At 35.4% G+C, this 72089-nt stretch overlaps 1 protein-coding gene and 2 long non-coding RNA genes across 4 annotated transcripts; all 3 read right to left on the bottom strand.

The window, feature by feature from the left end:
- Positions 1–1918: 1918 nt before the first annotated feature.
- LOC140887914 (homeobox protein knotted-1-like LET12) lies at positions 1919–6428 on the bottom strand. 2 transcript variants are annotated; one of them, XM_073295516.1, is made up of 6 exons: positions 5662–6428; positions 3478–3598; positions 2807–3000; positions 2575–2706; positions 2348–2484; positions 1919–2265 (listed from the first exon to the last, which is right to left on the bottom strand). In XM_073295516.1, exons 1-6 carry the CDS (start codon positions 6208–6210, stop codon positions 2262–2264), a joined length of 1137 nt encoding a protein of 378 aa, XP_073151617.1. In that variant the 5' UTR covers positions 6211–6428; the 3' UTR covers positions 1919–2261. The 2 variants fall into 2 exon arrangements, with proteins under 2 accessions (XP_073151617.1, XP_073151616.1); XM_073295515.1 differs by having other exon boundaries at positions 1919–2273; positions 5662–6427.
- A 27395-nt stretch (positions 6429–33823) lies between these two features.
- Positions 33824–35964, bottom strand: LOC140886112 (uncharacterized). The gene is made up of 4 exons (XR_012151431.1): positions 35857–35964; positions 35386–35762; positions 34197–34433; positions 33824–33940 (listed from the first exon to the last, which is right to left on the bottom strand). It is a non-coding gene; the product is annotated as an uncharacterized lncRNA (long non-coding RNA).
- A 942-nt stretch (positions 35965–36906) lies between these two features.
- LOC140886186 (uncharacterized) lies at positions 36907–37743 on the bottom strand. Its single transcript, XR_012151464.1, has 5 exons — positions 37631–37743; positions 37491–37535; positions 37347–37421; positions 37129–37221; positions 36907–37057 (listed from the first exon to the last, which is right to left on the bottom strand). It is a non-coding gene; the product is annotated as an uncharacterized lncRNA (long non-coding RNA).
- Positions 37744–72089: the final 34346 nt, after the last annotated feature.

Raw genomic sequence — 72089 nt, 5'->3', positions numbered from 1 at the left:
AATATGGTGCAAAAAACTATATTTTAAAATTTTGTAAAATTTGTTTGTGAAATGTGACTATCATATTTTTCTAAATAAAAACATAAAACTTAAACAAAGTATGATATTTACCAAAAAAAACCCCAAAAAAAAGATAATAAGAAAGAAAGAAAGAAAAAATGTGAAGACCCAGCCTTCAGCCTTCATGCAGCAGCAATAAAGAATAGCAATGGCGATGGAATGAAGGATAAATGCATATTGATTTTTGAAATTCAAAGAGCCAATTGTAACAGCAAAATAAAGGAGAAATAATGGCTTTTAAAGGGAATAATTAACCATAAGTGGAGGACATTTCAGCTGGGGTTTGCAACCTATATATAGTGGCCAAAGCTAGAGTGAAAATCACACTCAAAACTTGTCACTCTCGAGCACCAACCTGCCATTTCAGCTACCATTTTCGATTGAGAAAAGGTGCTGCTGGAACTAAAAGATTTCAGCAGAATCTTGAAGCAAATCTCTGTCCAAATATCAAAGATATAAACCAGCTTGGTTCCTGCCCAATTTCGAAGCTCAGCAGCAGCCATTTGAAGCCTAAACATACTGCTCATTGTCGGCATCAGGGCTGTTCGAAAAGCTCGAGAACTCGGCATCATTTCGAAGAAAGTTTCTGTCCATTTTCGAGGCCTTTGAACAACATTCCGAGAGTGAGATTCTGTCCATTTTTTAGGCCTCTGAATGTGTCCAAGTTTCGAAGCAAGCACCTGCAGCAACCATCGGAGCTTTAACATGAGCAGATCTTAAGCTAAAAATCTGTCCGAAGTCGAGCACGAAGAAGCCTAGAATTCAACCAAAGAGGCTGCATTATTCTGCACCAAAACCGAACAGCCTATCTTCTCCTAGGATCGATCAAATTCTGGTCTTCGCCCAAGTTCAAGATTTGCTCAAGTTCGAGGCTTTCCAACAACATTTATTCATACAAAATTTTCTTAGAATCGAATATAAGGTACGTAAGCGGGCTTTTATACCTATATTTCTTGATATAGGTATTTATTCTTGAGTGAGTTTAAGTTTTATAAAATAAATTACGCATGGTTTTGAAAAACTCGATCGACATGATATATATATTCGTTTCACTTGATATGCTACTTTGAATTTATTTGTTGTTCGATATTAGATATAATATTCGGAAGCATATATGTTAGAATTATTTGAAATACACTATGATGATTTGAGTTAGAAATGACAAAGAATATTCCGATATTTGATTTGATTTGATCATGATGCAGTGAGATATAACCGTTCATTTGACCTCGCCTCTTATAAGAATAACATATAGGAGACTGATCAGTAAACTATGAAAAATGAGATGATTTTCAGTGCTATGTTTGCGTTTGTGTTTTCAACATGCTTATCTCCTTTCGAAACTATGATTATGATTTTGTGTACATTTATATGCAAATATATCTTTGATAATTATTATGCACTACCGTCCCCCACTTGCTGAGTGTTTCCCAAACACTCACCATCGCCTTTTACTCTCCCTCCTCAGATAAGGATGAAGACCAGTTAGAAGATGTGGAACATAACATGTTTTGGGGCTGGTGAGGAGGAATCAGCTCGAGATCAAGCATGTCTGAATTCCGTTAATTTAGATTTTTTGTTCACTTCCGCATTTCCGTTGTAAAGACAATGTTTTTATATTATGAAATAGACTGGTTTTGGCAAAATTTCCGCATTTTCGTTGTAAAGACAATGTTTTTATATTATGAAATAGATTGGTTTTGGCAAAAATTATAGTACGAAGCTTGTTGTTTCAATGTTAAATCATTATACAATGTCGATGTCGACCAACCCCGGTTTTGGGACGTGACAAAAAACATATGTTGTACATGAAGAACATAGCTATATTCACGAATCCTAATCATCTTCCATCGCGTAATTTGGCAAGAACTTATCTTGTGACAGCATATTTTGGTAAAACTTTGGCATAATTTTTATGTAGAACACTGAAAGTTGCCGAAAATCAAGCAATATTACAAACATCAAAACCTATCAAATGGGAAACCTTCCTAGTCGTTTACATCTGATATCAAGAATTATATTTCATGTTTCTTACATGGTTCAAAGCATATTACCTACATTCATGATCTTGTGGATTAGCAGCTGCTGAGTTTGTCCATTTCTGGCCTCGGCCCCATTCTATACGGAATGTCACGAGTGTTGTGTGTGGCAAGGATATTATTGTATTCTTCCATCACACAAAACGGTCATTGCTTGTTTTATCACCTGCACCACTATTTCAGCACGAAATCAAGTCGGGGTTTGAGCCAAAGTAGAAACAGATATGGGAGTCGAGAGACAAACAAACCTCTTGCGTTTGCTTTTCTGGGAAGTAGACGACGAAGGATTGCTGTGCCAATTCCTTTTCCGTTGGTTGATGAACCAATTGTTGATCTGTTTCAGTTGCAAACCGGTTTCCTGCACCAATCTTGCCTTATCTTCCTCCTAAACAAATGCATCATGAGTTAAGACGATGATTCGAAAGTTGGTTCTAGAAATTGAAGTAGCTGTCATAGCAATTTAGCTTCTTCTTACTGTTGGATAAGGCCACTTGGAATGTGACTGCCACCAGTTTTTCAAGACAGATGTGGTGTCCCCGGGAAGTTTTCCAGCACGTCTTTTACGTAGTATTTCTTCTCTAATGTCCACAATCTTGTCCTTGTAGCCCTTTGAAGAAGAAAAACGATGTCAATCAATTATAATCAAATGAATGTGTCAAGCTATAAAGTATTATCATCTGATCAAGTTCACAACTCTAATCTCTAACCTGTTTAAGCTCATGCTTGAGTTCTAATCTCACTCGTTCCATCAAGGATCTCTCGGTCTCAGTGGGTACTAAAGGACCAAATCCCAGGCTGTCTGGTCCGTCTAGACTTTCGTCAAACATATTAGTTTCACTATCAGCCTGGTCTTCATCGTCATCAGACATGGTTGCTCCCGTACCTTCACCCGGTGCTACCCCTGTCAACAAAAGTTCAATTGATGAATCAGACTGATATACACTGAAACAGTCACGTGGCAGTTAAAATGCTTTCGCCACAAGGAGAAACGAGATAGCCTACACGAGAAAGATTCATATTGTGTCAAAATGGCTAATCAAGAAAGGCAACTGAATAGAAGGTCTGATTGTCTGGTAGAGCTGATGTTTGGGGGGAGTTAGGACACAATAAGGTGCAATTAGATTTGTGTGTGAAATATATTCGATGGAAGACATATGGTTGGTTTGATGTGACTCGTTCAAATTCAGCGACGACCAGTTTTGGTTCCTCGGAAAAATTTCTTGGGCAGAGCTCAACTTCTGGCATGTCACATTTGATTTCGCCGACGGATGTTCAATGGTTAAAACTCCATGGAAATACTGGCTGAGATAAGTCACTACAATCGACATGCAAGGTTCGAAAGGAAACATGAGAGTTAGAAGTAAAGGTAAATGATCACCTGTCAAACTTTGCAAAGATTGCTCTAGCTCCCAACAAGCCATCACTGCTTCCATTGCATGAACCCGAACATGCTGCTGCAGTTGTTCTTTGAAGGACGATAGTAATAGAACGTAATGCGTCTACATGAGAACATAGAACAAACAAATATTTCACTCATTAATTATGTGAGTAACATTATAACTGCAATAAATAAAAATATCATCTACAAATCTATTCATTTGATGGAACAATGGATGCTAAGATTATGTCCATTTCAGTTCGATCAAAGTCCATTTTGCGCCTTTTCCGAGTTTCTGATAAGTCTGTGGATTGCTTTAATTTGAAAACATTATTCAAAATTAAGATTTCAAGTCATATCTTTATTGGGTAATATTAGAATTCATTGTAAATGTTAATATAAACTCCTAACATTGGGTGTCTGTGATATCCATCGCAATTAGAAACATGAAATTTGGAAAAAAGGAATATAAGCATCACAGCTTTACATGGAAAACAACTAAACAAATCAGAGTCAAAACCACGGATGAAAAAAAAATTCACTACGATATTTGGTAAATTACAACCTCTCATTACGACGCAGATACAAGACAACTCAGTCACCTCCCTTGTCAATCGTAAAAGTTATAAAATGCAAGGGAGGTGAATGCCAAAAACAAATAGTGTAGGAGAGGCGAATGCAAACTACCCTCGCTTAAAAATACTTACACTTGCAGGAGATGTGGAAAGCTGGATTTGAAATTGCAAAATAGTTGTGAAGTTTGTCTGTACAGGAGGCAAAATACATGGAAACCAAACAAGAGAAGGTTTTTTGGCTCCAACTTTTCATTCCAAATCTAAATATACTAGAGTCCAGTTTCACTTTGTTTAAGAAGTGATGGGATATAACTTAGCTAATGCTTTGGCCAAGCCAATCCATATGGATGAATTCAAATATCGTACATCCTCAAGTGGGATCTAGCGGAAACATAAGCGGCTACCGATAACAAGATTGAAAGGACGACATGTATTTCTTAATCTAATCTTCAGGTGGCAGAAATGTGAGTAGCAGAACAACTATCATCAGTTATGTTTAGCATCCCCTTTTTGTCAAACTGCAAACTCAAATAAGAAAACATAAAACATGTTGTGTGTTTCAACCAGGAACTCTCATTCCCTTGTTTATACATATCGAAATATCTAGTCTTTGTGCATGTTTGATATATTATTATGAGTCAGTTTTCTCGTAATCGAATTATTTTATCAACAAAATATTATAGAGGAATATGTTCATTATACCAGAGGCTCCTACCTAGCTAATTTCCTTGGGAGTTTCCCACCTAAAGTTGTATTCAATTTTATCATTATTCTCATATTGTTCTGATCTCCTATATATCACTGTATCAAGACAAATAAATTAAAATTTATTTGAAATTCCCATATGACAAAAGTATCCAAACAAGGCAAAAAAATATTTTAAATTTATCCATCCGAAAGTACTTGCAGAACTCCATCAAGAAAGAGATTCTTGGAAGCACTAAAAAAATAGAGTTCCAATTATTAGTGTACCCAGCACAATAGGATTCCTATTTGATGCGACAACAAGATATTCCAACTCACATTACACAGAAGAGAATTCCAAAAGGTATTCCATCAAGAATAGAAGTCGAAATGGCATAGGGGGACAAAACAAAAAAAATAAATAAAGTCTAAAAATTTATGAGATTGAAATCAACTTTTCTTTTTTAATTAAATAATAATAATAATTTTACACGTACGTAAAATATATAAATATTAGTTCAACACCAAACAGTTTTAGCTCAGTTGGAGCCAAATTCATCAATTAATTCTTGAATTTCAGAATGGACCATATTAATTAATTTTAAATTAAATAATTTGTTGAATTAGCAAAGATTAACTTAAACCATTGAAAGTATGCATTGATGTTGTTTCACACATAGAACAAGACAAGCAGTGCAGAAGAATCATGATGGGGGATCCAAGAATTTTAAACCAAACACAAAGACAAATCAAAATTCAAAAAAAAGGCTGCAACAGTTTCGATGCAAAGCATGCCATAAATCGGCAGACAAGCGCATAAGAACACATTAAATTCATAATCAAGGAGATATATATTCAGATTTCAGACAGACATACACACACAAACAACATTAATGGAAAAGGGAGCAGCAGATATGTTAGGTACCATGAAGTGGTCGAGGTCTTTGTCATCGAGGGGGTGGCCGTGGCCAAGAACAGAATACTTAGCCACCACCTGCTGCGACTGAGCAAGCTGAGCGTCGATCCTGGGAAGCTGGTCCACCGGCGTCGCTATGCGGAGGCAGGCCACGTGCGCCGACAGCAGCTGCTCGTACAACGGGTGGCTGAGGATGTCCGCCTTGCACTTCTCTCTCTCCCAGTTGTTGTTGTTGTTGTTCCCGTGGCTGTTGCCGTTGCTGTTATCCCCGCCGCCGCTTTCTTGGTGGTGATCGTTGTTTTCCGGCGGGGTGGTGGGGCTGGGTTGACTTTGGGCCGTGAGCCAGTGGTGGGGGTGGTGGAGCCATGTGTTGGTGGCGGGGACTGGCTGAGTTTGAGGCGGCGGCGGCGGAGGCGTCTTGTCGTCTGGAGAGTGGTGGTGATCGGGGAGGATGGAGCGGAAGAGGGAGGCCGACGCCGCCGGGTGGTGGTGGTGGTCGGCGTAGTGGAGTGGCATTTCTTGGGAGAGGTGGTGGTGGTGGTGGTCCTGAAATGCCATGTGCGTCGTTGTTGATATGCTCCGCTGCCTCCGAGCTCTAGCTAGCTATACACACACACTAATAATTTAATTTATAAACACAAATATATATATTTATATACACACACAGTCACTGGCTGCTGCTGCTGATGCTATTCAAGATTTTCACTTTCAGAGAGAGAATGTGTGTGTCACTGTGTGTTTTTCTCCATCTCTTTTGCAAGAAATATTTTGTATGGACGTTGAAAATGAAAGATATATACTATTACTTTTAATTATATTTATATTTCTGCACCAATATTTCACAAAACAAACTCTGTTGTAAAATATTTTGAAAGATATTCAAATGTTTACACGTTATGTTGAGATAATCTTGTAATTTAAAAATTAATGTATAATTTTTATTATACGTATAACAAATCTCCCCTATTAGCAAATGCATTACTAGTAAATAATGAAACTTGAAATTATTTTCAACACTATATTACTTGCGCATAATTAAAATGGAAAATACTACTAGCTAACAGCTAGTTTCATTTTACTCTTTTATGCGGAGGATATCTTTGAGAATTGATGCACGATGGATTCCAGAAATAATTTTTATAATCCCTCACATTAATTATATTCCATGATAATTATTTAATGAATAAAATAGAAGTTAAATATTGGAACCAAATATTAGGATGAATGAATTATTGCACTAAAAATTATGTGACATGTTTAACAATATGGCAAGTTGATTGTTGATTGGGGGGGACCTTTTATTTGCAGCATTTCTGGTGGCCTTTTCCGATAAATTATAAAGTTATTTAAAATTGGTGTGATATGTGGTCCATTGCAATCACTTGCGTGTAGCGTTTGATTTAGCCTTTTATTATACATGCAATTTGGAGAGGTTACCTTATAATTAATCTCGAAACAATAGTTATTTCGATATTTCTTGGGAAATAAAATAAAAATATTTCGTCTCGGGTTTTTTGGGTAATAGAATTCTAAAAATTACTTTCTCCCATGAAAAAAAAATTTAGGTTATACACAAATATAATTGAAGCAAGAAATCCAACTAGCTGGGCTTAAAGTGGATATCCAAATTGGTAGATGAGATGAACGTTTAACCAGAAGTCAGAAGTTCGATTCCATTATCAACACCTTCTTAGACCAGTTTGTTGCACATGGCTGGCTTATACAGTTTACTTAATTAGCTTAGTTTACAGGCTATTATGTTAGTCCGGGGGTTTACACAGCGCACACTAAAAGATAGCGGTTGTGGATTCTCACGTCATTAAAAAAAAAACTACTTGCTGGAGATAAGATGCTATATATCTTTAGACATTGCTCTGAGAGTGCATCCGCCATCCAATGTTTGATATTTATCTATAAGTATGTCTTTTGTTAGATGGTCTCTTGTGATACGAGTCCACCTGATTCATATCTAAAATAAAAAGTATTATTTTTGACAAAAAATTAATATTTTTACAGGAATCGGATCAGATAAAGACTTATCTAATTTAATTGATCTGTAATATTATCTCGTAATAATTTTTATATTTATCCATATATATTGGATTTGTATTTTCTTTTCAGTAGACTCCACTCATAAAGATAAATATTTTTAAATATATATGTTTTTAAATATTAATATAGTATCAAATTTCTTATACTGAAATTGGGTAAGTTCATTGGATGGACGGCAAGAAAAAAACATTAACCAATAAATTAATAATCACACACAGCTCTTTTCTTTATGATACATAAATAATTGTCGATGTTTTCTAAAAAGATCATGTAATAAGACAAAACTTGATGATTGATTGGATTTTGCTTTATTCATTTATTATTTAATTTTGTTGGTAGAAGCTTAATTTATCCAATTATTATATTATAAAATAAATAAACAATTGTATTTTTTGGTTAAAAAATGAGAAAAAGAGAGAAAAACGTTAGACGTGTATGAAATTCTATGAATGACTGTTGATTGACGTTACTATGAATACTTTCGAGTGTTCATCTACAGCAACTATTTTGCTCATGACACAATTCCCCGTCTTTTATATAACATATAATATAACTTTAATGTTTAAATTTTTTTAAATACATTAATTATTTACTTTTAATATAGTCACTATTTCAAATGCAATAATTATGGGCTGGGGATTCTGTAGAAATTCAGAATTATTGACCGAACAACATGACAACTTTTGGCATGATTGCCAATGGAAATGTCTCAAATTTTCTTTCAATTTCAAAGTTTTTCTATCACATCGAGCTACTGATTTATCATTTATAGGTTATCTTATCTTAAGTTTGAGATGACATATTGAATCCGATGTTTCATTATAACAGCTTCCAGCTCAAAAAGAGGGAAAAAAGAAGAAGAAAAGAAAACGTGTCTATCGAGTTCTCTTTAGATTAATATAATATTATGGCTTATGCTAATATATATAATGTTTTTGTCTTCTTTATTGAAACAAAAAAGTAGTTAAATGGGTAATATATTCCAATTTCCAATTGAAAGATCTAATTTAAATATTATTCTAAAACGATCTTCCCAAGTATTGAACGATTGGTTTGTAATTAACGAATGTTGGAGGAATTCAACTTAAAACAATCAAATTGTTCGGTGAAACAACTGGATAAACAAGCTGGGGAGGGTTTCACTAGCTAGTTAGCATCTCATTAACCATCGCACAATCATACTCGAAATGCTCACGGGTATTTTTCGACATCACATAGTAAGAACACATCGAATGTATTACACACACGACGTATGTCCAAGTACATGCATGTACATGCAATAATTGAAATCGGAATCCTTTAATATAACATCAAAAATCAAAATATAATAACAACATATAAATTTAGTTCTTCTAAACAGCTACGTTAATATTCGTAGCACAACTAATATATATATATATATATGAGTTTCGATCACATGAGCAATTATGTGAGCAACAGTTAACGTGACATCTTATACATCGAATGAATGATTGTCACATCAATTGTTGATCACGTAGTTGTTCATGATGGTTGTCCATAAAATAAAAATTATATAAATATATATAAAATTGATACACACAGAGAAGGTAGAAAAAGGAGAGAGACAGGCGGATAAAATGAAAACCAGAGGGCGACACTGACCACAGAGCCGTACGAATTCCACGCGTCACTCCCTCCTTTAAGGGACCACCAACACTCCGGGACCCCATCGGAGCACGCGCCGTGATTATCGAAACCCACCCCCCCAAACCCCACCCCTTTTGCAAAAATTCCTTTTCTTTTTGGCTAAAATCAACACCAATTCTACGCCCCAAATTTCTGTTATAGTGAGATAACATAACATTTATAATCATATACCATAAAAAAATACACACGCTATGCGTGTGTAAAATAATTTTTTTTAAAAAATAAATATGGGATTTAATGGGATAATGGGGAAGTTATGGATTGGGGATCATGACTTACGTAATTAAAAAATTATGAAAGTGAAGATTAAGGTAAAAATATAAAGAAAGAGTAAAATGGGTAAGAAAGTTGGTGTGCTCAAATCAACGATTATTCTAACTCACTCAACTATTATAAAATAGTAAGATATCATCGTCAAGACATATAGACTTCTTCTTATTTAATTTCACTCCAAACTACAATTTATTTTTATCGAATAAGGAGTTATTATTATAAATTTAGATGATATATAATATAATAATATCTATAAATAAGATAAAATTGAGAGAAAATTTGTTGTGTGAGCAGTTTTAATAATGGAATCCAGTTGAATCATATATATTTAAATTAAATAAAATAAAATAAAAGATTTTGAAGCTGATCATCAACAGTGCATGTGTCGCTTTCTTCCCACCTCTGAATTATTCTGAGCACATATATAGTTTCTGGAGGGTGCGGCGCTGCCACTCAAGGAGCCGGCTGCGGCTGCTGAAGCCCGGTGGTGGTTCCCGGCGGTTGGACCCCACCCACTGATAATTCCCATAAATATTCGAATTACGTAATTCTAGGTTGGTCCCCTACCTACCAATAAGGACACCCAAGAAGTGGATGTCCCCGATAAATTTTTTACTCCATATTAATTTGATCTTATATTATATTTATATTATACCAAATTTATATATATTAAAAAAAAAAAAAAAACTCACTGTCTCGGACACAACAATCAACGTGTAATGTTTTTGGGTCAACCCAAATTTATATATCTGACTGTATCGTCATTTTATGATGCGTAGTTTGCCTCGTTTACACAGCCGCCTAAAAAAAAATTTACAAAATACAGAAATTTAAAAGATGCAAATAACCAAAATCACAAAAACCCATGAATTTGGATCCTATGTGGTGGAGTTTAGCATAACATGTGTTCATATGTTTTTTTATACAAGATGATGATCAATTCGATTCATCTTGATGTATAACTTTTCATATTTATTTCATCCGCAAAATGTTCGCAAAAGTAAAGGACCTGAATCCAAAGAAAACATACAATACCCAAATATTTCAAAATTAGGTATAGATATCAGTTCATTTAATTTTGCATCCATTGATATATATTAATTGGATGGTTTCTTCGACATAATTAATATAATATGAAAATTAAGAATACAACAAAGATAACGAGAGTCATTTTGATAAATAAGATTGTTTTTAATGGCTAAAAAAAAAGACCATATAAAATGACTAATTTGTTTAATAATTTTGGTTTTATTGAAAATTAATTTAAAAAATAATCGTAATTACATATCAAGCTTCACCAATTAATTGAAAGTTAGTTAATTAGAATGTCTCTAGTCTACTATAATAAGATAGTAAGATATATAGTACTTTCAATGTTTTTAAATATATATATAAATATAATAAAGTAATTAATTCAGTGTATAAATATAAATATTTATTAAATTTAATTTAGTAGTTTTTATTTAATTAATTAGATCATATTAAGGAACTAGTTTTTAGATATTAATGAACTAGTCCGTCTACGTTTGCAATAAATCTGAATTAACCAGCACTATAAAAAAATAAGCCTCATGTAAAATAAAAATTTAGGGAAGTATTTGTAAATATTACGCTTTTGTAGAGAAGTGATTAAATTTATCGATTATGAAAAGGTGAAAAAAAAAAATCAAATATGCATACTGGTTTAAAACAAAAAAGAAAAGCTAAAATTGATAGTATTTGATAAGTTGTGAGATGGTTTCATAGGTTTTTATTTATGATATGAATCAACCCTGCTAATATCTCTCCCTATATATAAAGAATCTCTCCCTTAGACACCATTTTTTAAATTGCCGAAATTGCCCTTATGTAATATAAATATTATAATTTTATTTTTATTTGTTTTTTTTATATTTCAAATTTCCATATTTTTCTCAACTAAACATTGTAGATAAGATAAATTGATAAAAAAATTTAAATTTATTTTTATATTATTTTATAAATGTTAAAAAATAAATTTAAATATTATTTTAAAAATAATATTTATATAACATACAATATTAAATATATTGCATGATTTTATACACACGCAACGCGTGTGCGATTATGCTAGTTACAATAAAACTTAATATTTTTGGTTGAAAAAGTAATAATTTTTTATGAGTGGCTCAAATAGGAGGTCTGTCTCACAAAATTAATCGGTAAGACCGTCTCACATTTGTTTATGTGATTTGATAAATGAATTATTCTAATACTAAGGAAGTGTTTGCAATCACTAAAAAAAATGATTGTTAGCTTTTGGCTTAAAAAAATTATTTTTGTGTGTTTCTTAAACCTAGATTATGTGTTAGTTTATGCTTAACTTAATTGAAATTCAAAAGCTAGTTACTAGTCATGTGGTGATTATGATTCTCCAAAAGTGATTCTAATAAGGAGGTCATTGTTAAAATCACTCTAATCACTTATTTATCAAACACTACCAAACTTTGATTTTTAGATTTTCACATGACTAGCTTTTGAATTTCAATAAAGTTAAGCATGAGCTAACACTTAATCTAGGTTTAAGAAACACACAAAAATGATTTTTTAAAGTCAAAAGCTTAAAATCACTTTTTTTAGTGATTGCAAATACTCCTTTAATTACCAAAATCATTTTTACTGTGTGGGGTAGGTTATAATCATTTTTATAATCTATAAATTAATCACTTCTACAAAAGCACAATCTATTGCAAAAACTCCCTATGAGTGTTTGCAATAGATTGTGCTTTTGTAGAAGTGATTAATTTATAGATTATAAAAAAGTTAAGAAAAATCAAAAGTTGGTAGTGTTTGGAAACAAATGTGAAAATCTAAAAATCAAAGGTTGGTAGTGTTTGATAAATAAGTGATTAGAGTGATTTTAACAATGATCTTCTTATTAGAATCACTTTTGGAGAATCATAATCACCACATGACTAGCTTTTGAATTTTAATTAAGTTAAGCATAAGCTAACACATAATGAAACACACAAAAATGATTTTTTAAAGTCAAAAGCTAACAATCACTTTTTTTAGTGATTGCAAACACTCCCTTAATTACCAAAATCGTTTTTACTGTGTGGGGTAGGTTATATATCGTATTGGCCAAACTTATCACGGACTCGTCCTATTGTCAACCCTATGTTGAGAATGTTTAGACGGTAAGTAGTCCCGACAAAACTCCTCCATTAATACTCATGAAATTAATAATCGTGATTTGAAACTAATATTTTAATTTACATAAATAATCGATAATCGATATCGAGTAAAAATCTCAAGACTCCTCTATCCATATATAAGATCAGCTAGCTAGGTCTACAGGTATCCAAGAGCTGTGCTAAACTTGGGTTTTTAAATAGGGTAATGATATATGTATACTGAGGGTTACATGTGGGGTTACACATTGCACTTGAAATTACATGATTATCCTTGCACTTTATTTGGAAAAAATCTTTCAAAAATGCATTTAGGATAATCATGTAATTTCAAGTGCAATGTGTAATCCAACGTGTAACCATCAGTGTACATGTAGCATTACCCTTTTAAATATTGAGATCTATCAACATGATTTTCGTGAAATTATAATTAGAATGATATATATATGATCAACGGTGATCATTAATGTTCAATAGGATAAATATATTGATTCATACCTTGTTTAATTAAAACGATTCTTAGTTGAACACATATATATCTTCACGTAAAACCTTGAACTAAACTTAAAAATAAAATTAATCTCACTTTAATTTTTTTTATTTTTATATATCGTTTGAATAGATCACATATATATATAATCCAGACTTGTTTGGTACACAAATTTACTGATAATAGCTATAATATGTTTTCTATCTGCAGGAATCCAATCCTGACGTGCAACATCTTATCACCCATTCCCCTTTGCACTTCTTTTCTTTTTTCACTTCACCTTTTGGAGTCAAAGTGAATGAGCATATATAGTATATAGTAATGTAACATGCATGCAGATGCATGATTTAAATTTCGCATTGGAAAAGATAATATATTAAGAAATTAATATAATATATATATATATATATATGTTGCACTATTATTTGGACCCTTGGCTTGTCTGTTTTCCACACCAAATTTAAGTACAGTTTCATCTTATTGTGATATTTGCCCATCACCAACAGCTTCTCACACAGAGCTGCGTGCTTTAGTCATAAAGGATAGTACAAAGTCAATAGTCGATCATACAAAATTTTACGATATATATTGTCACTCTATTGAATGAAATATAATCCAAGCACCCAAATAATTGAAGGATCGAGGGAATCGCTGGATTTATAATTAAGTTTTTTTTTTAATATACTTTAAATCGGTTTGAGTAGTCTCATCTCGATGAGAATCCTGAATAATATGACATGATTTTTTTATCCATTTTTTCCCATCTGAATGGCATGTTATATATCTAGAAAAAAACTTAAACCACTTAGGATTATTAGTGTTCATCGGTCGATTCAGTTCGGTTCGATTTTTGATTTTTTTATTTCGGTTCTAGAAATATATTATCCGACATTCGAACTGTTTTCCTTCGGTTCGATTCGATTTTTTACAAAAATAGTTCAGTTATTTTGGTTTCGACAATTATTTAAATTAATAATAAAAAAATGTTTTAAGTTCAATTTCTATTTACCGGCCAATTTCCGCCAGAAAAAGCGGACTAGGATCGCGATGGCTGGAGCTTATGTGGCTTGAAAATTGGGCATCTGCTCAATTTTTTGCCACTTAATATCATAATCATTTTTTCCATAATTTTTATTGTATTTACGTTTGTCATGGTCAAATAAAATCTTCGATTAAATTTTACTCACACTCCACATTCCCTACCCACGATCCCTAACTTCTTCCCCCAATTCTTTTCAACATTCGTATAGAATCCTACAGCTCAAATGAAGCTTCGAGACCCACGAGATGTTAAGCATCCTCCACCAGATTACCGTATGCTTTCGCAAAGATTTGGAAATATAATTTTGTAGAGATTCGTCTCACATTTGTTTTCTTCCGACATTGTGGTCCCTAAATGAATGAAATTTATTGGGTTTTTTCTTTTAAAAATATAGGACGGCTAAGTGAAGTGTGATTTTCAAAACCTTTTGTTGGGCTTTTGCTCAAAAGATATTGGATGTAACACTTTTTCAATAAATTTTTATGTAATGAGTTTTTCTAAGCACGCTTAATTGTTGTTGTCATGCATGCAGACGTTAAAAGCAAAGATTTTACATTGAGTCTTCACTATGGAGGAATGTTTCACAGCAGTGACCTACATCTCTACGTAGGTGGTGTGGTAATTAAATATGATTTTTTTTTAATTTTATATGCTCTCTTTAGATCAGTTTAAAAAGGTAGCTGAACATAAATGTGTTAAAAAACCTATGAGGGCTTTCACGGATGTTGAACATGATGGTTTTAAGTGGATCGAGATTGACACAAATTTGATTAAGATTTACGAGGAGAAGATAAAATTTACTAGAGAAATTCACGTATACATTGAGGAGGAGCGCTTATTTTGTCCATATATATTTACCTTTTGTTCATTTCAAAGAAAAACGTAAGGAGAAATATAAGGATAAAGTTGGGTTTCATTGCAAAGTAGAGGGTGAGAGTAATAGGGCAGTTAATGAGGGTATGACAGACGAGGCAGAAGAAGGTGGTAATGATGTCATATTGAATGTTGATGAATGCACTGATGAAGACAATGATTTTATTGAGAGATCTCTTGGTGATGATTCAGAAAAAGATGATACATTTTTTGCACAAAATGTGGATGATGGAACTGAGTGGCTTAAAAAGGAGTTTGAATCAGAAGAATAGGGAATGTAAAATCTGTTGAGAAGAATTTGGTTGATAGTAATGATGATATGACAAATAATGTATGGCAGGTTGCTAAAGATGATACTGAGAACTTTTATGTTTTTAATCCAATTGAGATATATGATCCTACATTCGAGTTAGGCTTGTTGTTTGGCACAAAAAGGAGTTAAGACTTGAAATTCACTCGCATGCTATTAGAACTAAAAGGAATATAAATATAACTAAAAATGAGAAGACAAGACTGAATGCTAAGTGTGCAAGTAAAGATTGCAGGTGGAAGTTTCATGCAGTGAAGTTGCATGATGAGTGCACCTTTTCGATTTTTCGTGTGAAAAATTTGAAGTCTAGATGGTTGTCAATGAAATATGCCAACAAATTCAGATCTGACCCTGATAAAAAGGTGAGTGGGTTTATGATTGATGTCATGGAGGAACTACGATGCAAAGTTTCAAATTACCAAGCTTATTATATTGCTAAAAAGAAAGTTGTTGACATGGTTGAAGGGCAAGCTACTGAACAATAATTGTTGCTTTGGAACTTTGCAGAAGAAATAAAAAGAACCAACCCAGGGAGTACGGTAATAGTAGGGACAGATGACTCTACTGGCGAGGTTGTAGGCATTTCATTGGAGTCTATCTGAAGGCAATGAAGATGGGATTTTTGGCAGGTTGTAGGCATTTCATTGGAGTTGATGGATGTCATCTTAAAGGATCTTATGGTGGGGTATTATTGAGTATTGTAGGTGTTGTCCTTAATAATAATATTTTTCCAATTGCTTTTACTGTTGTAAGTAGTGAATCAAAGACACGTGGGATTGGTTTCTTTGTCTGCTTAAGATGGATTTGAAAATTGACAGGGTTTATTAACGGACATTCATGTCCAATAAACAAAAAGGGTTGATCCAAGCTTGTGATGAAATATTTCCCAATTCAGATAATCAATTTTGTGTTAGACACCTTCATTACAATTTAAAAAATGCAAGGTTTCGAGGCAATGCATTCAGAAATGCTTTGTGGAGTTGTGCCTCAGCTACCACTGTCAATGATTTTGGGAAGAGGATGCAGGAGATGAGGGCTCTCGATCAAAGTGCTGCAGATTGGTTCAACGATAAGAAGCCACACCAATGGAGAAAATCACACTTTTATGAAAAATCCAAGTGTGAAATGCTACTGAATAATTGTTGTGAATCGTTCAACAGTAGCATACTTCAGGCAAAGAATAAGCATATCTTGTCTATGTATGAGTGGATTGTGGAATATCTTATGAAGAAGATGCAAACAAACAGGGATCGGGCTGAAGATTATTGGACTGATGGTGAATTATGTCCGAAAATCCAGAAATTTGTAGACAAAATCTTTCAATCTATTGGAGGCTGTATACCAATTAAGGCTGATAACACTCATTATCGAATTTCTTGCTATGATGGGAACAATTACAGTGTTGACTTGGAGAACATAACTTGTGGTTGTAGGAGATAAAAAATAAGTGGAATCTCATGCGTACATGCAATGAGTGATATTTATGCACAATATTTGGATCGCTATAACTTCGTCGATGATTGTTATAAGTTGGTGTATGATCATGTTATTATGCCAACAAATGGGAGGAACGAATGGAAGCCGATAGATATGACTCCTATATTGCCACCAAACTTTGGGAGGTCTGCTAGGAGGCCAAAAAAAGTTAGGAGGAGGGAAACAAATGAGCATGTACCACAGACAAAAAAACAAACGAAGAGTTAAGGCTAAAGGTCCTTCGAATGGAACTCGAATGAAGAGGCAACAAACGACACTAAAATGTAGTAGATGTGGAGTTTCAGGCCACAATATAAAAACATGCAAGACAGATATTGAACCACCAGCTCTAGTTATAACTGAAGAAGTAGTTGCAACACAAGAACCAATGAGTCAGCTCACACAAGAACAACTGACAAAATAGCTACAATATCAAAGGCCCCAAAAATTACAGGTTTCCTAATTTATATATCATGGTTTACATATGATTACTTAATATATGTTTGTGTATATAGTGGTCAATATCTTATTTGTGGCAGGTGAGAAACAAATTTTTGGGGGATAGTTCAAAACAAGAAATGCCACGACCAATGGGATTAACAACCCCATCAATGTTTGAGCAGTTCCAAAGTTGTCAATTGCCGACTCAAGGGGTGAATATAAGGGCTCCTGCACCTTTTGTTGGAGGATCTTACATCAGGAGTGCTGAGACATTTGTTACATGCTCTTGCACTACCACTACAGAAATCATCACTCAAGAAGGGATAAAGTACGCAACACTATCCAGTTTGACCTCGATAGTAGCTGATATACAAGGGAAAATGGAGCAAAATCGAAAAGTAAAAGAGACTGGAAATTGATGTTTTTGGTTAGGCCTTTATAAACTAATTGTGTTCTTTTGAGAGTAATATAACTTGCCTTTATGCATGTAACACAAACTAGTTATGTTATATATATTTCCTATGTTGTTTTGGTTGAACTTGTGATATTTTGATGATGTTTTTTTGGTTGAACTTTTGATATTTTGGTTAATGAATATAAGGGCTCCTGCACCTGTTTTTTTTTTTTAATTTCTGAAATCCCAAAAGATGTGAATTTTTAAACATCAAATACACGATACATTTCTCATGGAGTTTCATAGCAATCTTAAACAAGAAATGCATGATTTGTTAATGGAGCTCAACTATTGTAACTAACATATTATTGAAGAGGGTAAACTTCTTGTTAGGTGGCCACAGATGACTTGTATTTCGTACATTCTTGAGCATATATTTCCTACATTCTTGAGTATCGTCTTTGCCTCAAAGAAACGTCTAATATATTTAAACCTGAATCCAGCAAATCCATCTGCAAAATTCTGGTCTACACCAAAATCCTATTTCACAAACATCAATAACTATCTAAAAATGGCTTCGAAAATGAGTTACATGAGCCTATTAATGTTAGTCATGTTCATTTTTTATGACATAAGCACAACACAGTCATGGTGCACGAATGTATTCGTGAGGCAGTCCCCATGCCTCAACTACGCAAGTGGAAACACATCGACCCCATCACCATCGTGCTGCTCCTGAAAAGAAGATCCAATCACACATTTGTCTTTCAGGATCAACACACAACTCATCGTAAAAGAAAATATCCAATTTTTGAACCACAATTCACAATCAATTTTTTGAACCACAATTCACAACTCATCGTAAAAGAAAATATCCAATTTGCAAGGAATCAACACCAGAAACATAAGACATTTTTCTTCGAGTTCTTCTTCTTCAGCGATCCTGTCTGGTTTCTCCCCTTTTTCATTTGGGTTCAATGGCACACAGATGAGTGAATAATTGGGTAGCGAAAGTTTTGTAGGGAAATGACTTGGCAACTTAATTTCCCTCTTTTTTTAATGAGTTGTACATGTAAATACAATAAAAAATATGGGAAAAATGATTAGGATATTAAGTGGAAAAAAATTCAACAGATGCCCAATTTTCAAGTCACGTAAGCTCCAGCCATCGCCCAGTCAGCTTTTTCCGGCGAAAATTGGTCGGTAAATAGAAAATGAACTAAAATAATGGAAAAAAATAAAAGATAATGGATTGAGATCCAAAATTGAACAATTAGTGGACCAAAAAACAAAGGTAGTAAAGTTACTAGACCAATAAAATTATTTTCTCTAATTTATTAGTACAACCCTTAAATATAAAGTCTAGATGAATAAATAAACAACAATCAAATAAAAATTATTCAAAAAGATTCTTCATTCACTAAATACCTCTCATAAAATATATAATCTAAATAAAAATCAAAAATAAAATTATCAATCTAATGGAATTTTGGTGTTTTCGGTCATTCGCTTTTGATATATATAATCCAAAATCGAGTCATATAAACTTCGATTTTAACATTTTTATCCGAATTAAAAAGTTCGGTTTTAGTTCATTTTGATGTTTGGTTTCTTCGATTTGGATTTCTGATTTTATCCAAAGTTTGATCACTCTTACTTAGGATTCAAATGATTCTCTCAAAGTAGTGATCTAAGAGATGGGTGATGATTTCGGAAATGTCACGGTTTCCTTTGTCCCCTCATGAATATCCTATGAAGTCATGCTGATATTGGTTAATAAAAAGGTTGTTCATGAGGATTGAGAGTGTTTATTGGGAATTAAGTGTTACAAAAATTTTGGTGACTGTACGTGTAACTAGCTAATAATATAATTTTCATGGAAAAGTTGCTTTTAAATTATGTACGTGTATCTTTTTGCGATTTTAGTTTTTAATTTTTTCAAATTAATTAGGACATTACTTTATTTTTCATTTTTGGCTATTGTAATCAATTTTAATGTGACGCTGTCATATATAATCTTGATCTCCAATATAAAATGATTAAAATTAATTTTAATCATTTTATATTGGAGATCAAGATTATATATGTTACGTTACGAAACTACACGCATAATACAAACACAAAACCAGATTTTCAGAAGCAACAATGAACAAGAAACCACCGATAAAGAAAACAGAATGCACTGACAATAAAGACTCAAGGATTTACTTGGTTCGGATTATCAAATCCTACATCCAAGGTTCTGGGATTTCACCCATATGAATCCACTAATAATCAATCAAAGTCACGTTCAATACAATCCTTTATAGATGATAATCACAAGCTAATCAGAAACTTGTGCTAAACATAAACAAGAACAAACAGGAAGAAGATCTTTGAAGTTTCAGCTCAATACAGATGCTCTTCGATCTTGAATCTCCAATCCAGAAGAATGCCTCTGTGTGTTCTTTGAGAATATGAACGAAAGTAGAAGAGTGAGATCTCGATTGCTCAGAGTGCTGCATATCTTTCTTTTCTTATCATCAATCCAGCTTACTTTAATCAAGCTAATTAACCGTCTTAACTAACTAAGCAATCCTAGCCGTTGGATCATGATTGACTCCGTTTGACTGATCTCAACCACTGATAGCAACTTAATGCTAAGTCAATGTTAGTCTTCACAAATCTCCACCTTTGACTGATTCGGTTGCTATGTGAATTCAATGAGACCCCAGTGTCTGAGAGCTAGCATTACTCTACTAGTTTGAGCATCCCCAATGCATGTTGAAGTTTGCTCACAGGTACTGATTTTGTCAATATATCAGCCGGGTTGACTGTTGTGTCTATCTTCTGAATCTTAACCAAGCCCCTAGATATGATGTCCCTCACAAAATGCAATCTACAATATATGTGTTTTCTCCTTTCATGAAAAACCAAATTTTTGGACAAGTGTATTGCATTTTGTGAGTCACAAAAGATAGTGGCATCCTTCTGTGATATTCCCATTTCAGTAACAAAACCAGTGATCCAAATACCTTCTTTCACAGCTTCAGTTAGGCTAATGTACTCTGCTTCAGTGTTGGATAATACAACCACACTTTGTAAGTTAGATTTCCAGCTTACCACATTACCTCCAATGGTAAAAACATATCCAGAAATTGATCTCCTCTTTTCTAGATCAGCTGCGTAGTCCAAGTCACAATAACCAGTGACTTCGCATGAGTTTGAGGTAGATTTTGAGTATCTTAGCTTCAACTGCTTAATTTCTTTCAAGTATCTCAGTAACCTTTGTATTGCCTTCCAATGTTCTCTACTTGGTTTACTCATAAATCTGCTTACAAGACCTAATCCATATGTAATGTCAGGTCGAGTAGAAACCATCATGTACATTATACTTCCCACTGCATTAAAGTAAGGAGTATTCTTCATATGAATAGCCTCTAACTCCTCTTGGTTCTCATGAACTGCCTTCAACTTAAAATGAGCACAAATAGGTATGCTAACTGACTTTGCTACTGCCATCTTGAAGAGATTCAGAACTTTATCTATGTACTTTTCTTGAGACAAAGACAAAGTTCTCTGTTTCCTATCCCTTCTTATCTCAACCCCTAAGATCTGTTTTGCAGCACCAAGATATTTCATCTCAAACTCAGTGTTAAGTTGATACTTTAGCTTCTGAATTTCCTTAAGATCTTTACATGCTATAAGCATGTCATCTACATAGATCAATAGATAGATGTAACTCTGATCATAAAGCTTCCTTTAGTACACACAGCTATCATACTTTGATCTATTATATCCTTGCTATATCATGAAGTCATCAAAACGCTTATACCACTGCCTAGGTGACTGCTTTAAGCCATAAAGAGATTTATTCAATAGGCACACTTTACTAGCCTGAGAATCTGTTTCAAAATCCTTTGGTTGAGTCATCAAAATCTCTTCTTCTAGATTTCTGTATAAGAAAGCTGTTTTGACATCCAATTGTTCAAGTTCTAAGTCTTGTATTGCTGTGATTGCCAATAGGATTCGAATAGAGGAATGTTTCACTACTGGAGAAAATACTTCATGGTAGTCAATACCTTCTATCTGTGAGAATTCTTTAGCCACTAATCTTGTCTTGTACCTTGGTCCTTCAACTCCTTGAATTCCAGATTTCTTCTTAAATATCCATTTACAGCCTATCACTCTTTTATTCTTTTGCTTATCCACTAACACCCAAGTGTTGTTCTTGATTAGTGACTGGAATTCCTCTTTCATAGCCCTCAACCATTTATCACTGTCTCTGCTTCTCATTGTCTCTTCATAAGTTGATGGTTCTTCTAGATCCATCAATTCTGCCACATTGAGGGCAAAAGTTGTAAATTCAGATGATACAAATCTTGATGGTAATTTGATCTCCCTTCTGACCCTATCTCTTGCGAGCATATAATCCTCTAGATTATGGTCTTTGCTCAGATCATCACTTTGATCATCTCGGTTTGCATCCAATATGTCAGTAGCTTGTTGTGATATATGAGTTCCAGAATGTTTAATATCATAGAAATTTTCTGGCAAATTCTGATCAGCTCCACCTTCTTCCTTATTCTCATTGCTGCAATTTAGAGGCTGTTCTCTGTCATTTAAATTCTGCTCAGCTTGTTTAGAGCTGGCTGATTCTAGCACATGTGTGTTAGTTTTATAAAACTCAGATTCATTAAAAACCATATCTCTACTTATAACACATTTAAAATCATCTAAAAGCCAGACCTTGTAGACTTTTATACTATTTGGATAACCAAGAAAAATTCCTTTCTTTGCTCTAGGATTTAATTACCTTGGCTAGCATGAATGTACACCACACAGCCGAAGGTTCTTAGATGTTTATAATTTGGTTTTGAACACGACCATTTCATTTCTGGAACCATAAACTCAATTGCAGAGGAAGGTGATAGATTAATAAGGTAACAGGCAGTAGAGGCTGACTCTGCCCAGAACTTAGGTGGCAATCCACTCTCACTAAGCATGCATCTCACTTTATTCATGATGGGCATTCATGCGTTCTGCAACTCCATTTTGTTGTGGTGTATAAGTGCAAGTCTTATGTCTAGTGATGCCATACTTAGCACAATACTTATATGTCCTTAGTGTCTTAATTTTATTTCCAGATTGGTTCTCAACTAAGATTTTCCATTCTACAAACTTACTAAAAGCTTGATCCTTAGTTTTTAGGAAATAGATCCAAAACTTCCTAGAATAATCATCAATTAAAGAAAGAAAGTATTGACACTTAGATAATGATTGAGGTACCTTAGGAGATCCCCAAAGATCAGCATGAATATAGTCCAATGGTGATTTTGTCTTGTGAGTTGCTGTGTTAAATCTTAGCTTATGTGATTTGCCAAGAACACAGTTTTCACAAAAATCCAGATCACTGATTTGTTTTGAATCCAGTAGACTTTGCTTACATAGATCCTGTAGTCCTTTTAGGCTCATATGACCGAGCCTCTGATGCCATAAGAGAGTATCATATTTTTTTGATATAGATACATTGATTTCAGAAGATAAGGTAGTTCCTTGAAGTATATATAGGCCTTGTTTTAGAGTTGCCTTCATAACAACTAGTGAGCCCTTTATTACTTTGAGAGTGCCTCCTTGAGCTTTGTAGCTTACCCCATTTTGGTCCAACGTACCTAAAGATATCAAGTTCCTCTTTAGATCAGGGATGTATCTTACATCAGATAACACCTTCACTGATCCATCCCACATTTTTAGCTTGATTGAACCAATACCCTAAATTTTACAAGATTCATTGTTTCCAAGTAACACATAACTAGTTTGTGTCTCCTGAAATTCTGAGAACCAGTCTCTTCTCGAAGACATATGATAGGTACATCCCAAGTCTAGAATCCATTCTTCCTTGGGATCACTAGTTGAGATGGTTAGGACCTCAGCGTCCTCATATCCCTCCAACACATTTGCTGCATCAGTGGCAGTGGATATGCCATGTCCTTGATTAGCTTTCCTTAAAGGACAAAATCTTCTGATGTGTCCCTCTTTCTTGCAGGACCAACATGTTCTTTTTGGTCTTGACTTAGACATAGACCTGGATCTCCATCTGTTATTTGGATTTTTCCTCTCAATAGATCTCCCTCTCACATTTAGGCCTTCACCAACAGGCTTTTGAAGTTTACCATTTGCTTTCAAATCCAATTCTTTAGAATATGCTGATCCTGTCACTTCTTTAAGTGTGAGTGTTTCCCTGCCATATTTCAATATGTCCCTTAATTGGTCATAGGCCTTTGGTAGAGAGTTTAGTAAGAAGATTGTTTGATCTTCTTCATCGATGTTCGCATCCATATTCTCAAGATCTGACAGCAGCTTAGTAAAACCATCAATATTCTCATCGATTGACTTATTTTCATCCATTTTATAGCTGTAAAATTTTTGTTTTAGATAGATCCGATTAGGCAAAGCTTTTGTCATATACAACGATTCCAGCTTAAGCCACATATCAGCTGCAGACTTTTTTATAACAACCTTTCTCAAAATCTAATTGCTTAAGCTAAGAACAATAGTGTTTCTTGCTTTCTTCAATACTTCAGGCTTGTTCTCAATAGTGCTCGGTAGTTTAGATTCCCCTTACAATGCCTCATCTAACCCAAGATTTCCAAGATGAGCAATCATCTTCTCTCGCCACAAATTGAAATCGTTCTTTCCATCAAACTTCTCCACCTCAAATCTTGAAGAAGAAATTGCAAAAGAATGCCCCTGGCCAGTTGACATCATTCTCAAGAAATCCTTAAAGATAGTCGAGACAAAGATTTCCAATGAATAAACACATTTGATACTGCAAGATCAACCCCTTGAGCCCAAGATTTAAATCTCAGGCTCTGATACCACTTGTTACAAAACTACACGCATAATCCAAACACAAAACCAGATTTCCAGAAGCAACAATGAACAAGAAACCACCGATAAAGAAAACAGAATGCACAGACAATAAAGACTCAAGATTTACTTGGTTCGAATTACCAAATCTTGCATCCAAGGTTCTGGGATTTCACCCATATGAATCCACTAATAATCAATCAAAGTCACGTTCAACACAATCCTCTATAGATGATAATCACAAGCTAATCAGAAACTTGTGCTAAACATAAACAAGAACAAACAGGCAGAAGATCTTCGAAGTTCCAGCTCAATACAGATGCTCTTCGATCTTGAATCTTCAATCCAGAAGAATGCCTCTGTGTGTTCTTTGAGAATATGAACGAAAGTAGAAGAGTGAGATCTCGATTGCTCAGAGTGCTGCAGATCTTTCTTTTCTTATCACCGATCCAGCTTACTTTAATCAAGCTAATTAACCGTCTTAACTAACTAAGCAATCCTAGCCATTGGATCATGATTGACTCCATTTGACTGATCTCAACCACTGATAGCAACTTAATGCTAAGTCAATGTTAGTCTTCACATATTAAAGCCGAAATTTATCAATGTATAAGATCAAACTCGCAAAAACGTACATAAAATACTATAATTACAAGGGAAAATTGTAAATTTAGTCCTGTATGTTTGTCACTTTGTGATTTTGGTCTTCTATGTTTTTAAATTTCAGTTTTAGTCTTGCATGTTCTGATTTTTGGCAATTTCGGTCTTTTTTTATTATAAAATGCTTACGTGACATTGTACACGTCATCTCCACATTAACATTGAATTGATGCCACGTTAGCGCCACGTCGGAAAAAAGACTAAAATTTCCAAAAAAATAAAGATAGCGGACTAAAACTGAAATATGAAAATTTAAAGGACTGAAATCGCAAAGTGACAAACATAGAGGACCAAAAAAGGAATTTTCCCTAATTACAATTTTTTTCTAAATTTTGCCATGAATATTACTTGTTTATGGCTTGTTATAAAGTCAATAATTAGTCACAAAAACTCATGTGAAATGGTCTTACGAAAAAATTTTGTGAGGTGAATATCCTATTTGTCATTAATAAAAAAATCTTTTTTTATGCTAAAAGTATTACATTTTATTGTAAATATGAGAATTATTGATATATCTCACAGTTAAAGATCTGTGAGAACGTCTCACGAGAGATCCACCCTTAATTACTTGGGAATTTTAATCTCTGCATTGATGTGAAAGATTGCTGGTGCGAAAGTAGAGTCCTATACCTTCCAGAATTCGAGCTTTAATTTCTCATCACAGTTTGGTAGTTGGTATGATAGATGAAAATGAGACGAGCCACAAATATTTTACTCATTTCGTGTTTGTTTATTTTATTTGTTAACTTAATTAAATTTCATGATCCGTGATGTCAATGGATATGGGTTGGATGATACAACACTAGTGCTAGGGAGTATGATTGACTTGATATCGGTGGAATTTATGAACATAGCCATTTTTCCACAATTGTTTGCAGTTGACAAGGTCATTTAAAACATTATATAATAATAATCATAATAACCCTACAAACTTTAAAACATACAAAACAATATATTATTCATCTCTATATATTACTCATGATCAATACCTTATTATATTTTTATCTTATTTACACACGTCCCTCATTCTCCCCGTATATAACAACAAACTATATCTTAATAGTATCCGTAAGTTCACATCTTCCCAAATACTCCTTCCGTATAATTTGGTTGTACCTTTATTTAATGTAGATAATTGTATTTAATTTGTTTTCCCAATATCATTAAATAAAAATGTATGGAAAATTCGTGAGGACAATTCAGTTTCTCATAATATTCTTAATGTGAAAAATAAAGTAGATTATATAATTGAGACAGAGAGATTATGATAGAAGTAAACATAGTAAATACGATGTTCGTATGACAAAAGATTTTAAAATAATATGTTTTTCAAATATATATATATATATATATATATATATATATATATATATCAAAGAATAACTCGATATATCGTCATTAAATCACTTTAAACAATGAACAATTAATATTAACTTGTAATTTATTTTCAGCGATACCTCTTAATTCGTATTTTAATATTTAACCGATGACAGATAATTTAATAAGATATTTTGGAAACACATTCTTGTATAACAAAAATTAACTATTCAATAATTGGTACTTATCTACTGTTTAATTTGGCTAATGTTATATAGGAATTGGATTTGATAATTAAAATTAATCTAATTTTATATTTAAATTTGTTTGTTTTACTTATTATTTTAAAATATCTTTCTTATTGATAATATTTAATAGTCACATAGATTTTTTTTATACATGTTATTTAATAAAAATAATTTATAGATATAAGGAAAATATTTATTGTTTATTAAATAAATTTTTTAATAATGAAAAAAATTTCATCAAAAGAAAATTGAGATATTGTCATCAAAATATGATAAATTAAGTTTTTAGCATTAAAAATAATTGAAGTTAATAGTAAAAAGAAAGAATTTACATAATTTTTAAAATATACAAATATTTTTAAATGGTTTCAAAATAATTTTTTCAATTGTATGATAAAATATTTATGAATTAAATGTATTGTTTTTCGAGGGCATGATATTTTTATTTAGTTTGAAAAGGGAAAAAAAAGTTATATATTTTGCCAGTATATATAACTCAAATCCCATGAAATCCCATGAAATCTTTTTATTTTTGCTAAGATTTCATTTAGTTATATCAAGTCTCATTAAACTCCATCAAATACCAATCCCATATTTTAAAATTTCATTATACCAAACGCTCAAAATAAAATTTCAAATCCCAACAAATTCCATGAAATCCATGAAACCCAACACACGGTTAGTAGCAAGTTTATCTCGGGTCGTAATCAAGATTTCAAAATCAGGTGGGTAAAAATTTTAATAGCATGATTTTTAAGGGGCCAATTATTAATAATATTATTTCTCTGTATGACTTGTATAAAAATGCAATTAAATAAAAATCGAGGCTCCAATAGCTATATATATTGAAAACTCCGATAGCTAATTTTGTTTAAAACATAACCACAAATAAATAAAGGTTGTTTTCGATGAGAGTTCGAACTGGTGGAGTGAATGAGCGTTTGACTAATGATCAGAAGTTCGATCTCTCAATTAATACTTTCTCGAGCGGGTCTATCATCATGTTTGATCTATGTAACACATTTTACATAATTAGCATGATATGAAAGTTATTGTGTTAATTCGATAGTTTATTAAATGCACACAAAATATAACGATTTCGAGCTCCATAAAAAAATAATAATAATAAAATAAAAAAACACGCTGTGTAATACAAGTTGCAAGACTCCCCCAAGCTAAGTATTTAGGATTTAGGTTGAAAGTAAATGACTCTTAACCATACATTTCCTTAACTCCCAAATCATGTGGGGGCGAGATTAGCCCACGTAACTTCCACTTTTAGGACATGTCTATTTCAATATCATACATATATTGTGGCACAATAAATTCACTTTATTTATTTTAAATTATGCGAATTTGAAAAGTTCATGAAAATTCATGGGGCTAACCAACAAGTATGCATACATTTTTCAATCATCTATTTGACCAATTTACTTTATATATAACATTTATATTTGAGACGAAGGGTCGAGCATGAACAATGAAGAAATAATAATGGATACACAGTGTTGGAAATTAATAAAATGGTGGTCCAGACACGAGAAGGTTGTACAAAACAAATCTGTTTGGCAAAATTGAGAGGAGGGACCATTTGCTGCCACTAAAATTGATCCCTTGTCATTCTTTAATAAATCAAGTGGATGCATACCTTATCCTACCACGACGTAACATAGACGTATAAGGGGTAGACGTATAATTATAAGGATTACAAGTGCGGGATAAGTCTTGAACTCGAGACGTCGCCATACACTAAGATCATATATATCAAACATGACAACTTTAAGTTGATTCAAGTGACACCATTTCTGTAGCTAGTTGGAATGATAATAGAAGCAAAATGGGCCATTCTCACATGAAATCATGACTTGGGTGATGCATCAATCTCAATCACTGCTCTTTTCGATTTCTGTTTTTGGAGGGAGCTAATCCATTTATTTCTTCGGAGATGTCGTAGTCGTTGATACTTTTTGGTCATAATTTTTTATCCAGTTAGATCATATATTTATTACTGTATGTTAACGACGTCGCTTCTCTAGTAAAGTAATTTTTTTAATTTGAGAGCTTTTGACTAAGTTTATTGACAGTTTATAGAGCTTATAAGTTGTTTCAAAAGCATATAAATTTTCACAATTTATTTTAAAAATAATCTTAAATTCTGGATAAATTTATATTACTATATTATTATAGTAGAGACCCTCTAATTAACTAACTTTCAATTAATTGGTAAATTTTGAAATAAAATTACGATTATATCCTATTTAATTCCCATCAAAACAAAATCTATTAGACAAATTAGTCATTTTATATAATCTCATCTCTTTTTAGCCTCTAGAAACAATATTATTATTTACCAAAATGATACTCGCTATATTTGTTTATATTTTTAAATTTTTAGATTAGATATTTTTTTTGAAAGATTTAGATTAGATAATTATCATCATTAAACTTTTAAATATCTAATTTATCATAGGAGTTCTAAAAATAATATGAAAATTAATTAACATAAAAAATTTATGAATATAGACGCATCGCGTGCAACGGACGATAGTATTAAATAAATTAAATATGTTGATATGTTTGGTATTATAAGGTTTTTTATTATCAAAATTACGAAAAAATTATAATAATATGAAGGTAATATAAATAGTTATATATATACACACACAAAATAAGTTTTAAAATTTTATTATAAATTTTAAACACGTATTAAATAAATAAATATATTTTATATTTTAATTTAGAAAAATTGATATTTTTTGGAAAATGTTTTTTTCAAAAAAAATATTTAATATTTAATAGATGGATGGCATGGTAAAGATTTCTGAAAATGCGTAAAGATATTTTTTTTAAAAAATATTAAAATAAAATTATTTTTTTAAAATATAAAATCACCCCAACTTTAAAAAAAAACAGTTGAAATATATAAATTTATGTTATATGCATACTGATCTCGTGCGTTTGTTGGACATACTGGAGATGACTTTGGGCTAGTCCATTTAACAAAGCCCACGTTTGTTGGGCATTTGAGTGGTGGGATTGCTAATCTATCCACTATCAGCTAACGCTATATTCACACTTTGAAGTAGGGATGTCAATGTTTATCTCTGTCTATGTCTCCATCTCTATTTAGGTAAGGTCGATGTCACCCGCAGGGTACTATCCTGCGGGTGACGTGACAGATCATGATTGGATAAAATCAGTGGACCCCACATAAGATCCACTGATTTTAACTAATCATGATCCGCCACGTCACCTGCAGGGTAGTATCCTGCGGGTAGCATGTACTAAACCTTCTATTTATTATATCCATCTCACAATTCTCATTACGTCGGGTATTAAACTTTCATCTTCATCCACATCCTCATCCTCATCAGATGTATACACATATCCTACTCAAATATCCTATTACCACATACAATTGTAATTTTTCAAATTTGATTATTTTGATAAAATTATGTTTATTTACCAAATTTATAAGAATAATAATAAAAAGATTAAAGATTAAAAAAATTAGAAAACTAACCATAATATAAGAAATTAAAAAATATATAATTTATCCCAACATCTTTATTATACAAAATAAAGTTAGTTTTATCCTAATAATTTTCTATGTTTCATCCAACTACAATCATTTTAATAAAAAATTTCTTTAATAAATACATAAATACATAAATATAAATATAAATAAATATATATATATATATATATATATATATATATATATATAATTTGGTATTCGGGTAGGATATGGGTAGGATGTTATTACATCCGCCCTCATCCCCAAATCCGAAATTTCCATACTCAATTACTCATTTTGTGAGGACTTCGGTTCTAATAGTCTAATCGTAAATAAATCGATCAAACAATCACAAATGTCGAGGTAGAAAATAAGTAAAGATTTTTTTTTAAAAAAAAAGGATGCACGGACCCCGTGCACGCCTTCGTGCTTGGGTCTCGGGTTCGTGCATTAGTCTGTAGCCGAGTAACAAAGACTACAAAATACACGAACTCCGTGCACACCTCCGTGTCCGGGTTCGTGCACAAAATGCACTAAAACTCAACTCTCTGCCTCAACAGTAAACTCACACGGATCCATGCACGGAGGCATGTCCGGGGTCCGTGCATGTCCAATATCCTGAAAAATTCACGGCAGAAGGCACACGGACCCAAACACGGATGTGGCACGGGGTCTGTGCCCTGCTAATAATCAGAAAAATAAAATGCATATCATATCTAATAAATCCCAAAATCAACTCCAAATAACAACCATATCATGCATTAATACATAAATCTATTCAAATACAATACATGAAGGTCTAGAGTTGTTCAAACATTCAAAAAGTAGAACATACATCGGTTCTAACTAGTTCAACAACATAATACAAATCAAGTTTTAAATACAAATTTGACTTCTAAATCGATCCTCACTTCTATCAATCACAACCTAAACTAGTCATGTTGCCTCTGACTCGATTTTGCTCCACCTGTTGCCAAGTACATATACAAAAACAAGACAACAGCCGGATAACTTCGGTGAAAATAATATCCCCAGTAAAAGCAACATAACATGCAATATCAAGTAATATATCAACAACATGATATAACCTCAACATATTTCAAATATTAATAGAATGAAATGCATGTCTTTAAAATTCTGGATTATCTAATCGGATAATCGTAGGAGAATTCGGTTCTTCGGTTGGGATCCCGAGGATAGGATATAACAACAACTCACCGGCTTACCCGATCGAGGTGAATGAGGTATATCTCAATCCTGTAGACTTTGGAACAGCTATAAGGAGTATTCAGACTCTGGGAGACGTCAACAACCCATGCACTCAATTGTATTCCTCAAATGGTCTAATTCGAAAAAAAAATCAAATAATTCGGTTCAAGATGAATGCATATGAAAATCGTAATACATTCAAGGATAATTCAAGTAATTCAAATAACATGCAAGTATGTGATTTCAGAAAACTCGAAAATCAATTCAGATTCGAGTATTTGCCCCTTTTCAGTTCGATATCGACTTTTACCTTATCTTCGATCAAAGGCTCCCACTTCAGACAAGCTACAATAACAAGAGATTCTATCAAAATCCATTTAATCTCAACACAAACAAACAAGTAAACTCGTTACCAATCTCGATCAATTCTTTGACGATTCGAATTCTGCTAACTCCGAGTTCCAACAGTCTTCAAACAAATTGTACGGAGAGGTAAAAGAACTCAAGATCAATCAGTCAACTAAATTCAATAACAACTCAAACCATTTTCCCCAAAACTACAAAATTCTCAAACCGACGACATAAAGGCTAATAAACGGCCAACCGAAAATCAACAAACTCAGCATATCTATCAAATATCAATCATAACCTCTTCATATCATCATAAATAACTCAAATATCAACACAAATTAACAGCCCCAATTTCAAAAATCCCTCAAAAATTCATAACAAATCCGAAAGTCGCTCTTTTTCCGATCCGTCTTTGAATAAACAATCTATGCTAGCTCAAGAATAACATATCCAAAAATATTTCGATTCCAACAACATCCAAAAGTTTAAGTATAACCGATCGAAGAAAAACTTATGGTAGAACGAAGCTCTCGAATCCGTGATTGCGAATATACCTTCAGATCGAATTTCTATCGGACGGATCGTGCAAAATGAAGAAACCCAAAATCTTGAAGGGCGTCTATGGAGGAATCGTCCAAGGGAGAGAAGAAAAAGAATATGGGACACGCCTAGTCATAAGAAATAATGCCAAGTGTTATATAAAATCCACTTTTTGCACTTTGGCCCCTGAGTTCTTCAAAAAATTGCAATTCAGTCTCTGATCAAATATCAATTCAATCCCTCAAATTTCATAATATCAGACTATCAATGCTAATCTCAATTAAGATAATTTCGGGGCGTAACACATTTATTTAATCGGATACCAAAAAATTCTCCATACCCTCCTCCATTCGAGTTGAGTATCGAATTCTCCATCGAATTCAGAGGATATTAACATCCTTAATTTGAACGCTCTTTAATTCTGTTTCCCAAAATTTGCATTCCTTTGCCTCCAAAAAAAAACTAATTCACCTATGTTGTTTTAACCCTAATTGGAGATTTTTTTTATTTAGGGAAAAAATATTGAGAGATATTGACATTCATAAAACTTTCATGACTACAAGAAAAAAGGGCTATAATGACATACATAAATGTCATTATATTACACTTTTAGTCATTAAAGTTTTAGTGACACCTCCAAAAGATGTCCTCTATTCTAATGTCATCTTAGCGTTGCTGAAATTATGTAATGTCATTATATGATATTAATGTCAACTTCATAGGTGTCACTAAAAATATAATATAATGACAATGTGAAATGTCAGAAAAACTCATGTTTTAAGGACGCTTATATTTGTCTTGTTATAATGTTAATAATGAAAAGTTTATGTGTCCTTTAAAATCATTTATAAAGACACTTACAAGTGCCATGTATTTTATTTATAGTGATAATAAAAAATGTCACTAGATAGCTTATAAGGTCAATTTAAAATTCTTCATTATGTAATTTATGGTGACACTTATAAATGTTCTTTATACTTATCTATATAGACATTAAACTTCGTCATTGATAGTTATTTATATGACTTTTGAAATGTCTTCATATGAGCTCTACTATGACATTTTTATATACATTATTTTATATGATATTGTGACATAAAGAATTGTCATATACTATAATGTCGTCCAATTTCAAGATTTTCATTATATAATTCACGCATGTAACATATTAACATAAATACAAATAAAATTTTTAAAATAAAAATCAGATGGCTAATCAAATTTTGACATTCATCTTGCCTTAATCAATAATGTGCAATACTAATGACAAATTTGTCACCTCAAAAAATATCTATACACCAACAAATGTATCTAAACTATTTAGTTTAAGAACAAATAAAAAAACTAAGTCTCAAGGAAAACATCTGCAAACTTGTACTGCATCTTCAACCATCTCATCTTAAACAAAATCCAATAATCTTGTCACCTATAATAAAAATTCATATATTTTTTTAAATATAATGTATAAAATATTCACATAAATAAAGAAATTTAAATTTAAATTCAAACTAATGAATATCATATCAAATGAGAAATTGACAAGCTGTCATTTATCCAAATGCAACTAATAGAAGTCTTCTTCGTTAACTTTCAACTGCAAATACAAATGATATTGGTTTAAAAATACAAGAACATGACGAGTATATACAATAAATAGTTAACTGAAAATTCGAATATTATACCAAATGACAAGGCCAAGCTATCATTCCTCCAAACACATCTCCAAACTTTTGTAAAAGATCATATAACCTAATCAAACTCTCTTCCTTTTCTAGGACAACTAAAACTTGTATTTCACACCAATTTGGTCCCAAAATCTGTCTCCCTACTTCAATATTAGCATCCATGCCACGAACAACTCCTTTTGCCACAATTTTCGTCGAATCAAATAGACTTTTTATCGAGACAAAACATCCAATCTACATGAAAATGCAAAAGGAAGGCTTTGATGAAGACAAAATATGGTACTATGAATGAATCACATGGAATAAAGGTCAAAATAATCGGCATGTTCCCAACAAATTGAAAACAAATATTGATTGATGTCAGTTAACTGATTGGTTGCCAATATAAAAACAAATATTCCACACTCAAAGTCAAAGAAATCAGCATGTTCCCAAAAAATTTACAGTAAACTTTATGTTAGAGAAGAAAAGGTTGTAGCAGATTATTCAAGTCTACCCATGGGCCAAAGAAAGCAGCCCATATATAAAGTCTACACCTGGAGGCGCAAGGCCCAGAAAGACAGGAAAGGTTGGACATTCTGCAGCAAGGCTGTATTGTTCATCACTGGAGTGGAAGAGATTCCGACACGGGTAAAATGAAGAGTGCAATTTATATACATATAAAGGGAAAGAGTCCACATCGAGCATAAATATGCTGCTATTTTTACACAATATATAACTTTCTTGAACCATTACAGCTGCAGAATTCAGGCCATAGACTTGCATCCACCCAATTTGCAGACAGGATGTCAAAATTTGGTAGGCAGAACAACAACATAGGCAGGCACCTCAAGCAAATTAAAATCTAGACAAAACAAGGCAGGCACAACCAAAGAGCATTCAATTGATCAAAGAAATAAAACCCACATTGCAAATTTCTTCAATGTACACAACAACAATCGCTAAAACAACAAGAAAAGTCAATATCGTAAACAACCATGATGAAAATACGCAAACACTGCTCTGTTTAATGCCCAACTCAATATAGTTATAGGATTTCATAAAACATTGCTTACAAGAAAGCAAACTCCAACTCATTATGCCATATCAAACAATAAATCATATCATAATAATGAAAATCATTTATGCATATAACTTATGTTCTTAACCTGAAATTCATAAAGTAATAAACTGAAAAAGACTTTACCCTCAGAGATAAACTAGCTGGATCAAAAAGTAATGGACTGCTAGATGATGGTGTATGCTGCATATTGTTTTAGTTTGAACCAATGTTCTTGTTTGGTTGATTCAAAATCTTTGATTCTAACATTGCAATGTGTTGACCTTGCTTTCTAATCTGCTCATCCATTTTTTTCTAACAGTGTCTTTTGCTCCATCACTATTTGGTTGCATGTACTATGGGTTGGAATTTCTCCCCATAAATCAGATGCTTTAACACCATCACCAAGCATACGCACTCGGCCTGGTCTATTTTGGTCCCATGATCTGAGCAAAAATGTCATCTTGACCTACCTGATCATCCTCATCTTCATGAAGTTGATTTTCTAGTTCTTTCATTGTAGCCTTTACCAAAAATTCAAACCATAATTTATACAAAATGATGATGAAAACAAATATCTTTGAAATTAATGTACTTGAAATTTATAATTCAACTTACCAATTTTTCTGCCACAATGTTGCTCGAGGGACTTCCATTGGAATGAGTGAAGCGGGCATGAAATAATTCAACTCGTGATGGAAGCCGCCCATTTTTTTCTCTAAAATTACAATAGGTTATCAATTTATACATTCTAATGCATGAAAAACTATAATAAATTAATAAAAAAAATTACCAATTTTTTTGAACTTGAGCGAAAGATCTTCTTCCAGTTGTTTGATTCATTATCTTTTGCTTTCGAGCAATTTCATTTTTTTTCACTTCTCTCCTAATAAATTAAATTAAACTTGATAAAAAAGACAAAAATATATGAAAATTTTCTAAACAGATAAAATAATACACTCCTTTGATTTTTCTTATCACAAAACATACTGAATTACTATAATAATTTCATCAATGAACAAATAAGCCATGGTGAATATTCACTCTCCTTCAAATATTTTGGCGGGAATCATATATTTCACTTGCGAGCATAAAATTTTATACATTTATAATCATGCAGGAATTGAACCGCATGTTACTTTGCATATATCTTAACAAAACACCCATTTTCATAGTCTTTTGGCCTCTACGTTCATGACAGAGGAAAACATTTAAATTTTAAACGCAATATCTCATCATAAAACATACCAAATAACTTTTCTAAGTTCATTTTACATACCTAAATTAATATATACCTTTGATTTTTCTGTGTTCCAGTGAGCAACTAGTTTCACATATTGTTCAACAAAGGCCCTTTGATCTCTTTCTTGCAGAAGAACTTGTATTGGAAACTCAGGATCATAATACTTCTTTTTTAGTTCTGACTTCCAGTTTCTCCATTTTTTTGCTATTGTTCCAGGAGGAAGGTCATACTGTTCCTGTGAAAACATCCAAACAATTTAGCTTATAATAGAAATTTAAGTAGTAATTAAATTATGCAATAACATTTCAATTACTTTTATTGCATCTAACATTTTTTTTAGTATCCAATGACATTTTATGCCAACCTTCCACGTCAATTGGACAAAATTTACTATTTCTTACAAAAGTACCCAAAAGTCAGTAAATTTATTTCTTCTTGATCCTATAGGATGCCCCATATCATCACATTGAATCTTAATGTGTGGCAGCGTGCTAGGTCGACCCCAAATTTTTTTCATAGATGTAGGGCTTCTAGTTTTCTTCTCAGCATCATCAAATTCACTTTCACTATCAACATCTAGATAGAAAAGGGAAAATAAATTCTTAAATACATATAGTGAAACAAATTATTACATTCTTATAATTTACCTTGATCATATTCTTAATCCATAAAATCATTTTGATCTTGAACCGTATTTTCAACATGTGGGTTAATGTTGAATGTGATCCTAGATGTCAAACCTGTATATTTGAATATAGGATAAATAAAGGATGAAGTATTATACTAAGTTACATCTAAATTTTAACATTGGAACTAAAAAATTATAATTTCATGTCTTTCTATATCTTAATTTGTAGGATATTACCTTGAAACTAAAGATGATTCTGATTTGAAGCTTCATGTATTTAGTTATTTGATGCACCTTGTATGTTTTGACAATCTGCATAAGTATGGTTTCACCAAAATATAATAAAGTTGAGTTTTTAATCATAAGGAAGAACATTTTGACCTTTTTCGCTAGCTGCCATGATACCAACTTCCCTTGCATGATAGACTTGGACAAAGTGCATAAAATATAAATGAAAAATGTCAAATAAGAGTTATACTCAAGAAACCAACAATTTTTTTATGTATAAAATGATATGCTACCTTTTTCTTTTAAATTTCGAGCTGCATGATTGTGGATCATAATTTGGGATTGAGTATTTTTCAAATCTTGAAGTTGAAAATGAGATTTTCCAACACTTCTACTCTTACGAGTCATTCCTATATAAAAAAAAACAAGGTATATAAGATAAATAATAGTTTGGGACGCCTCTAGTTTCTTCTTGGTTTCCTCATGCTCTTTTTTTGCCTTATCATGGTAGTAAGCAAATCTTTGTACATCAGCTTGAAAATGGTCCCTAAGATCTTATAGCTCGCTCTTATTTGCTTGAATTATTTCTAAAACCTCAACCAACTCCTCTTTTTCCGTGTTGCTCAACATAAAACGATGCTCTCAACGTCTCGATGACTTTATCTTTATATTTGCGAATAGCACTCATGAAGTGCGAGGGGCAGTCATTTCCCTAGAATGAATAACAAGATTTCAAATAAGATCAAAGTCGGAATTTTAAATCTGATCAAGTTGCATCTAAATCGGATGTGATTTTTCAAAAAAATTTCCAAAAATAGAAATTTTTGCGATCTCCCTAGGTTTGAAACTATTGATCATAAGGAGTATGGGACATTCGACGGAATCAAATTCTGAGTTTTTCACGAAAAGTTATGGGTCGTTCAGAATTTTTCTAAAATAGCAAAAACGCAAATTCGGAGGTCCAAATGATTGATTTCGGCCCAAAAGTGTCATGGATCATACATATTATGTGTTTGACTCAATGGGTCGTTTCGGGTCAGGATACATTGGGCTTGGGTCTAAATTTGACAACGTCAAATTTTTATGTACGGAATCCCATCCGGATTATGAACCTGATGGCTCTGATACCACTAAAATGTCACGCTCTGTGATAAGTGCAACTTATTCACTTAATTTATTTATGATTTGACTTAACTTTTATGATGTATCGAGTGTATTTTATGCGTGTATGTTTTTGTTTTTGTGAGTTGCAAGGAATGGAAGAAAAGTAATGAGAAGAAGCTAATGAAGGAAATAAAGAGCAGCAACTTCAAAAACTTACTGAGAATGTTTGAGACAAAAAAATCCAATCTCCACCGTCCATAATAAATTTTGAGATGTTTTGAAGATGCTGTCAAAATTTCAGCTCGATCCTACAGTTATATTGTGAGATATGATTTTTTGAAAATTGTCGCGCGCTGCAGAATAGCACATGCGAGAGGCATGCGCGCCCGCGCCTCCTGAACGTGAAAAGGGAAGCCAAAGACGTAGCTTATGTGCGCCTGCTCAAGTTCCTAAGCGCTCCCGCGCCATCGTAAAGTCAGATTTTGTGAGTTTTTGGGAAGAAAACTTTGAGACTTTTTCGGGCTTTATTCAGCAGGATTCGAGGACATATAAAAAGGACTTCAAAGACACAATTAAAGGGGAAGATCCGCACAATCAGAAACATAACACAAACGCACACTTTGGAGAGAATCTAGAGGATAAAAAGCGGCATCCAAACAACAGAACCACACAACTACGCATTCAAGTAGGCTTGGGATACGGATTTGAGACGTGGGAGCAAAAGACAAGGGATAATCGAATCACAAGACAGAGAAAACTCATCTGGGGATAGAGAATCAACTCTAATCTGTTATTTTTATTATCTGCCTTGATTTATTATGAGATTTTTGAATATGTCTATGTGTTTAATTATTTCATTATAAACTTATTGGTTGTTTCTAGAGATTGACGTATCTTGATTTGATTTTCATGTTTTGAATATTATTTTGCCTAATATGATTTGTTCTTAGCAATTTATTTGTGTATTCTTGATTTGATTGTCTTTCAATTTAATGGTCATAAATTGAATTGTTATATTTATTTGAAATCTGACACTCGGAAGAGAATATTTTGAATAGGATCATAGGAAAACACAACCTAGGATTTTTGTAGAGGTCGGGAGGCCTACAAGTTCCTTTGAGGTCATTGAAAGAGAACCATGAAACTTGATTAAATTGTTTTGTTGTTTGATTTCTGATAGAGATATCGAAATTAGCATTAGAATAATAACATTTACTCGACGCTCGGGAGAGGCAGTAAATAACAACTAAGGGTTCTTCGCCTATAAATTGGAATAGATGATATAATCAATTTATATGATTTGCATGAATGAAATGTTAGAGTAGGTGCCCGTCGAGTCATTGTGTTGGCTGATGGTCCTTGAGAGAAATCTTGTATGACAATCTTTATTTTAATAATATTTGACATTATTTAATTTGACACATCTTTATCTTTATACCCATGCTAGCTGCATAGATAAAGCCCTTGAATATACAAATAGTAGAAAGAATATAAGATGGTCATGTGATGACTATCATGAAACTTATATTTGGAATACTGTATATTCTAAACTGTTCCTAGTCGATTCAGCCGCCATAAAGAAGGATAAAGGCCGCTCGAGCTTGAGACTAGTATTTGTGATGTGAGTACCATGTTTCATTGGTAGGGGACATGGAGATGTCCAAGCATGCAAATAGGTGCTCCTTATAGAGTGCACTGGACAACCCTCCCTAAAGGACTTTCCAAGTGGTTCTCACTTATCGAGTGGAGAAGTCCTAGTTTATGGTTGTACACCACTAGTCCTTATGACCCGGGACAACATGGAGACTATATATGCTAGTGCTTTACTTTGACTTGTTTACCGACTCATCTGGGGTCATCAGGTGGCAATGTTGGGTGTTGTGACGAAACATATAGGAGTCAATGCATTGTAGTCGGGGATTCACCGCTTACCTACGGGTATGGATATCCTATGTGATCTCATGCATGCGTAGCTTGAAATCTCTGATCAGAGTAGGTGGTAATTAAGAAAGGGGTTTCTTGAATTACACCTTTGATGCAACTACGGCATGACACATAGTTATCGATTCAATGACAACTCTCGATAAACCAATGGTTGTCGAATCGGTCGGGATATATGAGTTGAAGGGACCGTACTGTACGCTAACCATAATTGATTGGTTCTTGCAGACACTATCATTTGATACCTAGGGAGTCATGTAAGCGATGCTGCTAGACGTTTACATGACTGGTTGGGTACTATCAGACTTGAGTTTTCTGACGTTCTTATTATCAATGTGTTGATCAATAAGAATGGAGCTATATAGGGTATGCTCATATAAAGGACTTGTTGATCCCGAATTACATGGAGATGTGAACCCACTGCTAGTTGTATCAGTGAACCATTGAGGGTCACACAAATACTAGCTTTCTAGATTCCGTTGAGATTGAAATAAGTTCAATGTGTTGAACAACTTATAAAGGAGTTTATAAGTAAAATAAATTAGAAGTTTGACTTCTAAATTGGAGAATGAATGGAATAAGTAACTTTTAATTTGTGAATGTGTTCCAAGATTAAAAGTTGACTTAAAATAATTAGTTTATGAAAATGATGATTTTCTAAACTATTATTTTGAACTTAGTTAATTAATTCAAGTGTTGAATTAATTTAACACTAGTAGACATTTTAATGTACAAATAATTAAACACTATTGAGTCTTGTAGAGCTCAAATAAAATAGTGTTATATAATTATTGTTACTAGTGTACTTGAATGAGTTCAAGTTGAATTTAATTAATTGATTAAACTTAAATGAGTTTAGGTTTAATAATTTAATTAAAATAAGTTCAAATACCATTTAAATATCGATATATATTTATATATGTATATATAAACGTGTATATATATATATGTGTGTTTGTGATGGAATTTGAAGGGTTGGAAGATGATTTACAATTTTCCATGCAAGTCTTGAATTTTTCCATGCATGTTTAATTGTATCCATTAATCCTTGACCATTAATATATTATTATGAATAATATATACACACATTCCACTCCATTCCAATCAAGGAAGTGGCCGAACACTCCATTAGATATTCCTCCAAGTTTTCTTTCAATTTTTGTGGAAGAAGAAAAGGAAAATCTCAATGCAAAATTCTCTAAATATTCTATTGCATATTTAGAGCGGATCTAGATCGTCTAGTCGTGGACCTAATTCGGAGGCTTGAAGTGTTGAATCCATTTTGAGCAAGGTGTGCTCTTGGAAGCTTGTAGATAGTGTCTACCACTTCAAGATCCTAATTGTTTATCAACTTGGTTGGAGCCATAAATCAATCTTTGAGATTGATAGGTAAAATTCTAAACACCCTATGATTGTTTAATTTTTTAATACTACACAAGTGCTCGGATCTCTTTTTGTTAAATTTTTAAAATATCCGCTGCATTTTCCGGGCATGAGTTAACCGATCACTTCAGTGGTATCAGAGCATAGGTTACTCTTTTGTGTAGCAATTGATGTATATTATGTTGAGGTCAATTTCTAACCGCATGAGAAAATCAATTTTTTTAACTTTTAGGGCTGTTTTATAAAATTATTTTTTTTTGGTTTCGGGCAGCGCAGTCGTGGGCTGCCCCATACTTTTTAATAAAAAAAATAAAATTTTGGCCGGAATCCGGCGACGGAGTTTCGGTGACGACTATGACTACTTGAGTTTTTCAAAAGGTGTTTTGGAATATCATGTGTCATAGGCCCTAAATTGTTAAATACATTATAGTTGATTTTTATGAAAAATTAAACTTTATAATATATGATTTTTCTCATAAAATAAATAGTTAAAGTGTGACTGTGATTATTTATAGTAAATTGTGATTTACAAGAAATTAAATTATAAATAAATTAATTTGAAAGTAAACAAAGGTGTTTGTTTATTTTGTTAATTTATTTTATAATTGTGGTGGTTAGTGATTGGACCAAGATATATAATATTTTATCAATTGATTATTGAGACAATTAATTGATGATGTATGATATGTGATATTATGCATGAAGGATGATCAAAAGCCCAAGACCAATTTGCTAGGTGTATGCTAGGATATTTTGTGTTGAATGGTTGTAATAATTATCAAATTATAAAGTGGGCTTGGTTTATGGCCCGTTCCCACCCCATGAAATGTATCCCTATTTGCCATGGATATTTTAATGTAAAATATTTGATAGTGGAAGTTCAAGATTGGAAGATGGTGGGTCATGATGAATTATGAAGATCCAAGACATGTAAATATTGGAAGCTTGTGTAATTGTTGCATTTGCATCCCGTGCATTACCTAGGATTGGACCTAGGCCCGTGTTTGGCTCACACGGGCCGAATAGTTTTGGGCGATTGATCATCCTTGTTAATAAGTATGTGCGTTATTATTTTATAATAACAAAGTTGTATGAATCCGGCAAACATACGATCAAACATGGCGATTTTTAAAAATTAATGATGAGACCTTTTCAAAATTAAAAACCCTCATTTTGAATTAGATTCAAAATTTATATCAAACCCGAAAAGGGGAATTATAAATTTGTTTATAATTTCCATGTCTTCCATCAACAATGGATGCATGACGAACGCTACCCGTATTCAATGCTCGGCTCATATTATTGGGGGGGCTTGGATGCCGAAAAGCTGTGACATCCATTGACATGGTGATGTGAACTACGTGAAACTCCCATGACTTCGGCTCATATTATTGGGGAAACTCATGGCGACCGTCCATTAAGGTTCGATATCGATGGGTAAGGCTTGACACGTAAAGATGAACGACGTCAAATTATTGGGTCCTAATCAAGCGTGAGACAAAAGTTTACGTAAGGGTTTCATGGAGATGCAATTGGAAACTACCTTTTAGAAATCGTGATTGGCTGATATTATTCGAGATCATGATTGGCTAATTGGACCTTATGTACCTACTGAGGAAAGAAGTTTCCCGTTTTTACTAGAGGGTAGTAAAAATGTCAAAACAGTGGGAGTAAATATTTATAAAGTTAAAGTCCATACTTTATATCTTATTAAATATTTTAAAATAGTCATTGACATTTATCTGTTATTATTTTTCAGTACAAGTTTTTGACAATGTCATCAATTCGCAATCCGCTATCTACTATACTCGACAAACATTTACTGACCGGTCCAAATTACCTCGATTGACTAAGAAATCTGAAAATTGTCTTGAACTCGGAGAGGATTGCATACATACTTGATGAGTCGCCCCCTGATACGGCTCCGACTAATTGTAGCTCTGAGGAGCTACAGACTTACAAGGATTGATGTGACCATGACTTGAAAGCCAAGTGTTATATGCAGGCTTCTATGAATGATGAGCTTCAGCGACGTTTTGAAAGTGCAAAGCATGCTGCTCACATTCATTTGCATCTCAAAGAACTCTTTGGTGAACAAACACTCACACTTCGACATGCGATTGTCAAGGAGCTAATCACTTTGCGCATGCGATATGGGGCTTCGGTCCATGAGCATGGCCTGAAGTTGACTGGGCTCGTGGAGAAACTCGTTAGCATGGATCTTGTGCTACCAACTGAGTTGACCACAGACGTGTTGCTCTTGTCACTGCCTAGCTCATTTGATCCTTTTGTGGTGAATTTCAACATGAACAAGTTAGATCCAACCCTTGAGGAGTTGGTTAACATGCTTGTTACGTTTGAATCCACAATCAATAAAGAGAAATCGGTTCTTTATGTGGGATCTTCATCTGGTTCAAAGAATAGACCACATGGGAAGGAAAAGAAGCGTTCTTTCCATGCTCCCAAAAAGAATGTGCCCTTGAAGAGGCAAGCTCCGAGTCCCATTGTGGTAGCCACACCAGTTAAGGCTAACATGACTAATGATGTCTGTCATCACTGCAAGAAACCTTGACATTGGAGACATAATTGCAAGGAATATCTTGACCAAAATGGTTCTGGAAAAGGTATGTTCTACATTGAAGTAAATATTTCACTTAACTCTTCTTCTTGGGTATTGGATACCGGCTGTGGCTCACATCTCTGTAATGATTTGCAGGTGATGGCAAGAAGTAGGAGACTCAGAGATGGTGAGACCTTCTTGAGGATGGGCAATGGAGCAAGAGTTGCTGCCAAAGCTATTGGAGATGTTTACTTATTGTTGGACAATGATTTTAAATTATGTTTGAGAGATGTTTTGTTTGTACCAGATTTGGTGAAAAACATTTTTTCCATTTTTATGCTTGATAAAGATGGATATTCTTGTTTATTTGGCAAAGGTGTTTGCAATATTTACAAGAATGAATGTTTAATTGGTACAGGACAATTGGAAAATGATCTCTATAATTTAAAATTGAAAGATATTCCTATGTATAATGTCCAAGAGATATCAACAACATCCAAAAGAAAACAAGATACTCTAAATCCAGCACACTTATGGCATGCTCGATTAGGTCATATATCTTTTAGAAGGATAAACAAGCTAGTGGGAGAAGACATGTTTGATATGTCTGATATTAATTCTCTTACTACTTGTGAACCCTGTCTAAAAGGAAAGATGATCCAAATTCCCTTTAAGGGCCATGTGGAGCGAGCCAATGGACTGTTGGATTTGATCCATACAGATGTGTGTGATCCACTTAGCATCACCACTAAGCACGGACATTCTTACTTCATTACCTTTACCGATGAATTCTCTAGGTATGGGTATGTGTATTTGATGAAATACAAATCTGAAGCTTTTGAAAAGTTCAAAGAATTCAGAAATGACGTAGAAAAACAATTGGGACGAAGCATCAAGGCACTTCGATCGGATCGAGGTGGTGAGTACTTGAGTACTGAATTCCAAGAGTATCTTAGGGAGAATGGGATTCTCTCGCAGTGGACTCCTCCTAGTACACCTCAGTTGAATGGTGTTTCAGAACGTCGTAACTGAACTTTGATGGACATGGTTTGGTCTATGATGGGGTTCACGGAGTTGCCGCCATCCTTTTGGGTATATGCGCTTGAAACAGCGGCACTGTTGTTGAACAATGTCCATTCAAAGGCAGTTGATATAACACCATATGAGATATGGATGGGAAAGCCTCCAAAGTATTCTTATCTTAGAATTTGGGGGTGCCCTGCTTATGTGAAGCAGACAGTGGGAGATAAATTGGATGCTCGATCCATTTTATGCTAATTCGTGGGATATCCAAGGAATTCGGTTGGATATTATTTCTATCATCCCAAAGAAACAAAGGTGTTTGTTTCTAGGAATGAAACCTTCTTGGAGAAGGAATTTCTATTGGATAGAAAATGGGAGATGATAGAACTCGAAGAAGTTCGAGAAACACCCACGATTGTAGAACCCACACCCAAACAGCCAAGAGAGGAGATACAAGTTCCTAGAAGATCCGAGAGGATCGCAAGACCACCTATGAGGTATGGTCTGCTTCTTGAAGAGGGCCAAGATGAGCCTGACCATGGATGTGATCCAAGGACCTTCAAGGAAGCGTTATCTGATGCCGATTCATCCAAGTGGCTTGAAGCTATGGAATCTGAGATGAATTCCATGTATTCGAACCAGGTGTGGAATCTTGTGGATCCACCTGAAAAAATTGTTCCTATAGGGTGTAAATGGATTTACAAGAGGAAACTTGGGACGGATGGGAAGGTAGTCACCTTCAAGGCTCGATTGGTAGCAAAAGGTTATACTCAAAGACAAGAAGTTGACTTTGAAGAAACTTTTTCTCCAGTCGCAATGTTCAAGTCTATTAGGATAATGCTTGCCATTGCCGCATGGTATGACTATGAAATATGGCAGATGGATGTGAAGACAGCTTTTCTTAATGGGGATATTAAGGAAGAAATTTACATGTCTCAACCTGAATGGTTCACATCTGTCGGAAATGAGCATAAAGTATGCAAACTTCAGAGATCTATATATGGTCTCAAACAGGCATCTAGGAGCTGGAACCTCATATTTGATAGTACAATCAAAGAGTTTGGGTTTACTAAGAATCCTGAGAAACCCTGTGTGTATAAGAAGGTCAGTGGGAGTGCTGTGACATTCCTGATACTTTATGTTGATGACATTCTACTCATTGAGAATGATGTAGGAATGTTGCAATCAACTAAAGTATGGTTATCGAGTAAGTTCTCGATGAAGGACTTGGGTGAAGCATCTTTTGTATTGGGAATACAAATCTATCGGGATAGATCAAAAAGGTTGCTTGGTCTCACCCAGTCCACATACATTGATACCATCGTGAAGAGGTTCTCGATGGATGAGTCTAAGAGAGGACATCTACCAATGTGTCATGGCGTGTCTCTATCCAAGTCCATGTCTCCCAAGAATGATGCAGAGATAGAGACGATGACACACATTCCATATGCATCTGCAATTGGTAGTATCATGTATGCGATGATATCTACGAGTCCTGACATGGCCTTTGCACTAAGTGTTACAAGTAGATATCAATCGAACCCTGGTCTTCCACACTGGAAATCTGTGAAAGACATTCTCAAGTATTTGAGAAGGACTAAAAATATGTTCTTGGTTTATGGGGGTGGAGAACTAAAATTGGAAGGCTATACCGACTCTAGCTTCCAAAGAGATGTTGATGATTCGAATTCAACTTCCGGTTTTATATTCATGCTCAATGGTGCTGCTGTTTGTTGGAAGAGTTCCAAGCAAAATAGCACTGCGGATTCAACTACTGAGGCAGAATATATTGCTGCATCAGATGCTGCAAAGGAAGCTGTTTGGATTAGGAATTTCGTCCAAGAATTGGGCGTTATTCCTAATGGAGTTGATCCAGTCCCGATGTACTGCGACAACACTGGTGCCATTGCTCAGGCAAAAGAACCAAGGTCTCATCAGAAATCCAAACATGTACTGAGAAAATACCACATCATCCAGGAAATTGTGGAACGAGGAGATGTCTTGTTAGACAGAGTCGCCTCCACAGATAATGTTGCTGATCCACTAACTAAGCCTTTACCAGGACCATTGTTTGAAAAGCATCGTGAATCAATAGGTTTGAAGAATATGGGTAGTTGGCTCTAGTGCAAGTGGGAGATTGTTAGAGTAGGTGCCCATAGAGCCATTGTGTTGGCTGATGGTCCTTGAGAGAACTCTTGTATGACAATCTTTATTTTAATAATATTTGACATTATTTAATTTGGCACATCTTTATCTTTATACACATGCTAGCTGCATAAATAAAGCCCTTGAATATACAAATAGTAGAAAGAATATGAGATGGCCATGTGATGACTATCATGAAACTCATATTTGGAATACTGTATATTCTAAACTGTTCCTAGTCGATTCAGACGCCATAAAGAAGGATAAAGGCCGCTCGAGCTTGAGACTAGTATTTGCGATGTGAGTACCATGTTTCATTGGTAGGGGACATGGAGATGTCCAAACATGCAAATAGGTGCTTCTTGTAGAGTGCACTGAACAACCCTCCCTAAAGGACTTTCCAAGTGGTTCTCACTTATCGAGTGGAGAAGTCCTAGTTTATGGTTGTACACCACTAGTCCTTATGACCCGGGACAACATGGAGACTCTATATGCTAGTGCTTCACTTTGACTTGTTTACCGACTCATCTGGGGTCATCAGGTGGCAAAGTTGGGTGTTGTGATGAAATATATAGGAGTCAATGCATTGTAGTCGGGGATTCACCACTTACCTACGGGTATGGATATCTTATGTGATCTCATGCATGCGTAGCTTGAAATCTCTGATCAGAGTAGGTGTAATTAATAAAGGGGTTTCTTGAATTACACCTTCGATGCAACTACGGCATGACACATAGTTATCGATTCAATGACAACTCTTGATAAACCAATGGTTGTCGAATCGGTCGGGATATATGAGTTGAAAGGACCGTACTGTACGCTAACCATAATTAATTGGTTCTTGCAGGCACTATCATTTGATACCTAGGGAGTCATGTAAGCGATGCTGCTAGACGTTTACATGACTGGTTGGGTACTATCAGACTTGAGTTTTCTGACGTTCTTATTATCAATGTGTTGCTCAATAAGAATGGAGCTATATAGGGTATGCTCATATAAGGGACTTGTTGATCCCGAATCACATGAAGATGTGAACCCACTGCTAGTTGTATCAGTGAACCATTGAGGGTCACACAAGTACTAGCTTTCTAGATTCCGTTGAGATTGAAAAAAGTTCAATGTGTTGAACAACTTATAAAGGAGTTTATAAGTAAAATAAATTAGAAGTTTGACTTCTAAATTGGAGAATGAATGGAATAAGTAACTTTTAATTTATGATTGTGTTCCAAGATTAAAAGTTGACTTAAAATAATTAGTTTATGAAAATGATGATTTTCTAAACTATTATTTTGAACATAGTTAATTAATTCAAGTGTTGAATTAATTTAACACTAGTAGACATTTTAATGTACAAATAATTAAACACTATTGAGTCTTGTAGAGTTCAAATAAAATAGTGTTATATAATTATTGTTACTAGTGTACTTGAATGAGTTCAAGTTGAATTTAATTAATTAATTAAACTTAAATGGGTTTAGGTTTAATAATTTAATTAAAATAAGTTCAAATACCATTTAAATATATATATATTTATATATGTATATATAAACGTGTATATATATATATATTTATATATATATATATATGATATATATATATATGTGTGTGTGTTTGTGATGGAATTTGAAGAGTTGGAAGATGGTTTACAATTTTCCATGCAAATCTTGAATTTTTCCATGCATGTTTAATTGTATCCATTAATCCTTGACCATTAATATATTATTATAAATAATATATACACACATTCCACTCCATTCCATTCAAGGAAGTGGCCGAACACTCCATTAGATATTCCTCCAAGTTTTCTTTCAATTTTTGTGGAAGAAGAAAAGGAAAATCTCAATGCAAAATTCTCTAAATATTCTAGTGCATATTTAGAGCGAATCTAGATCGTCTAGTCGTGGACCTAATTCGGAGGCTTGAAATGTTGAATCCATTTTGAGCAATGTGTGCTCTTGGAAGCTTGTAGATAGTGTCTACCACTTCAAGAGCCTAGTTGTTTATCAACTTGGTTGGAGCCATAAATCAATATTTGAGATTGATAGATAAAATTCTAAACACCTTATGGTTGTTTAATTTTTGAATACTACACAAGTGCTCGGATCTTTTTTTGTTAAATTTTTAAAATATCCGCTGCGTTTTTTGGGCACGAGTTAACCGATCACTTCATAAAAATCGAGTGATATCTTGTATCTAGAACCCGTCTCAGATCGTGTACCCAAAGCCATCCTAGAAATTCTGGATTCTTTATCTTATTTTATTTTATTTTAATTTATTGAATTTTAAAATTTTATTTTCTAAACAAAGTTGAGATTATTTTAATTACAGTATTTAGTGTGAATATAAATTTTCAATCCTCGTGGGAACGATATTCTACTCATCATATATTAAAACTTGACATCATGCACTTGCGGGCATAAATTTTGCAACATCCCGAGATCGAGACATGTCACCAGCGTTGTTCCAAGTTTAACAAATCATGAAAACAATCAGTCTCGTAGCACAGTATAAACCAATCCAGTCTATTTCATAAATAATTTCTCATAAAAAATGTCTTTACATCACAATAAATCTAAAAAGATCGAATAAAACTCGCGGAAGCGTCTTATAAACAAAATACTAATGAATAAATATCCAAATCCAATAACTGAAAAATAAACAATGATCTCTCTTATCACCATCCCCAGAATATGTCTTGTTTGATTTCTTCGACTTGATTTTCATTCCTATCTGGGGAGGAAAGTAAAGAGTGAGTGTTTTGAAAAACACTCGGCAAGTGGGGGTCAATCTATCATATATATATATGACAAAATTCATGCTTGGATTTAAGCATGACATATTTTAAAATGTATTTCATATCATAGCATATCTCATCATGACATAACATAACATATCATAATTCATTGCAAAGCTTTAACTTATCATGACTTTACTTGACATGACGTGGCATGGCACTGCAATTAATCTCATTATTCGTGGCTAACTAATCAGTCCCCTATATGTAATCTCTCTAAGGGATGAGGTCATCTAACGATTATTATTATCCACCGCATCAGGGCCATAATCATGGTTCGAAAATTCTCTTTTCACTCTTAATTCGAATATTAGCAGTGCCTTAAAACATTTTATTATACATGCAACAAGGATTCATAACAACGATTTGAATACATTATGAAAATCGAAACGTTAAAGCATACATAATATTTTAAAACAGAAGCTCACTTACATATTCTATTCGGGATAGATCGAAATACTTGAATTGGTGCAGCTTTTATCTCTCCAAAAATTTAGTCAAATTTCAGAAAAGTCATAGACATATCAAATCGTCGGATCGACATGAAATTTGTTCTGGACATTTTAAAGGATGTTATCTTAATTGTGAATGGTGGAGATCAGGTTTTAAGGTTTTTTGGTTCCTTTTCCAGACAACGAACAGAAGCTGCTGCTTTCTCGAGTAAAATCTATGCAGAATTCTTGCAAAAATTGTAGACACGGTTCTAGCTGTTGGATCGGGCTGAAATTTGAACTGCATATTTATAACATCTTATTATACAATCTGAATGGTGGAGGTCGGATTCTAATCTCTTTAGCATCGCCGAAAAAGTTTGGATGTAGTGCTGCATTTTCTAACTCAAAGAAATTCTCTGCAGCGTTTCGCCTCTTCTCTAACCGTATACTCGAAAATTTAGAGAGAATGTAGAAAGTTATGCATGTATTTTCCTTAGGATCTGAGTCCATATTTAGGCATCAATAGTAGTTGGGTTCAACTAAAATACTTAGGTTTCAAAATTTGAATAAGACTCTATCTCCAATATTTGATTCCTTCAAGATAGAAGATAACTTGATATGTTCAATATGCATATCTTACATATATTATATCTTGATATGTAAACATCCAAAATCCAATATTCTTGATATTAATTTTTTTCGGTACAATCACCTTCAAGATAATCAAGAAAAATCAAGATTTTATTTTCTTGTAGTCCTTAAAAATCCGGGGTTCCACACCATTTTCTTGAATTTTCCAATTTACCATATATAATTATCATATTTCCTTTTAGTAACGTATACAAAATGAAAACAAATAACATGTAGAGTTTGGCTTTAATTTTATATTAATTTATAAAGGGTAAAATACTAAAAATTTCATTATCATTGGAGGGTGTTTATGCTAGCACATCACACGGGTAAGCTGAGATGAATTATCTCTCATGTTGTGTATACAGTATGGGACATGTGTGGCTTAAAGATAATTCAAAAAAAATTAACTTGTACCAAACAACCGATTAGAAAAGATAATTTTTTTTATCAAGATACCTTTTATCAGGCCAACAAAACTGGCATAGTCTTGAATCATAAATAAAGAAATAAATAATATGAAGTAAATGCATTTACATTCAAAAGTTAATCGCTCATCAGTTGTAGGGTAGGCGATTCGAGTTGAGCAGTTCGGATCCCGACCTCGAGCAGGTGGAAATTATCGAATATATTACCGCTTGGTCTAGTTTGGGACTATGATGTGATAATTAGTGTATATCAATTTTATCCGTTTGCAATGGCTACTGAAAATTTTATTAGCAATTTGCCCCCCAAGTGCAAAATACAATTTGTTTTTTGATCCCTAAAATCAACTATAAATACAAGATGATGTTTCAACGCTTTCACATAACAATCTTCTCTCAAATCTAAATTTCTCAACAATTTAATTTAATTTCTATATTTATCTATAATAATTTTCTCTTTTCGCAATTTACTCCAATAAATAATTCGAATTTCAATGACGTCATCTTCAAATCTTGGTGGTGGTTGATGTAGCCAAAAAAATACTTGTACCTAACAAGTTGCTTTCGCAAAATCTGGAGTATCAACAGTTCCTTGTAAGTTCTCAGAAGAGATCTTCAATGGGTTGTTCCTACATCACAAAATGATAAGTGTGTTTAGTATATATTTTTTTGTGTCATATTCATATTTATTTCGCATGCATTTATTTTATTTTCGTGAGTTTTATTAGTATTTTATTTAATGTGCATATATTATACTCTCCTGGTTGAATTGTGTAGGAAAATAAGTATTTTCGGAACTATCTATGCGGACAAAGCGCGCGCGCGAGGTCTACTCCTCGCACGTGCGCAGAAGTATTCTCCAGAGCCTTCAATGAAAAGGCGCGCGCGGGCGAGCTCCTACCCCGCGCGCGCGCAAAAGTAATAACCAGATAAGTTTGCAGGGAAGCCGCGCGCGCGCGAGATTCTTCATCACGCGCGCGAGGAATTTACGATGCCACTGACTTTAAAAGGATCGCGCGCGCGAGCTGTGCCACGCGCGCGCGCATGTTCGGGATTGAGCGTATGTTCGAGAATTTCTAGGTCACGAGGATTCTAATTGGTGCGGACCTATAAATAGAAATTTTATTATCTTTTTGAGGACTTTTTTTCGTCTTTTTGATTACGCGCAAAGGCTGACGGCGGCTGGGAACAATTCTTCAGATTTTCTTCTACTCTAGTATTTTTTATTTTATGATTTTTAAACTTGGTTTTTTGAATCATGTTTGTTAGTAAGTAGTAGTTTTTATTCGATAAAGGCCACGTGATTGGGCCAGAAAAATTATGTATAAAAAAACTTGATTTGTTTATTTGAGATTCTCAGACTTGATTTGATTTTATTGTTTATCGAATTTATATTTGTCTTGTGAATTTTCTGGCCATTTATTTACTTGCATGTTAATTGATTCCAATTCGACAGAGGAGGTTTCGATTTTGATCACTTCGATATTCAACATAGTGTAAAACTAACTAGAAATAGAATTCAGTTTCATTATGCGGTTTGGGTGTAAACTGAATTTTCACAGTTATTCATGCATTCAAATTTGATTAGAATTACGAAAGATTAGTTCGTCAATATTTGAATAGGTTTGATTGTTCTAGAAATAGTCCTTCGAACAAATTAGAAAAATTCCTGTGAATTAAGATTAAGTCTATGTCTTAGATCGACTGCTTGTTGCATGAATTGTCTGGTACCTATGTGAGTCCTTGATCGAGTTTTTTCCATATTTGAATTAATCAAAATTTTCCAGATGCGTTTTAATTAATTTTGTTTTATTTGAAATTTTTAATTATTAGTTTAAAATCTAAAATCCCTCTTTTTGATTAGTCTAGATTAAGTAGGAATAAATATATTTTGGTATTCATATTTTTATACAGTCCCTGTGGGTTCTACATCTGAACTTTTGTCCACTATATTATAACTTGACCTGGTACGCTTGCCAGTTGATTTTTAATCATATCGATTTATCCGGTCAAGTTTTTGGCGCCGTTGCCGGGGACTGTTTTGATATCAGAATTTTTATTTCGCTTGAGATTAGACTGCTTTTTTTTATTTTATTAAAATTTTGATTTTTTTCTATTTTTATTTTTCTTTGTGATTTTCAGGTAATATCTTGTTGTGCATGCATAACATTCGATCTGAGGAGCTTCTACCACTTGATTTGGAGATCGAACGCACGCTCAGCAAGATCAGGAAAGTAAGGAAGAATCTTAATCTAGTACTTGAAACGGAATCTGAATCAGAAAAAGAGATGGCAGACAACCGTACTATTCTTGATTTAATCCGCACACCAACTGAAGGCTATGGATCTAGCATCGTTCGCCCCGTTGTTGAGGCGAACAATTTTGAGCTGAAGCCCTCTACTATTCAGCTAATACAATTGCAAGCAAGATTTGGGGGCACATCTGTGGAAGACCCCTACGCTCATCTAAAGAGTTTTCTGTCGATCTGCGACACATTCAAGGTTAATGGGGTAACATCTGATGCAGTGCGACTGCGGTTATTACCATTTTCTCTACAAGGCGAAGCTACGAAATGGTTAGATGATCTGCCTGTAGTGATGGAACCAACTTGTTCAAACTTTTCTGAACAAGTACTTCCCTTCTACGAAGATGGTGAAATTGTTTTCAGATATTATCTCATTCAAATAGAAGGAGGGTGAATCTTTACATGCGGCATGGACCAGATTCAAGAAGATGTTGAGGATGTGTCCTCAGCAAAATTTATCTCAAAGCCAGCAAACTCAGACGTTCTATAATGGAGCCGATCAGTCGATTCGATCTATGTTGGATGTTGCGGCTAATGGATGTTTGTTCAGAAAAACGCCAGCTGAAGCTTGGGAGATCATTGGCAACATGGCAGAGAGTAACATTGGGTGGCCGAATGTGAAGAAGGAGAAGAAGGTTGGAGTTCTAGAGGTCGATGCTTTAATGGCCATGAATGCTAAGATCGATGATCTGACACACCAAGTGGAACTTATGAAAGCAGCACCGGTAAATCATGCACAAGGGAATCTGCAAGAAGAGCAGCAGTTGTTTGAAGTTGAAGCAGCTAATTTTGCAGGAAATCAAGGACGGCAGTACAACTCCTACAACAACTATAATCAGAACTGGCCGCCCAAGCAAGAGGATAAGAAGCCGAGTTTTGAGGAGATCATGATGAAATATGTGGCTGGTACTGAGGCTCGCTTACAGAATCAGGAAGCTATGCTGTAAAAGTTGGAAATTCAGATGGGTCAGATCGCAACCCAATTGTCAACTCGTCCTGTTGGAACTTTGCCGAGCAACACTGAGCTCAATCCAAAAAGCATGAATGCAATTATGGTAATGACGAGATCACAATCTGAACAGTCTGAGAAGCAACTGGAAGAAGAGAAGGCCATGGAAGAGGTGAAAACTTCAGAAATCAAGGAGGATATGCATGCTGGAAATTCCTCAAAGGCAGGTAAGAAAGGTAAGACTTCAAAATTTGAAGTTAATGATAATGTTGATATTTCTTCTTACCTTTTCCCCTTAGAGCTAAGCAACTGTTATTTGATTCTCAATTTAAAAAGTTTCTTGAAATTTTCAAGAAACTGCATATTAACTTACCTTTTGCAGATGTTTTAGCTCAGATGCCGAGATATGCAAAGTTTCTGAAGGACTTGCTGAAAAATAAAAAGAAGCTAAATGATCTTACGCAAGTCACGATGAAGGAGAAGTGCTCGGCGGTGTTGAACAAGAAGCTTCCAACAAAAGTGCAAGATCCAGGGAGTTTTTCTATACCCTGTCAAATTGGAAGTCTGTTTTTTGATAATATTTTGTGTGATCTAGGGTCGAGCATAAATTTAATGTAATATTCTATTGCTCGAAAATTAGGTGTAGAAAATATTGAACCTGCTGCTATATCTCTCAAATTTGCTGATGGTTCTATTAAATATCCGAGAGGAATCGTAGAAAATGTCCTAGTCAAGATAGATAATTTAATTTATCCTGTAGATTCGTTAATTGATGTTGAGAGAGGAGAGTTGGTGTTAAGACTGAACGATGAGCAAGTGGTATTTAAAATGTTTAAGTCGGCTCCTGAGAGCCCAATTTTAAAATCTCGCTTTGATGTTAATTTTATTGGTGTTATTGGTGATGCATGTCAGCAGGTACAGTTGTCTGCAAGAATTGATCCAATGCACAATATCTTTAATGGTGTAGCATGCAAGTGCAGGACTGATTCGAGTTTTTCAAAGATGGTGGATAAACCACCTTGAATTTCGCCACTCAAGAGAGGAGTATAGTCGGGCTATAGACTATAATTTTAGCGCTGACTGGGAGGCAACCAGTGTTTTTGCTTTTATTTTGTTTTAGTTTTCGGTTATTGTTTTGTTTTTACTTAATTTTTGTGTTTTTCCCATGCCAGTTGGTCGTGCCTGCCGATTTATCTAGACTGAGGCTACCATCACAAAGGATACAGTCAAGAAGGAAGAGAATGAATCGAAAACCAGGGGAGTGTTATTTTCATTTTCATGGTGTTTTTGTTTGTTTGCATTCTGTTCATCTTTCTGAAGCATTGAGGGCAATGCTTTGAATAAGTATGGGGGGCAGACTAGTTTATTGCATTATTGTTTGTTTTTTTTGTGTTCCATCTGTCATGTTTTGTGTTTGTTTGCATCTAGTTTGTTTTTGTTTGTTTTGTTTTGCATGAGTAGGATGAGTCATAATAGCCAATGATGATAAAGTTCTGTTGAGAAAAAATGGATTTTTGAAAAAAATTTACTCTTAACTGGACATGAGAAACTGTAGGTTGAACCGTGAATATTTTACGCACTCATGTCAAACTAGTTTATTGCAATATTTTACGCGCATGTTCGGGATTGAGCGTGTGTTCGAGAATTTCTAGGTCATGAGGATTCTAATTGGTGCAGACCTATAAATAGAAATTTTATTATCTTTTTGAGGACTTTTTTTCGTCTTTTTGATTACGCGCAAAGGCTGACGGCGGCTGGGAACAATTCTTTAGATTTTCTTCTACTCTAGTATTTTTTATTTTATGATTTTTAAACTTGGTTTGTTGAATCATGTTTATTAGTGAGTAGTAGTTTTTATTCGATCAAGGCCACGTGATTGGGCCAGACAATTTATGTATAAAACTTGATTTGTTTATTTGAGATTCTCAGATTTGATTTGATTTTATTGTTTATCGAATTTATATTTGTCTTGTGAATTTCCTGGCCAGTTATTTGCTTGCATGTTAATTGATTCTAATTCGACATAGGAGGTTTCGATTTTGATCACTTCGATATTCAACATAGTGTAAAACTAACTAGAAATAGAATTCAGTTTCATTATGCGGTTTGGGTGTAAACTGAATTTTCACGGTTATTCATGCATTCAAATTTGATTAGAATTAAGAAAGATTAGCTCATCAATATTTGAATAGGTTTGATTGTTCTAAAAATAGTCCTTCGAACAAATTAGGAAAATTCCTGTGAATTAAGATTAAGTCTATGTCTTAGATTGACTGCTTGTTACATGAATTTTCTGGTACCTACGTGAGTCCTTGATCGAGTTTTTCCCATATTTGAATTAATCAAAATTTTCCAGCTACGTTTTAATTAATTTTATTTTAATTATAATTTTTAATTATTAGTTTAAAATCTAAAATCCCTCTTTTTGATTAGTCTAGATTAAGTAGGAATAAATATATTTTGGTATTCATATTTATATAGTCCCTATGGGTTCGACATCTGGACTTTTGTCCACTATATTATAACTTGACCATGTACGCTTGCCAGTTGATTTTTAATCATACCGATTTAGCCGGTCACAAAACAAAGTCAGAGGAGCCGGGAGGGTTCCCGGCGAAAGCACTCTGGCGCTCAAGTCAGTGGTTACTCAAGGAATAATAATTGAGAGTAGAGCGTTATAGTGCTAAAGAAAGTGTGTACTTTAATAATGAGGTGACTTGAGTTATTTATAGATATTCGGAGAGTTTCACGGGTTTTAGCCTCTTATGGGCTTTTTTAGAATTCGGGGTCTGCTTGAATTAAATATAAATAATATTTAAATAAGTTTGAGCGTCAAAAATATTTGGAATGAACCTTTATGATTGGGCCCAGGCCCAGTGAAATTTTTAGACGTAACCCATCAGTGGTGGAGGTGTATATATTCTCGACTTTGGTGAAAATTTTGGCTACTTGCCCGACTTTGATGAAGTCGAACCTGACAACGAGGAGGAAGAACCCATGGAACTCCTCAACAAATGTAGTAGCCCGTAACCAAAATCAGTAATTAAGGAATTAATCATAAATTACTTGGGTAGAGTTCGGAAGCTCCGAAGGTGAGTTCGGAAGCTCCGAACAGGATCGGAAGCTCCGATGCAGGATCGGAAGCTCCGATGGTATTACGTCAGGCATGACGTGTGGCAAGATCGGAAGCTCCGATCAGGATCGGAAGCTCCGATCAGGATCGGAAGCTCCGATCACCCCTATCCGAAGTCAACAAGTGATATTTTGACACGTGGCAGATCAGGATCTTCGGAAGCTCCGATGGCAGGATCGGACGTTCTGATCGAGGTTCGGACGTTTCGATCGAGGATCGGAGGCTCTGATCGTTGTCTATAAATAGAAGACCGAGAATTCATTTTCAATTGCCAATTTCGGATTTCCTCTCTACTCTAGTCGTATTCGAGTTGTTCTAGCCTTCCTAGGCTTGACCCGGGAGTCATCGAGGCGTTCGATAGTCGTAGCGGAATTGTACCCAAGTTCTGGAGACATCGACATCAAAGGGCTAACGACGGACGAAGGTATAGCTTTTGCTTCCTATAAATATTTAGGAGTATGCAATAGCTTAGTTAAGGCTTTTAGAGCGCTTTAATGATAGTAGTATCATTTGGTAGTATAGAGCAGACTATAGGCGTGGACCTAGAGTTGGTAGAGCTTGCACTGATTTGAGGTACGAAAGTACTGTTCGAGATATCCTGACTGAGTATGCATGTATTATGTGACTGCATGGTTTATATGTCATTGATTTATGCTGCATTCATTTGCATACTGAGCTATCTCCTTCGAGATGTCTGTTAGTAGGGTTTTTCCCTATCCTGTTAGTGGTTGGACTTCCATCGATTTGGGTCCGGCATATCCACTTGTATTATGGTATGGGAGCCACCTCCTGAAGCGATGGCACAACGTGCTACATACCAGGGCCCGGTCTGTCTCTGTTATCTGATCCTTGACCTCGAGTTTATAGGGAGTTCACTTTGCATGCATGTATACTTATACTCTTGTGCTGAGCGTTTTATGCTCAAGTCTCATACTCTGTATTTCTGGACACCCTATTCCATGGGGCAGGTTTGCGATTGGACGAGGCTGGTGGATCCAAGAGGGGCTAGGCAGTGGTTGGCCAGCTGGAGCTTCGTCTAGGTTTTATTTCTGTTTTTTTGGGTTGATACAGCTATTCGATTTTGTTGTATAATTATTGGATAAATTACAGATTCCTTTCCTTGGGATTGTATTTATTTATGGTTTCCGCAAGTTTATTCTGATATCTGTTTTATTAAGTTAATTGCATGCCTAAGTTCTGTTTGGTAGGTGATCCGGGAAAGGGTCACTACATTTATGGTATCAGAGCATGCAAAAGTATTCTTGGGATTTAGTCTCATCATGAGGTATTTTTTTAGATGGCAAACTACGATGATGAGAGTAGCCACGGAAGTGGAGGCGATCGTTGGGGCGATGCCGACCGAGAGAGTCGTCGCGAACGGCATCATCGTCATCATGACGACGAGCGTTTCAATGTGCGTCGATTCTTAGCTATGGGTCCTAAGCCCTTAGTTGGAGGTGAGTCTCCGGAGGATGAGGAGAATTGGTTAGATCGTATGGAGACAACTTTTCAGACTTTCCAATGCACCGAGGAGCAGAAGATGGAGACACTGGGTTATCTTGTGGATGGGCGTGCGCGCAGGTGGTGGAGGTTTACTTCTGCATCCTTTATTGCGGCGAGAGGAGTGGCCACCTGGGCCGATTTCCGCACAGCTTTTCAAAAGCTGTATTTTCCTCCTGCACTCCGTCAGTCGAAGGCAGGAGAGCTACTGAGTCTGCGACAGGGAGCCATGTCTATCGATGAGTATCAGCAGAAGTTCTTTGATCTACTATCCTATTGCCCCGAGATTGCTGACAGCTCTGGGATGAAATATAATTTGTTCCTTCAGGGCCTTAACCCTGAGATCTATGACCGTGTGGTGGTTGGCGACGACATGTCCTATGAGGGTTTGGTGAGCCATTGTCACCAAGCGGAGGACAGCATTCGACGGAACAGGTCTTTCCCTCAGTCGAGGTCTGCTAGTTCTTTGGGTCCCAATGCCCAATCTTTTAAGAAGTCTGGATCTACTTCTTCCTCTGGTTCTGGAGGTGTTGTCCGTTTTGGTAAGAAGGACAAGTGTGATCACTGTGGGAAGAACCATCCATCCGACAAGTGCCGTAGAGCTTCTGGAGCTTGTTTCCGCTGTGGAGAGACTGGTCATATCCGGAGGTATTGTCCACTATCTGGGGAAGGCGGTTCTGGTTCTGGTTCAGGATCTGGTTCACAGGCCACCGTTCAGCAGAGGTCGCAGGGACAGCCTGCTGGGAGTTCTCATTTGAGGCCACGAGCTTCTGGCCAGGTGTTTGCCTTGAGACATGATCAGGCAGTGGAGGAGAATGAGAAATTCATCGCAGGTACATTTCTGCTTTATGGTATACATGCTCTTGTACTTATTGACACTGGTGCATCTCATTCCTTCATTTCTGCACGTTTTGTTAAGAGGCATAAGTTACCATGCATTGCACTAGATGTAGTGATGTCTGTTTCTACTTCGACGGGCCAATCTGCTTTGGCTAAGTGTCTAGTGATGGGTTGCCCTTTAGAGTTTGAAGGGAACATTCTGTTAGCAAATCTCATGGTCCTGGCGATGGACGACTTTGATTGCATTCTGGGAATAGATATGTTGACTACCTATCGAGCTTCAATGGACTGCTATCAGAGATTAGTACGCTTTCATCCGGAGGAGAGTAAGAGCTGGTTTTTCTATGGAGAGGGAGCGCGACCCCCGATGCCTTTGGTATCAGCTTTGAGAGCCTGTCGAGCTCTAGAGTCTGGCAGGGAAGGCTACCTTATCTATGCAGTTGATTTGTCCGCTGGGAGCATTGGGATAGAGAGCATTCCGATCGTGGATGAATTTCCAGATGTTTTTCCTGATGAGATTCCGGGTTTTCCTCCTGTTAGGGAAGTCGAGTTTGGCATAGAGTTGATGCCGGGTACTTCGCCTATTTCTCGAGCACCGTATCGTCTGGCTCCGTCAGAGATGCGTGAGTTGAAAAATCAGCTATAGGACCTTTTGGAAAAGGGTTACATTCGTCCTAGTGTATCTCCTTGGGGAGCTCCTGTTCTTTTTGTAAAGAAGAAGGATGGGTCGATGCGGCTGTACATTGAATATCGGCAGCTGAATCGAGTCACTGTGAAGAACAAGTATCCGTTGCCTCGTATTGATGACTTGTTTGATCAGCTGCAGAGCACGTCAGTTTACTCCAAGATTGACTTGAGATCTGGTTATCATCAGTTGAGAGTCCGTGATCAGGATATAGCCAAGACTGCATTCCGTACTCGCTATGGGCATTACGAATTCCTAGTGATGCCATTTGGTTTGACTAATGCGCTGGCTATGTTCATGGATCTGATGAACCATGTCTTCAGGGAGTATTTGGACAAGTTTGTCGTGGTCTTCATTGACGACATCTTGGTGTATTTGCGTAATACGGAAGAGCATGTTTCTCACTTGCGGTTGGTACTGCAGACTCTTCGGGATGAGCAGTTGTACGCCAAGCTGAGCAAGTGTGAGTTCTGGATGGATCGAGTGGTCTTTCTTGGCCATATCATATCCAGGGAGGGGATTTCTGTTGATCCAAGCAAGATTGAAGCGGTACTTAATTGGTCGCGTCCGACGACAGTTGCTGAGATCCATAGTTTTTTGGGTCTAGCAGGGTATTATCGTCGCTTCATTCTGAACTTCTCTCAGTTAGCTCGACCTTTGACGCAGCTTACCCGCAAGGGTGTGGATTTCGAGTGGTCCTCCGAGTGTGAGAAGAACTTCAGTGAGCTTCTACGGCGGTTGACTTCTGCGCCGGTGTTGGCATTACCGTCAGGATCTGGAGGGTATGTGGTATACACGGATGCTTTTCTTCAGGGGTTAGGTTGTGTCCTGACTCAGAATGGGCATGTGATCGCATACGCTTCTAGACAGCTGAAGCTTCACGAGGACAACTACCCAGTCCATGATTTGGAGTTAGCAGCCATTGTGTTCGCTTTGAAGATCTGGCGTCATTATCTGTATGGCGAGAAATTTGAGATCTTCACCGACCATAAGAGTCTCAAGTATTTGTTCACTCAGGCGGAGTTGAACATGAGGCAGAGACGTTGGATGGACTTGCTTAAGGACTATGATTGCGAGATTAAGTATCATCCGGGAGCTGCTAATCTCACCGTTGATGCTTTGAGTCGCAAGGTTCGACTATCCGCACTTCAGACTTGTTCAATGTCTAGTGCGATCAGTGATTGTTGTACTTCAGGATATACCTTCAAGTATAAGAAAGGTATGCAGAGTATCCAGATGTTTCCGATACTATCTGAGCCAGCTTTGTATTCGCGGATTCGAGATGCTCAGATGTCTGATTCGAAGACCCAGCATTTAGCTCGTCTAGCTAACGAGGGTAGCTCGTCTGGATTTCATTATCATTCAGATGGCTTTCTGTGTTTGTCTGGTAGTCTTGTGATTCCGCAGGATGAAGAGTTGCGAGAGGAGATTTTGTCTCAGGCACATCGCACTAAGTTGAGTATTCATCCTGGGAGCAACAAGATGAACAAGGATCTACGTACTCGTTTCTGGTGGAAGGGAATGAAACGCAGTGTTTATCAGTTTGTTTCGAGATGTTTGGTGTGTCAACATGTCAAGGCAGAGCACCGACGACCTGGAGGATTGCTTCACAGTCTGCCTATTCCTGAATGGAAATGGGAGTTTATCACAATGGACTTTGTGACCCATTTGCCATTATCCCCGAGGAACTGTGATGCTATCTGGGTTGTGGTGGACCGACTCACCAAGTCAGCACATTTCATTGCCTATAGCCGGGAGTACAATGTGGATCGTAAGGCTCGATTGTACATTCAGGAGATCGTTCGACTTCATGGAGTGCTTGTGAGCATTGTCAGCGATCGAGACCCCAGGTTCACTTCTAGATTCTGGGGGAGTGTTCAGCTTGCGATGGGTACTACTCTCAGTTTGAGTACTGCCTATCATCCGGAGACTGATGGTCAGTCAGAGCGCACTATCCGTACGTTGGAGGATATGCTTAGAGCGTGGCAGGATCATTTGTCGTTGATCGAGTTCGCGTACAACAACAGCTATCATACTAGTATTGGGATGGCGCCTTTTGAGGCGTTGTACGGGCGACGTTTTCGTACTCCACTCTTCTGGGAAGAAGTGGGGGAGATATAGGCTGAGGGACCGGAGCTTATCCAGCAGGCGGTAGACATTGTTGATCAGATCAAGAAACGATTAAGACTGCACAGGATCGTCAGGACAGCTATGCTAATACCAAGCGTAGGCCTTTGCAGTTCGATGTCGGGGAGAAAGTGTTTCTGAGAGTGTCACCTTTCCGCAAAATTCTCAGATTTGGCCTTAAGGGCAAGTTGTCTCCCAGATTTATCGGTCCGTTTGAGATCTTGGAGAGCATTGGCGATTTGGCTTATCGACTAGCATTGCCACCGCATCTTTCCAGTATTCACGACGTGTTCCACGTATCTCTGTTGCAACAGTATGTAGCGGATGAGTCTCATATTCTACAGCGGTCTGAGGTTCAGGTGAGCAAGGATTTGACTTATATTGAGAAACCTATTCGTATCCTGGATTATAAGGATAAGGTTTTGCGGAACAAATTCATTCCTTTGGTTTTAGTTCAGTGGCAACGCCGAGGCACTGAGGAAGCTACTTGGGAGCTTGAGGACAGGATACGTGAAGACCATCCTGAGTTGTTTTGATTTCATTCTTAAAGTTGTATTTAGTTGCAAACTCTGTAAACGTTTGATTTGAATAAAGAATTTTCTGATCTCTGTATTACATTCAGTACTTAAGATCTGATTTCGAGGACGAAATATCTTAAGTGGGGGAGAATGTAGTAGCCCGTAATCAAAAACAGTAATTAAGGAATTAATCATAAATTACTTGGGTAGAGTTCGAAAGCTCCGAAGGTGAGTTCGAAAGCTCCGAACAGGATCGGAAGCTCCGATGCAGGATCGAAAGCTCCGATGGTATTACGTCAGGCATGACGTGTGGCAAGATTGGAAGCTTCGATCAGGATCGGAAGCTCCGATCACCCCTATCCGAAGTCAACAAGTGATATTTTGACACGTGACAGATCAGGATCTTCGGAAGCTCCGATGGCAGGATCGTACGTTCCGATCGAGGTTCGAACGTTCCGATCGAGGATCGGAGGCTCCGATCATTGTCTATAAATAGAAGACCGAGAATTCATTTTCAATTGCCAATTTCGGATTTCCTCTCTACTCTAGTCGTATTCGAGTTGTTCTAGCCTTCCTAGGCTTGACCCGGGAGTCGTCGAGGCGTTCGATAGTCGTAGCGGAGTTGTGCCCAAGTTTTGGAGACATCGACATCAAAGGGCTAACGACGGACCAAGGTATAGCTTTTGCTTCCTATAAATATTTAGGAGTATGCAATAGCTTAGTTAAGGCTTTTAGAGTGCTTTAATGATAGTAGTATCATTTGGCAATGTAGAGCAGACTATAGGCGTGGACCTAGAGTTGGTAGATCTTGCACTGATTTGAGGTACGAAAGTACTGTTCGAGATATCCTGACTGAGTATGCATGTATTATATGACTGCATGGTTTATATGTCATTGATTTATGCTGCATTCATTTGCATACTGAGCTATCTCCTTCGAGATGTCTGTTAGTAGGGTTTTTCCCTATCCTGTTAGTGGTTGGACTTCCATCGATTTGGGTCCGGCATATCCACTTGTATTATGGTATGGGAGCCACCTCCTGAAGCGACGGCACAGCGTGCTACATACCAGGGCCCGGTCTGTCTCTGTTATCTGATCCTTGACCTCGAGTTTATAGGGAGTTCACTTTGCATGCATGTATACTCATACTCTCGTGCTGAGCATTTTATGCTCACGTCTCGTACTCTGTGTTTCTGGACACCCTATTCCATGGGGCAGGTTTGCGATTGGACGAGGCTGGTGGATCCAAGAGGGGCTAGGCAGTGGTTGGCCAGCTGGAGCTTCGTCTAGGTTTTATTTCTGTTGTTTTGGGTTGATACAGCTATTCGATTTGGTTGTATAATTATTAGATAAATTACAGATTCCTTTCCTTGGAATTGTATTCATTTATGGTTTCCGCAAGTTTATTCTTATATCTGTTTTATTAAGTTAATTGCATGCCTAAGTTCTGTTTGGTAGGTGATCCGGGTAAGGATCACTACAACAAAGATGTCGGGACACCATCGTCTGCCTGAAAAAGCAATACGATGTCAAGAAGCACGACTACGATTCGAGCAAAACGAATCAAAGTTTGGTATCACTTCGATATTGAGAAAAAAGGTGCGAACTCTTTTGTCATATGTAAACTTTGTGAAACCAAATATTCTTATAAAATGGGTAATGGTTCCGGTGGTACCGTCACTTTAAAAAATATTTAGTCAAGGTACATAAACTTGACCTTGATAATCTACAACCACTGGGTAAGGAATCAACCCAACAATAAATTAATCCTTCACGTGGTAAATCTTTCACAATTACAAAAGAAATTTCACGAAATTTCATTGTTAAATTTGTTACGAAATGTTGTCAACCTTTTATAATATCTGAACTAGTAAGTTTTTTTTTAATTTACTAGTACTATTCAACCTGGTTTTCACAATATTTCGAAGCACACACTTAAGAAATATGGCTTAATTGATACTTATAAGAAATATAAAGAAACACTAAAATCGCATCTTTCAAATATTTCTTGTAGAGTTAGTTTGACAATTGATTTGGACTAATATGAAATATGAATTTTATATTGTTGTTATATGTCATTAGATTGATGAAACTTGGACTATGCAAAAAATAATTTTAGCTCTCGATCATTTAGAATCGACACATACACTATTGTTAGATATGCATGTTGCAAATGTTATTAAGATTTATGACATACAAAATAAAATAAAATAATATCAGTCACATTAGATAATGCGAGTGTCAATACTCTTGAAATTAAATACTTTAAAGATTCATTAAAAGCGATTTTAGATGGTAATTTGCTTCTTGATAGATGTTCATGTCCTATTATCAACTTATGTGTTAAATGTGCATGTGATGAAATGATGTTTACTGTAATATAAAATTAAAATTTTGTGAGAAATTATTACATGAAAGAAGACATGTACGTGATTGAAAAAAACTAGTGAAGTCAAACGAGATTAAATTCAAAAAATTTCCTCTGTTTGTTGAAACTCGATGGATTTATTTATATCACTTGCTTCAAATTTTGTTACGTTTTAAAATTTTAGTTACTTCATATTACAATAATATTGTATTAGAAATATTGACTAATAAAGATTGAAATATTTTGATTAATTGTGTTACATTGTTGAAAATTTTTAAAAAAAGTAACCGAAATTTTTTTTGGCATTAACTACCATACTTCAAGCATGTTTCTACCTTTGATTTTAAATATGCTTTATAAATTTATTGAATATCGTGATGATGTTGTTATGAATGACTTTGTTAAAAATATGAAATACAAATTTTTAAAATATTTGGAGAGTGTTCCGATTGTGCATAGCATGGTAACATTACTTGATCCTAATCAAAGTCAAGGTGAGTTAGACATATTTTTTAAATACTATGTTAAATTTCTTGAGAAGAACGTTAAAGATTAAAAAAAAAAAAAAAAAAGTCAATCATGCATTCTCTCCAAGAATTGCTTGATTTATATGTTAGTGAACAAGGTGAACCGAGTGCGCAATTGAAAGAGATGCCGACGGAGAAAAACAAAAGTGGAGCACTCAACTTCTTTCAAAGTTTGAAACGACAAAATTTCAAAGGAAAATCGACGACAAAAATAAATTACAATGAAATCCAAATTTATCTAAGTCGATATATCGAAACTGCAGAGAATTTCAATGTTCTAGATTGGTGAAAAGTACATTTCCAACTTTATCCAGTATTAGCAACAATGGAAAGAGACGTCGAACCATAAGTTGATAATATGACATGCACATCAAAGTTCAAGTGTTGCTTCCGAATCAGAATTTTTAGTATGTTGTCAGAATCATTAGTGATCAAAGAACTAATTTAAAGCCAAAAACACTTAGCATGCTCACATGCCTCCAAGATTGGTTTGCAGCCAAAAAAAGAATAGGACCGCTGGAACAATCGATGAATTTCAAAGTTTAAGTTCGACTAAGATTCGGAGTATTTAAAATATATTTTAGTTAATCATGAAAAATTTTAGATGTTCAATTATGAAATTCAATGCTTAAGTTACTTTGGATTAATGTTTAAATTATAATCTATAGTACTGTAGATTTTGAGATTAACAATACCTTGTGTCACATTTTCTCGCTCAGTAGGTTATTTAATACCGGCCCAAAGTTATCAATTGACCCGTTAAAAACGAGTCAAACAATAGACTATTGTTTAATGCTGACATTATCAACCCTACCAAACGCATGGGGCAGTTTGGTAGGTATGATGAGATTATTAATGTATACTAAGCTGGATTGATAAAGTAAATGATGTGTAGCAGACAAGCAGTTGTGATAAACTTTTAAATTGTTTGGTGCGATTTTTTCGGTAATGATAAAAATATGGTTATGTTAGCCAATGTCCACATTACCCCTGTTGAATATTCAACATAGGATTTGGCCACCATCCAGTCAAACTCATTTTCCTCTCCTTCATTGTTCTATTCGCTGAAATTGTTATTTCTCTTTTTCACTGCAACTGAATCGCCAAGAACACCAACCCTGGGGTTTCTCCGTGAAAATTATTAGATCTGTGCCGCGAATAACCTTTTGTATCCAAAAATACAGTACATATTTAATCGTTACTTATAGGAAGAAATAATTTGGGAGACTACGGAGATGGCCAAGTTTGGTACTCCTACAACGGAATCCCGTAACTACTTATCGCATTTGCCTTCACAAATAAACAACAACTGCAATGTTTTAGTTTCAGTAAAAAAAAACTACAATATCGTCTGGCGAACAACGCTAAGTAAGAAGGAGATGAAATTCATACTTGCGGAGAGGCGCCAATCGATTGTTGAGGTCGTACAAAGAAAATGTATCAAATGATTGGGTTATATATGTTAGGGCAAAGGGTAATTTTGTATGTGAAAGTACAATCAACCGTACTGTAGCTTATTCATTTCTTAATACTGAGGCCCAAATGCGGATAGTAGTACATGATCGTTTTCATTATTTTACAGTGGTTTTATCACGGGCCGAGTGTTATCCTCGAACGCGCAAAAAATAGCCAAATCACATATTGTAACCATATCACTACCCAGTTAAAGATATCAAACACAACCTTAGTGGATAGAATAGGATAAACAAAGGATAGATGATTAGACGGCTAGACAATTAGAAAATGAAAGATAATGATAAAAAAAAATAATATGATAAGTTACATGTTACATGGTGTTTCATGTGATTTTTGAACCTTGCCCAAGCTGAATGCAGTGTTTCCCATCCTTATACTTAAAAGATGTGATTTGAAGTTGTATAATCTTACTTGGCGTGATGTATATGTTCATGAAGACTTCAACCAAATCATCTCATGTAGTAACAGAGTCCTCTGGTAGATTCCGAAGCTACTCTATCGCTTTTCCTTGTAGAGAAAAAAGAAATGGCCTTAGTTGATGGCATCATTGCTTACACCATTGGATTTAAAAGTGTCACATATTGACATGAATTGTTCTAGATGTGCATTAGGATACTCGGAGGGTAATCCTCCAATTGCCTTGAAGTTGAGTTATCTTGGTTAGGCATGCTTAATGGTCCGGTTCGGCCCGAAACCGAACCGTACCCGACCCAATAAACCCGGAACCGGATCCGGTATGGAGGAATCGGACCCGGAACCGGGACCAATCCATTACTTACTGGATTGAGCCGGTTCATATAAATATGAACCTGTAGTGACCCTGCATGGAATCACCTACTAACTGGCAACTAATAGCATGCATTAAACTTAATACAGCAAAATTTTTTAACAGCATAAAAACATGCGGAAATATAATCCATACTTTACATAACAGCTTAGTAAAACATATCCAAGCTTAAATCTGTAGTGATACAACCATATTGAAATGCTTAAAATAAACTGTCTAAAACATTTATACAGCTAAACAAATCATGATGTATAAAATCCCTTGAAAAGCTCTGGCTCCCTAATCCTGCCTCGAGCTACCGGCTCCGTCCATCCTGCGACCTGTCCCGTGGAATGGGTGTCCAAGATAACAACTAGGACGTGAGCGCTAACGCCCAGTACATAAACATGAGTAAACATATGTATATGATGCATGCAACATGATGACTGGTAAAGGGTCATCTGAAAAGTCATGCTCAGTACCGGTTCCACATGAGTGCTGCCACCGCACGGATCAACCTCTGAGTGCAACCACACTCATCTAGTACACCAGAGTAGTCAGACATACATGTTCCCGCCGTCGCGGTACTCTCAGTGACAGACTTTTGAGTATATAGCTGAGCGGCTCTATAATCAGGTATAACAAGATATAGGCTCAACGTGTATGTGCACATGATATATGAATATAGAAAGTGGTAAAACATACATCATGCCACATAATAATGCCAAATAAATGCAATATATAAACATGTATACTCGCTGGCAATCTCAGTTAATATGTATGTACCTAACACCGAAGTCTGAACTAAGCTGGAAAAAGACAACCCCTAGCTGTCCTAGGTCAACTCCCGACCCGGCCCGACCCGACCTGGCCTCTTGGTCCGACCCTGAGCTCTTCCTTCCCGATCTCCCGAGCTACTATTTCCCGAACTCCTGAGCTACTCCTTCCCGAGCAAAAATATGAAGTGAGATGGAAGTGATGTGTAAATAACCAAACTCCCAGCTCCTATTTATAGATTTTGAACTGGGACAGGTGTCACTGAAATGCCCGAGACCTTGACATCTGGAAGGACACTAAGCATCTCATCACTTGAATGCTTGACACCTCGCCTAACAGCTCGGCTTATACATGCACTGATTTTGGTTAAGACATGTGTTCATTCCCAACCTGAACACAATGTGCTCTTCCCATGACCGAACACTACCTTGGCCTTGCACTTCACTTTTCTGAGCACCCTAGGACCCGACCCGAGCCATGCTTTTCCTTGACCGAGCCCCTCGTGTCCGAACCCTCCCTTGGTTCACCATGATCAACCCGAGCCCCAAGGAAACATCCGAGCTCAAACCAAGCTCCATGCCCGAGCTAAATCCACCTCCACGCCCGAGCCCTAGATCAATGCCACACACACACGGCCAAGCTCTTGATGCTCAACCATGTCCGACCCGAGCCACTCATGACCGACCCGAGCCCATGGTCAATTCCATCAAACCCTAGCTCATTCTCATACCATGTGTTCTTGATCTTGACTTGTTTAATTAGTAACCCTTAATCATGTTTAACATATTATTATCTTAAAATAGAATCTGGGTTACTACATTCTCCCCACTTTTAGATATTTCGTCCGCGAAATATAATCTAAAGACAAATTAAGATAACAATATGAAACAAAAAACCATGTTTTATTACAACAAACGATAATTACATCTTTACATGGTAATAAAAACTACAAAGCAAACAACTCAGGATATTCTGCTCGCATATGGCTCTCGGTTTCCCAAGTTGCTTCCTCAACGCCTCGGCGCTGCCACTGTACCATCACAAGTGGTATAGTCTTGTTTCGAAGAACTTTCTCCTTCCTGTCTAGAATACGGAGTGGTCGTTCAACATATGACAGATCTCGCTCTAGCTGAACTTCAGAAGACTGAATCACATGTGATTCATCAGCTATGTACTGTCGAAGTAACGACACATGAAAAACATTATGTATAATGAAAAGAGATGGCGGTAACGCCAAACGGTAAGCAACATCTCCAATCTTCTCAAGTATCTGGAAAGGTCCAATGAAACGAGGTGACAACTTGCCTTTCACACCGAATCTTATCACCTTCCTGAAAGGTGATACTTGCAAGAACACATATTCACCAGGCTCAAATTGCAATGGCGTGCGATGAATATTAGCATAACTGGCTTGTCTATCCTGAGCAGCTTTGATCCTCCGCTTGATCAAATCTACCTTGTCTACAATCTGCTACACCAACTCAGGACCCTCAACTTGTCGTTCTCCGACTTCATCCCAGAATAACGGAGTACGACACCGTCGACCATACAATGTCTCAAAAGGTGTCATATCAATACTACGATGATAACTGTTATTGTAGGCAAATTCGATCAAAGGTAATTGATCCTGACAAGATAAACCAAAGTCCATAACAGAAGAACATAGCATATCCTCCAACGTACGAATCGTCCGCTCTAACTGCCCGTCAGTCTCTGGATGATATGCAGTGCTCAAACTCAAAGTGTTACCCAATGCCTGCTGAAAACTACCCCAGAAACGTGAGGTAAATCGCGGGTCTCTATCACTGACTATGCTCACTGGAATCCCATGTAATCGCACTATCTCCTGGATGTATAAGCGTGTCATGCGATCATAAGAATACTCCCGATTGTAAGGAATGAAATGTGATGATTTTGTCAGACGGTCAACAATGACCCAGATAGCATCACACTGACGTGACGTCATAGGCAAGTGGGTAACAAAATCCATAGTCCCGTGCTCCCACTTCCATTCGAGAATCTCAAGATTCTGCAGTAATCCACCTGGTCTTCGATGTTCAGACTTGACCTGTTGACAAACCAAACATCTTGAAACAAATTGATATACACTCTGCTTCATCCCTTTCCACCAGAATCTAGTTCGCAAGTCCTTATACATTTTCATGTTTTCAGGATGAATAGACAATCGACTCCTGTGAGCTTGAGAAAGAATATAATTCCTGAGCTCTGCAACATCAGGCACAACCACTCGATTCGATAAGCATAATAAACCATCTGCCTGATAATGGAATCCTGATGTATTAGCTCCACTGGCTAGACGTGCCAAACGCTGAGTCTTAACA

This window comes from Henckelia pumila, chromosome 3 (assembly GCF_033568475.1).
Source record: "Henckelia pumila isolate YLH828 chromosome 3, ASM3356847v2, whole genome shotgun sequence".
Lineage (NCBI taxonomy): Eukaryota > Viridiplantae > Streptophyta > Magnoliopsida > Lamiales > Gesneriaceae > Henckelia > Henckelia pumila.
The sequence above is the reverse complement of the archived record's forward strand: the minus strand, read 5'-3'. Positions and strand labels throughout refer to the sequence as shown.

Bases quoted from the DNA above. Each gene is read 5' to 3' on its own strand.
- LOC140887914 (XM_073295515.1), bottom strand. From the start codon at position 6,210: ATGGCATTTCAGGACCACCACCACCACCACCTCTCCCAAGAAATGCCA. The intron at 3,599-5,661 runs GTACCTAACATA...GTTCTCATGTAG, and splicing joins AAGACCTCGACCACTTCATG to ACGCATTACGTTCTATTACT. The intron at 2,707-2,806 runs GTTAGAGATTAG...TCTTCTTCAAAG, and splicing joins TCAAGCATGAGCTTAAACAG to GGCTACAAGGACAAGATTGT.